Consider the following 72,089-nt stretch of genomic DNA (forward strand, 5'->3'; position numbering starts at 1 on the left):
TGGAAAAGTTCATTAATGCCTAGTACGTCTTCTTTTTGGATTAGTTGGAAGAATAACTAGTGCTTTGAATAGCGAAGATTGTGACTACACATAGCTATTTTTGTTTTCATCTTCTAACGATTGTTTTTTAGGTTTATTGGTTTTAAATTCTAAAAATATTTGGAGGATGATATTATTGCAGTATTAATCTGTTTTGAAGTATTGCAATATTTTATGGGATATGTATTGTTTGCGTCCGTGAACTTGAAGGTCCCATATTGTGTCAAAAGTAAAGTCGTTCATAAATTGATATTCGTATTGATGAAAGGACGAATGGACTTTTTACAATTACAAAATTTATGCCTATGCAGTCATTTATTTGATGGAAAATAGAATGAAATCTTTTGTTTGACAAGGATAAAGTCTATTATGTCGTTATGCAAATAGTGATGGAAAATAGAATAGATCCTTGTATGTTATCTACGATATTGATCCATTTTGTTATGTTTTACCGTGAAGGCTCCATTGTGTATCTTATGTTGAGCACCTTACAACTATGTCGATTATTATTGCCCTTGTTGGTTGTTCCATGAGATGTTATAAGTTGAGCATTCTTGAACTTAATTAATCATCTTGATTGGTTATTTAGTTATTTGCTCCGAAAGTCTTCTTTTGTCGAGCAAAATCTTTTGACAATTAAATTGATTGCTTTGGTGATTAGTTTGGTTGTGTATTCCAATTAGATTAATTATAAGTTCTCTTGTAATTAATCTGGTTGAGTTTTTCATATATTCCACAAGTTCTTGTGTTGAGTATATGAACGGATATACTAATCATGTTCTATTGGTTGATTTAGTCGTATATTCCGTAAGGTTTTCCTTATGTTGAGTATTTGAACGATTAAGGTAGTCATCTCCGTGTGGTTATCTTAGTCGTAGCTCCGTGAATTTTCTTATGTTGAGCACAATCAATTAAATTGATCACTTTTGTGGTTTGATTTAGTTATGTATTCCGATTAGATTAATCATAGGTTTACTTGTGATTAATTTGGTTGAATTTTGGATATAAAAAATCATTTCCATGGTTTTTGGTGTCCAATTAAAAAATCCTTCTTTTCTTTCGAAATTAAGGTCGCTCCTGTTGTTCTTTCGGTAATGACATCAAATGGGGGAGAGTTCTTTTGAACTTGTGCTTAACGGTAATATCTTGCGGGGTGTGCGGCTGTGGAATTTTATAAGGGTTATTTTGTATCTTAAAACTCCTTGATGATTGCATTTAGCTTCGGCTTTATGATTGCATCTAAATTAAGTTGGTATGTATTTTTCTTTTAATCTATGAAATGTCTCTTGTGGAAATTTCATTATGATCCCGTTCTTTTACCTTTGCCAATTTTATTGACAAAAAGGGGGAGAAATAATGTAGTTCACACTACAGATACATATGGTTTTCGGATCATTGTGTAAGGGAGAGTGGTTTCTATGATCGAGATGGAGTATTGACTAAGGGGGAGTGATACATATCACCATAGTATTGTTGTTAAAGTCGTGATGCAATTGTACTTTGATGTTACATAATGATACTATGACACTGTATAATAATGATCGAGAATCTCGATTTCTCTCATTGTTATAGCTACGGATCTTCAACAACGGTGGTGCTAAACTTACAACCTTTGGGATCATTGGAGTACTTGGAAGGACGAAGATTTCAAGGAACATTGAAGATTAGACTACGGAATAGGAGCCACTAAAGTTTATCTTTTTTGTATTCCATATGTATTAATAGTTTTATCACTAAAATTGACAAAGGGGGAGATTGTTAGAGCATAGCTCGGTCGACCTCGCATGCGTTGCTATATCAAGCATGTTTGTCAATGTTAGTGATGAAAACTATGAGTCTTGATTTCTAGTCTATTATAGCTAAGTCTCGGACTAGGATAGAAAAGTGTAGTTGAGCTCAAGGACTTCATGGAGATTCATCATACAACGACGAAGATCTACTCAAGGAACCGTGGAACTTCATCAACAAAAAGGTATGTGGAGACTTGAACTTATCTATCACTCAAAAGTCTATCTATTCCATCTCCTACTTCTTATGAGACAAAAAGTCGTATGCTATATAGACTGGATCATACACATTTGACATTTCGGGTTGAGTATTCACTACTTATCTTTTTCTCGAAATCATGTGTTGGTAAAGTGTTTCTCTTTGATCAACTTTATCTTCACCTAGTGACAAAAGTCATGAAAAGTTTCAATTACTCTGAGAATTGCTCTGACGTGAAACGGTCTGTGAATAACGGCTATATAACGTCCTCTGAGAATGTCTCAATGATTGGATTGAGAGTTTAGATTACATAACCATGTATTCCTTAATCCGAAGTTTTTGAACTTTGTTGATTGAGAGAAACCGGAGGAATTGGCTTTGCCAAGTCCACGAACTCAGTTTGCGAACTCAGTCCGCGAACTGACTGAAGTTCTCTTGCCGAGAATTTCTGCTGGAATTTTCCAAAAACTCGTTTGCATGTTTAGTTCGCGAACTCAGTCCGCGAACCTAGTCCCTGAACTGGCGGAAGTCTCTTTGCCGAGATTTTCTGCTGAATTTGGAAAACTCTGCCGGTAGCCTTAAGTCCGCGAACTTGTTTGTGATCTTAAGTGGTTATGATCCAAAGATGTGCTCTGAACATGAAACTTAAATTACTAAGGAATGCTTTATGCAAACCTTGGCTCTAAAGTTCATGAGCCGATTCAATCGAATCGAATCATCTTTGTTTCAATTGTGTCTTGTGTAGTTACATAAGATCTCATAGCAATTGAACAACTCTCTAACTAGTTAATTTGAGTTAATTGAACTAGTTATGGTGTAGAAGAACTAGGTTAATATGAATTGCTCATATGGTTAACCTTTTGGGTTACTATGTTGAACCAACATACACGTACACTTTTGGGCATGGTTTTAACAAACCCAGTAAACGTCTACCCAAGTGTGTGTGATAAGCTAAGTTTTCGATCTAATGGTTGAGAAATATTAGCTTGAATATAAATCATATTTTCATCTAACGGTGAATATGGATTGCTTTGTAACTAAGGCAAAACCCTGATTTGAAGGCTATATAAAGGAGACATCTAGCACTCTGCAAAACTAATCCACACACGGATGTGTGATATTAGTGCTCTCGCTAGAGTCGATTCTCCTTTAACCTTTGGTTTTCTTTTCTAAAATCAGGTTAACGACTTAAAGACTCCATTGGGATTGTGAAGCCAGACCGATACTACTTTTATCGTAGTTGTGTGATCTGATCTTGCATCTTCTATCGTACGAGTACAATCTATTGATTGGCTTGAGATCGTGAGAGTTCTCTGATAGGGAAGATAAAGAAGTCACAAACATCTTCGTCTCACTGTTTGTGATTCCTCGACAAACCGCTTGTGTAGTGAAGAAGGATTGTTGATAGGTGATTGATTAATCTAGGCTGTTATTCGAGAATATAAGACCGAATTATCAATTGGTTCATGTTCACCTTGATTTTATATCTTAAGACGGAACAAAAACCTAGGGTTTTTCTGTGGGAGACAGATTTATCCTTTGATAGACTTTCCAGTGTGAGACAGATTTGTTTATTATCAAGTCTGCGATTTTGGGTTGCAGCAACTCTTAGTTGTGGGTGAAATCAGCTAAGGGAATCAAGTGCGCAGTATCCTGCTGGGATCAGAGGCGTAAGAGTACAACTGTACCTTGAATTAGTGGGAGACTGATTGGGGTTCAAATATAGTCAAGTCCGAAGTTAGCTTGTAGTACGCTAGTGTCTGTAGCGGCTTAATACAGTGTGTATTCAATCTGGACTAGGTCCCGGGGTTTTTCTGCATTTGCGGTTTCCTCGTTAACAAAACTTCTGGTGTCTGTGTGATTTCTTTTCCGCATTATATTTTATATAATTGAAATAATACAGGTTGTGCGTTAAGATCATCAATTGGAGATCCAACCTTTGGTTGTTGATTGATATTGAGTGATCCTTGGATACTGGTCTTTGGTACCGTCCAAGTTATTCCTTGTATTTGATAAAGACTCGCTATTGTTTTTAGATTGAGTAAAAATCAAATCAAGTGAGAGATATTAACTCCTTGAGATACTTTAATCTAGATTGAGTCTGACTATCTAGTTGATTCTCTAGCAAAGTATTTCGGAGTTAGTCCATACAGATTGCTAAGCAAAATATTGGGTGGTGTTGTTAGACCCCCGCTTTTTCAAAAAAATCACATGGATTTGTATCCTAAACATCGACATAAATTAATCTCAATGCCAGTTACGAACAAAGATACAATTTTAATCGAATTGAATCAACATAAGAAAATCTTACGGAGTGTATCGTGCAGTAATAACACAAAAGTGTGTTCACAGGTAGGGGTGCACATATCCTACCCTTACCCTCCAATCCTACCCTACCCGCCAGTTTTTTAACCGTATCCTATCCTATCCACTATTTGGCGGGTAGGGTGACGGGTAAACATTATTTCATCCGCCAGTTAGCGGGTAGAGTGACGGATATAATCCGAAATTATCCTACCCTACCCGTCTTCAAAAATGAACGAAGGAAGACTGATGAGCAATATTAATCAGTTAGAGAATGCATACTTCTCGATGAGGTCCCAAATTGAGCTTTCAGAAACTGATTCTTCCACACGGGCGGATATAGATTTACTAAACAAATCACAAAATGAGAATGAGGAGCCGCTTCCAAAACAAAAAACTATGGATTATGGACCATCGCCTCGGGTCATTTTTTTATGGGTTGTGCAAGTATGCCCGCTATGATAAGCTCGAATTACGGGCTACATTGAGAAGTTCAGATCTACTTAATTCTTCAAATGTAATTTGCTCTTTGGGTTTTGATCGGGATGAGGAATACTTCGCGGCTGCTGGTGTATCAAAGAATATCAAGATCTTTGAGTTCAATGCCCTTTTAAATGATTCAGTCGATATTCACTATCCGGTAGTTGAGATGTCAAGCAAATCTAAGCTGAGTTGTGTTTTTTGGAATAACTACATCAAGAACTATTTGGCTTCAACTGATTACAATGGTGTTGTTCAGGTGGGTCTTTCTTTTGCATTATGATGTTTATTTATGTATGTATCTATCTATCTTTTTGGTGTAACGGAGGTATTCCAAGGGTCTTAGCCCTGATAAGACTATCTGCACAGGTACAGGTTGCTATAAACCTGCACATCCGTAAGAAGTCCTCGGAGAATTTAATAATACTCAACTTGTTTGTGCCCCTGATTTGATTCGTCGCCCACACAGTTATTGATGCATGTTGGTCTGACTAATTACTGTTCTAGTTACTTCATATGTTATCCTTGCTTATATGCCTATATGAGCACAAGATTATTGTCGAGCAAATATATCTAAATATCTGTATTTTCTGGAACAATATGAACTACTGTGTACTAATTTTAAGGTGACTTTTCACTCAACAGTAGTTTCCTTTATACTCATTTGGTTCACAATGGATGAAGTGAGTTTAGGTAAAAAGTCACCAAAACATTCATATTTGATAATCATGGAGTATATAATATAAACGGTATCCTTGTTAGTCATGCATGTTTTAATTTGATGTTTATAAACAGTATCCTTGTTGCTCTTGCATGTTTTTGTATGATGTGTATAAAGAGTTTCCTTGTTACTCTTGCATGGTTTTATTTGATGTGCGTGACGGATACAACTATGTGACGTAAATACTGGTCAAAAAAACGGTTATACCCGCCACCCTACCCTACCCGACCCGCCAGAGAATGGGTTGGGTAGGATCTTACCCGTTTAATGGCGGGTAGGGTGGCGGGTAAAAATTTTCTTAACCGCCAGTAAACGGGTAGGGTGGCGGATATAGGCCATATCCTACCCACCCTACCCGTTGTGCAGCCCTATTCACAGGTAGATCGATACTGGTAAAAATTCTCAAATAGTTTGTTCTATTTTTAGTTTATAAAAACATAATAGATTTAACTTCTGAGCATACATGAGATACTAGTTCAATTTACAAAAAGTAAAGGACACATATATCTCCTAAGACTTTGCAATATTTTAAATCAATAATGTATGTCATACTGCAAGTTCATCTTCCAAAAACTCTAGAATTTAAATAAATAAATCTAAAAACATGCAAGATGAAAAAAGTTGGAAATAGCTTGTGTAGTTACAATTTGTGCTATACTAAACCCTAGTTCTCCTTCTCAAAATCAATAATAAATTCTCACAAGAAGTTTCCTAGAAACACGTCAGATTATTGTTAATAGCCTAAGCGGAGAATTGCTTCTCATATTGTTGAAGAACTCGTTAATAATGGGATCATTCAGTTCTTCCAAGTCTTCATAAATGTCAGTTAACTTACTAAGTTCGGTTCTTAGCTTACACAGGGTGGTCTTTGACTGATCCAGTATGTGTTCATAGTAAGTTATCTCGTTCGAAGACCGATGATTCGATATTTCAAATCATTCTTCCTTCGTTAGGTGTGAAATGTGATATTGTACTTGGTCGTTCAAATCAGACCTCTATTTCACAAAGTTCTTCACTGTAGCCCTAAAATCATTATCCTAAAGACAAATAGATAAAAGACAAGTTGAGGAAGAACTTGTTTCTTCTCCATGAGATTTTTCCTTTATGATCCTTGATGATTTGAATCCTTCACATTGGTAAACATTCACATCTTCTACTGCATCATTTTTGGTGATACCTCTAGTTATAGGAGCCATGATCTTATTTTCTCAAGAAGACAAATATAGGGAAGTAACCCTAAATAAGAGAAATGACCATCTTAAGAGGGTCCGCGAACCAATACGGCTTTAGTAGCATGTCGTCTGTAAGCCATAAAAAATACAAATTCCGAAAACTTTTTATTATACTAATTATCAGTTACTTATCCTCATGAAGGTCATTGTTACGTCAACATAAGATTGAAACATATTCTTAGATCAAATAAACATGGTTTAAAGCACAAGAGTAAATATTTCAAAAATTACATACTATAAATACATGATGGAACACAACTATGCATTCTAGACTTTGGAGCTAGCTCAAAAAGATCACATACATAATATGTCCATGAGATTATAATGAGGTTTTTCACATAAAATTAGCAAACTTTATAAAAGTTCAAGTCGACTTGAGTAACCTTGTCATCACAACGAGTATTGCGATCAATTTTTGTGCAAGCCTCATTTTCTCAAGCTAAACATTGAGGTGGCACTCATTACTACAATTAAGTAGTGATGGAGTGAGTAGGACACTCACCACTTATGTCACTAGGTGACTTAACAAGGTTATTTGTATATTCGGGATTTTTACCTTTTCTAGTTCGTCTTCTTCTCTGTTTATCTCTATTTGAGAATTCCGAACTATGCTTCAATAATTGACTCATTCTCTGCATGTCATTCAGAGGTTTAACAATCTTCTTGTTATTCTTCTTGAATTTCCAGCATTTTTCTTGAGCATGGTTCTTACTTCCGCAAAAGAAGCAATGCAGAGAGGCCACATCTTTAGAAGGCTTAACTACCTGTTTATCACAATGAACTGTTTCCACTTGACATGAACCATCTGGAAAAAAGCAGTTGTTGGTGATTGAGGTCTTTCTGGTGAATCCAATACCATTTGTGTTCCCAAAGGACTTTTGCGCAAACAACATAGCTGAGATTTTGTCTGAGCTTCCCGGGAGCCTTTGTAAATCACGCTTGAGGGTATCAATCTCATTATCTTTTACACCATTCTAGTGAAATTTTCATTAAGTTTATCCAACTCTAGATTTTTCACTTGAAGAGATTATTCGAGTTTTTCTACACCTTTCTTCAAACGTAGGTTTTCTCGGTGAATTTCTTCACTTTTATTCAAGAAATCTAAAATCTCATTTTCTGACTCGGAATCAGAGACCGAATTGGAATCAACCGATATTTATGCACAAGGGGCTGAATTTTCTGTCTGATTTTCAGAAGTAATCTCATCAGAGTTATCAAGTGAAACAATTAGAGAATTATTTCTTTGAAGAGAACTTCCGTCTTGAATAATTAAATCATCTTGGATCTCGGTTCGGGAGCGCCGCTTTCCAGAATTTTTGTCCTTCCTTAGGATATTTTTGACTTGATGTGTGATCATAAATATATTCTCTTCATCGTGATCAAAACAACATTCGTCATCCCAAGACAAGCTTTCCTTTGAAGAAGTTTCACTTGCTTTGGTTTTGGCTTCAAGTGCAAAAATGATATCCTTATCCATTTTGTGCTCGTGTTCAAATATTTTCAACTTCCCAACGAGACTATTTCTGGAAAGAGTTTCAAGGTTATTCCTTCCATGATGGCATCTTTCTTAGACTCGTATCTTGCTGGTAAAGATCAGAGAATTTTCATCACAATGTCCTTTTGGGGAATAGTCTTCCCTAATGCAAAACACGCATTAACAATTCCAGACACCTTTTGATTAAATTCATCAAACGAATCTTCATCAAACACACAAGGATTTTCCCAGTCAGAATTTAGGTTTTGAAGCCTAGCTTCTTTCTCTGGGATATCTCCTTCAAATACTATTTCTAAGATATCCCAAGCATCTTTAGACGCAGTGCACGAAGTCACATGGTGCTGAAGATCTTGGATTATGGCGTGGATAATAGCATTTAACCCGTCAGAATTATGCTTTGCAGCACTTATCTCGGTTTCGCTATATTATCCTAATGGCTTCGCAACAACGGTTTCGTTTATAACAATTGTTGGAGGAACGTATCCTGTAACCACAAGTTTCCATGTATGAAAGTCACAGGCTTGTAGAAAGGAACGCATAACAAATTTTCACCATAAGTAATTTGTGTCATCAAAGGCTGTCGGTACGTTTATCGAGATTGTACTCTTGTCCATATAGTCAGATTGCTTCAAACGCAGACTTATTAGGTATTATACGTGTTTTCCTGCTCTGATACAAATTGAAAAAGTGGGGGTACCAAAATACACCACCAACTTTTTTCTGAGGCCAAGCACTATGGTGCAGGGCATCCCTTCCCTATCCCTCAAATAAAGGGAAGGGATATGGGTCATAAGGCATCTCTACTATGGTGCCCTTTTATCCCTTCCCTACATGATACAGAAACTCAGGTTCCGTATGAATAGTGCGATATGGAAAATGAGTTTCCGTCATAGTCAACTCGTTGACTTGATCGTGACGGATACTGGGTTTCCATCACGGGGGCATAAAGTTACAGAACTCGATCTTTCTTCTCATTTCTTCTTCTTCTTCTTCTATATTTTATTTCTCCCTAAAACCCTCTTTTCCCCCATTCAATTTGATTAGTCTCTGGTGCGATCCAGGATCTGAAATTTAATGAGTTTGCTCCTTACTACGTAATGAAGCTTTTCCCTTAATCAATTTCGACTTTCATCAACTAAATCTTTTAAGGTCAGTGATTTTAGGATTAGGGTTTATATATAATTTGATTTTGATTTTGATTAATTTGTAGATATTAGGTTGAATATCATGTCTGTTAGGTATGTGGTATGAAACTTTGAGATGCTTTTGATTGAATTTATCATACTTTGTTGATTGAATTAAAGTGTATGTTGTTAAGGAATGATTTTTGATTGAGATATTGTATTGTTATTGATAATTTTGGATTGATGATTGATTAAGATTAATATGTTTGTTGTCTAGGATTGCATGTTGATTGAGAAATTGTATTGGAATGGTTAATTTTGGATTGATTGATGATTTTGTTGTAATGTGATAGACAATGTGGCTAAGTATGCATGGATGATTATGTGTCTAAGGATTTTATTTTAAATACATTAAAACAATTTTTTGTGATGATTTTGTGTATATGTGTTTGTAGATGTATTCCGAAAATTTTCAACGTATTATGGATGAGAGAGTACCGGTTTCTTCAAAAGATAATAGTGATCATAAAATTATACTCAGAAAGCTAGAAGAAGATAGGACTAAAGCAAAGAAACATCGAAGTAGCATAAGTAGTCTTCACGAATTATATACCGAAGTTAGTAGATTCCCACGTGTTAGACAAATTGTATATGAGTGTGGGTTTGGTTCCATTTTCAAAATTCATTATCCAAAAATACAAGACAACTGCCTAACTACTGGTATATTTGAAAGGTGGTGTCACACCACCAATACATTTCACTTCCCTAGTTTTGAAATAGGGTTTACCCCATTAGACTTCACACAACTTATCGGAATTCGTATTGGCCAAGGAACTCCTATTTCATTGGAAAAAATGAGTACCGACCAATTGCATCAGATTGCACCCGAAACCATAGATTGTTTTCTCCCATATATAGACGTGAAATCTACAACAAGAAGAAGGAGAGGACAAAATTTAAGAGAAATAATAGGAATACAAGAAGTTAGACAAGAAGACCTAGTCGATTTGAGAAAAAAAGTTGTGAGTAGAAATGGGATCAAAGTTAGTTTGATTAAACTGTTTCTTGACCATAGATTCGTCCAAGCCAACGATGTTATATTTGAGGAACAAATTGCAAGGTGGTTTTTAATGTGGTGTTTTGGGAATGTCCTTTTCCCAAACAAGAATGATGTTGTTGAGATTCAATGGCTACGTATAACGAGGGATTTGGAAGTGCTCAGTGAATATGATTGGGGTTCGGCGTTGTACAACAGTATGTTATGGGGATCGAGTACTGGAGTAACGAGCCCCTCACCTGAGTTTTGTTTCTTTTTGTATCCATTGATGGTAAAAATTCATACCCACTTGCAAATTTACTTTCTTTACTTGTTTATTATTGCTTACCATATGATGCAATTAGTCGTTAATAATATGTAATAATCTTGCATCCTTGGTTTTGGTCATATTTCCGATGTCTATTTCCCTTTTTAAGGCTGGAACATGTGTTGGTTCAAGATCCGTGGCCGGCGGGTAGGTTATATGATGAAGACCAAAGAAACTTGGATAGAGGCGCACACAGTGATACCGGTTCCCATTCATTGATTGTTGTGCGCAACCAAATAGACAACTTCTCGTTCAAATCTGTAGTATGGTCGTCGTGGGAGGACAGTCAATGGAAAATAAACCCCGAGGTGGTAGAAGCGAAACAAATCTCTGAAACACGGAGGATCTTTTACGATCCTTTTGGTCACAACGCCTTGTACCTGGGGGAACGGTGTCTCAAGCAAGTTCTTGGAATCACAGTAATCCCGTGCAATTCTCCTGATTCAACAGTAGACATCAACACCCACTACTTGTACGCCGACACAACACGTAACACCTTGCATTATGACGAAGTACAAGATTATGAGTACAAGTTGTGGTGGAGCAACATGAGAATTGGGAAGTACACAGGTACAATTTGTTAGAGCATAGATCGGTCGACCTCGCATGCGTTGTTATATCAAGCATGTTTGTAAATGTTAGTGATCAAAACTATGAGTCTTGATTTCTAGTATATTATAGCTAAGTCTCGGACTAGGATAGAAAAGTGTTGTTGAGCTCAAGGACTTCATGGAGATTCATCATACAACGACGAAGATCTACTCAAGGAATCGTGGAACTTCATCAACAAAAAGGTATGTGGAGACATGAACTTATCTATCACTCAAAAGTCTATCTATTCTATCTCCTACTTCTTATGAGACAAACAGTCGTATGCTATATAGACTGGATCATACACATTTGACATTTCGAGCTGAGTATTCACTACTTATCTTTTTCTCGAAATTGTGTGTTGGTAAAGCGTTTCGCTTTGATCAAGTTTATCTTCACCTAGTGACGAAAGTCATGAAAAGTTTCAATTACTTTGAGAATTGCTCTGACGTGAAACGATCTGTGAATAACGGCTATATAACGTCCTCTTAGAATGTCTCAATGATTGGAATGAGAATTTAGATTACATAACCATGTATTCCTTAATCCGAAGTTTTCAAACTTTGTTGATTGAGAGAAACCGGAGGAATTGGCTTTGCCAAGTCCGCGAACTCAGTTTGCGAACTCAGTACGCGAATTGACGGAAGTTCTCTTGCCAAGAATTTCTGCTGGGATTTTCCAAAAACTCGTTTGCGTGTTTAGTCCGCGAACTCAGTCCGCGAACCTAGTCCGCAAACTGGCGGAAGCCTCTTTGCCGAGATTTTCTACTGAGTTTGGAAAACTCCGCCGGTTGCCTTAAGTCCGTAAACTTGTTTGTGAGCTTAAGTGGTTATGATCTAAAGATATGCTCTGAACATGAAACTTAAATTACTAAGGAATGCTTTATGCAAACCGTGGCTATAAAGTTCATGAGTCGATTCAATCGAATCGAATCATCTTTGTTTCAATTGTGTCTTGTGTAGTTACATAAGATCTCATAGCAATTGAACAACTCTCTAACTAGTTCATTTGAGTCAATTGAACTAGTTATGGTGAAGAAAAACTAGGTTAATATGAATTGCTCATATGGTTAACCTTTTGGGTTACTATGTTGAACCAACATACACGTACACATTTGGGCATGGTTTTCACAAACCCAGTAAACGTCTACCCAAGTGTGTGTGACAAGCTAAGTTTTCGATCTAACGGTTGAGAAATATTAGCTTGAATCTAAATCAGGTTTTCATCTAACAGTGAATATGGATTTCTTTGTAACTAAGGCAAAACCCTAATTTGAAGGATATATAAAGAAGACATCTAGCATTGTGAAAAACTAATCCCCACACGTCTGTGTGATACTAGTGCGCTCGCTAGAGTCGATTCTCCTTTAACCTTTGGTTTTATTCTCTAAAACCAGGTTAACGACTTAAAGACTTCATTGGGATTGTGAAGCCAGACCGATACTATTTTTATCGTAGTTGTGTGATCTGATCTTGCATCTTTTATCGTATGAGTACAATTTATTGATTGGTTTGAGATTGTGAGAGTTCTCCGATAGGAAAGATAAAGAAGTCACAAACATCTTCGTCTCACTGTTTGTGACTCCTCGACAATCCGCTTGTGTGGTCAAGAAGGATTGTTGAGAGGTGATTGATTAATCTAGGATGTTCTTCGGGAATATAAGACCGGATTATCAATTGGTTCTTGTTCACCTTGAATTTATATCTTAAGACGGAACAAAAACCTAGGGTTTTTCTTTGGGAGACAGATTTATCCTTTGATAGACTTTTATGTGTGAGACAAATTTGTTTATTATCAAGTCTGCAATTTTGGTAGTTGTGGGTGAGATCAGCTAAGAGAATCAAGTGCGCAATATCCTGCTGGGATCAGAGGCGTAGGAGTACAACTGTACCTTGAATTAGTGGAATACTTATTGGGGTTCGACTATAGTCCAGTCTGAAGTTAGCTTGTAGTAGGCTAGTGTCTGTAGCGGATTAATACAATGTGTACTCAATCTGGACTAGGTCCCGGGGTTTTTCTGCATTTGTGGTTTCCTCGTTAACAAACTTCTGGTGTCTGTGTTATTCCTTTTCCGCATTATATTTTATCTAATTGAAATAATACAGGTTGTGCGTTAAGATTATCAATTGGAAATCCAACCTTTGGTTGTTGATTTATATTGATTGATCCTTGGATATTGGTCTTTCGTACCGTCCAAGTTATTCCTTGTATTTGATAAAGACTCGTTATTGTTTTATCTTGAGTAAAAATCAAATCAAGAGAGAGATATTAACTCCTTGAGATACTTTAATCTAGATTGAGTCTGACTGTCTAGTTGATTCTCTAGCAAAGTATTTCGGAGTTAGTATATACAGATTGCTAATCGAATTATTGGGTGGTGTTGTTAGACCCCCGCTTTTTCACAATTGAACACGAAGGAAACAAATATGTGTACGGTACTAAATATGCGGGGGTCTAACAACCACACCCAACAATTCGTTTGGCAATCTGAGAGGACTTACTCCAATATACTTTCTAGAGAATCAACTAGACAGTCAGAATCAATCTAGAGTAAAGTATGTCAAAGAGTTTAATATCTCTATTTCTCAATTCAATCCGCAATCAAACAAATAGGAATTTGCGAGCCCGATTGAATATAAGAAATAACTTGGACGGTATCAAAAACCAATATCCAAGTGTCAATTAATTTAATCAACAACCAAAGGTTGGATTCCCAATTGATTGAACCTACGCACAACCTGTGATATTTGAATTATAAAGATAAACAATATAATGCGGAAAAGAAAAAACACAGACACCAGAAATTTTGTGAACGAGGAAACTGCAAATGCAGAAAAAACCCGAGACCTAGTCCTGAATAAACACACACTGATTATAAGCTGTTACACCAAATTCCTACTACCTATTCGGACTAGATGTAATACCTCCTTCAGTTGTATTCAAGCACTTATAAAACTCCTAGCAGAACACCGATTCTCATTAGGAATTCTTCTCGGAAATCTTCTAGCAGAACCCAAGGATCTCTTTAGAAGATAAAACAACACGATTTATACGATTCGATCTTTTATTTACACAAAACACCGGATTGATTTCCCTTTAGATGTAAATCAAGGTTTCGAAAATCTTGTGTTTGTTTTGAACAACTACCAGATAAAAGTAGAGATACCGAAACAAACTTGTATATTAGGGTTTTAACTTACAATCAGTATGCGTACACACAAGGAGTCCGTGAACCTGATTTTCGTAAGTGAAAGATCAATTTCCAAGTTAAGAAAACCCTAATAATTCTACAACAAGAACAACTAGAATAAATCTAGAGATATCTTGTTTAAAACTTCTTAAGGATTTTTACGAGATACCTTAATCGAAGTTTTCTTTCTAGCTTCCTATTTCGGCTAACAAGTGTTGGTATACGATCGAAAACTGAAATCTATCAAAACCTAGGGTTTATGATCAACAACTCTTGAATGGTTTTATAACAGAAGAGAAAACCTTAGAATAGACAAGAGGTGAAAAACCTAGATTACAAGTTGTATAATCAATCACAAAGATTAAACCCAACCTGGCTTTGTGATCCCCAATACAAAGACTTTTATCTCACTCTTTTCACGAAGAACATAAGACATGGAAAACAACCTTATGAGCTTACACAAATTTTCCAAAAGGGATAAAAAAACGTTTAGCACTCACGAAACCTTTATTTATAGTGAAGGTAGATTGAAAGCTAAGCAAAGTTATTTTCCTTTTTCAAGACTCTCCTAATTTTGGGAGTCTTTCCTAAGTTACAACTGTTGCCAAAATAATTAAATAAATAATTAATTTAGCAAATACTGTATTTATGTGAATAAATCACAAATTAAATTAGGAAGGAATCACAAACACTTTAATATGGGAATCAAAGATGTTTGGAGTAATACCTAACTTGCCTAGATAAGGAAACATCACCAACTTGACTAAAAAAGACTTCTAGCCACGTAATTGGGCTCAAGTCCGTGAACCGTTACAAACAGTTCATGGATAGTTTTCTACTAACGAACTGTAACAGTTTCACCAACACTTAAAACTGTTACTTTAATAAATCATTCATAACTTCATCGTTATAACTTGGAATTTAGTGATTCTTGGCTCGTTGAATTCGTAAGATCATTCACTATAACATGAGAACCTTTCCAGGGATAAAGGTTATTGACACAAGAGTCGTGGCTCAAGTAACCTCGAGTATATATACATAAATGTACATTAACCGTCATAGGAATTGTTCCATAGAGTGAGCATTTGTTTTGATAGATTAGAAAGGTAAAATTGAACAAGAATCCAAATGAAATCAATCACCACATACCTTTATTGATGAAGTCCTTGTTGATGTTTTCTTGTAATCTTCAGTCTTCAACCTTCAAGAATAGCTCTTCTTAGACCTAATCTAGTCTGAAACTATCTTTAGTATACTAAATAAAGAATGTATTTTGGAAACTAAAATTGACAACAACTTGACATACCAACGCTAGTGGGTTCAACCGAGAAATGCTCTAACAATCTCCCCCTTTGTCAATTTTATTGACAAAACCATTTTACATATGGATTGTACTTGTTAAAGGCCTTACAACTCCAAAATCCGACATGCTTGATTTCCTTGGTTCTTCAACTATGCGTGTGTTCATCATGTACTTGTTGAAGATCCATCATAGTATTATTACACAACATCAAAGTTCAATTGTATCACAACTTTGACAATAATACTACGGTGATATGTATCACTCCCCCTTAGTCAATACTCCATCTAGACATGTAAACCACTCCCCCTTACATAATGATCCGTAAACCATATGTATATGTAGTGTGAACTACAAAATAATTCTCCCACTTTTTGTCAATATAAATTGGCAAAGGTACGAAAACTAGTGGGATCCTAATGAAATTCTCATAGATATACTTCATGACCAAAAGAGAACAACATATCAACTTTGTTTAGATGCGATCATATAGCTGAAACTAAATGCATTCATCAAGGAGTTAATGAAGATACAAGAAAACTCCTACATGTTCCACAACTGCTTCTCCCCTCAAAGATATAGCAATTAAGCACAAGTTCATTTAATAACTCTCCCCCATAAAATGTCATTCCCGAAAGAACAATAACAGTGACCTTACTCAAGAGAGAAGGATTTATGTATTGGATTTTAGAAATCCCACAAGGAGATACGAGCTAAGGACCAATCATTGAAAGTTTCTCATGAGATCGTGTTACTAAAAAAAATTAGAACTATCTCATGGTAAACAATACAAAATATGTAATCATGAATATCAAGTATTGTGATCATCTTTTCCAAGATACAAACTTGTAAAAACAAGAATTGATATGCTTAGAAGGAAGAATAACCTTTTCCACAAGGATTTACACCAAGAATGGTTACCATAAGAGTATGAAAAAAAATAATTTCTTTGACAATAAAAACCAACATCCAATGGCTTTGATTATTGCTTCTGACCTGTTATTTTTAAGAATTTTAATCACAAATCAAGTTAGGTAATTGAGAATCATACGTGTGGTATTAGCCATATTCATCTTAACCATAACTAGTTCAAATGACTCAAATGAAACTAGTTAAAGAGTCGTTCAATTGCTATATTCTCATAGAAGTATACAAGAACACAATCGAAACAAAATCGGTTTGATTCACTCGAATCAATTCATGAACATTATAGCCACGGTTTGCAAGATTGCATTCCTTATTTTATAAATGTTTAGGTTCATGTACACAACCGATTTTAGAAAGTAACCACTTAAGTATGCGTACTGGTATGCGTACTTAAGTAACCGAATTTGAGTTTGTTTTGGTTTTCAAACTCAGCAGAAATTCACGGACGTGAACTTTCCGCCAGTATGTGTACGGGTACGCATAATTTGGTAACTGGTTTGAGTTGGTTTTGATTTCCAAACTCACCAGAAATTCACGGACGTGAACTTCCGCCACTATGCGTACGGGTACGCATACTTAGCCAGTCTCCATCAACCATTTAATACACACACAAGTATGTATACATTTGGTTCCCAGTTTTGGACTTATACACAAATGTGCTTAACACACTATGTTTATATCCAAACATGGTTACATGATTCAAAACTCTTAATTCAATCATTGAAACTTTCTTAGAGGATGTTATATAGTTATTATTCACAAACTATTTTTCATCAAAGCAATTTTCAAGTTATTGAAATAATCAACATGACTTTCGTCAAGAATATAAGATGAATCTAGATAAAGCAAAAATGCTTCCACATAGAAAAAAATACCCAACATAATATGTGAACCCCAATTCTTTTGCAATCCTCACCGCATTTACAAGGGCTTCTTGGTGAGGATGCACTTACAACACAATCAGGTTGTGTTGAGGTGAACAAAATCTTGTTCACCATAGATATGCGAAACAAAATCATGCATGGACTCTAGGAATTTAAAAACTTCCTTGAAACTTTCAATAACTGTTCCATACCTTTTTAAGATGTTATCCCTTGTCGAACTCTTGTCCGGGAGATCTTTCTTAATAGTACTCGTTGCTTTTTTGATCTTCTTTGGTACCCATTTCTGAGTAGCTTTTGGAGCAACATATTTCTTTTTCTCCCTAATATAATTATTTAACTTCTTGGAGGGAATACTAGAAGAACTGAAATTATGAGACTCAGTTTTTCTCCATTTTGGAACATCAGATCTTGTCATCTTAACAGAATCAGATCTGGTTATATCTCGTTTGAGATATCTGCAATTCCTTTGCAAGTGACCTGGTTTTCCACAATAAAAGCAACGTTTAGTAGATTGGAAAAAGTTATGTTTAGTGTTACTTGAATGTGTATGTGCTTGCTTTGGAACTTGACAGAATTTCCTCTTTTTGACATCGGCAGATGGTAGAGATACTTCACTTTTGTCAACCGTGGAAGGTTTTGGTTTAGAAGAATTTTTAGCTTTGACAAATTTTACCTCTTTGCAAATACCAGGAGCGTATATTCCTTCATATCCCAATCCTCGTGTATCACGATGAATCTACATGCTCCCAATATCGAGGTTAATTTTTCTGAGCTACTATTTCTAGACAAGCTCTCTTTTAAGCTCGAGTTTTCTTCTTCCAATCTTTTGACCTTTTCGAGTGCAATAACTAGATCATTCTTGGATGATTCACATTGAACTTTGAGATTTTCTCGTTCCGAATCAAATGACAAGTTCATCTCAATGTTCTCCAAGTTATCTAGCTTTGCTTGAAGAATATTTTCCCGATCCCGACCTCCGGCAATTTCTTCTTTAAGCTTTCGTATTTCGTTGAGATAATCTCTTGCACCAATAGAATCAAGTTGGTCTTGCAAGTCTTTATTCTGACTACGAAGTCTGTCATATTTAACTTTCTCACTGAAAATGGTGCTTTCAGCTTCCAAGAGTTTTTGATGACATTCCTTAAGAAGATTATTAACAACTGGATCTTTATGGAACACTTCTTCATCAGAAAAAGAATCAGTATCCGAAAGAACTTTTTCAGAATCCAATGCAACCTCGCATGCGTACTCTTGGTGATCATAATATTCGGGTCCATCATCAAGAGTAGGCAAAGCTGCAGTATATTCCGATTGTCTACGGCTCCAGTTAGGACATACTGAAGAAAGGTGCCCGAAATCGCGACAGTTAAAGCATTGCACATCATCATTAGGAGATGTTGCACCTTTAGAAAAACTCTTTTTCCTATCTCTCAAGATTTTTCTAAATTGTCGTGGAGTAACATCCTTAGCATCTGGCGAACCAGATTTATCCTTAGAGGATTCAGAATTGTTTGCAGCTTTAAAAGAAATCAGTTCTTTTCCAGACCGGTGTTCATTATCAAACATCTTTAACTTTCCAACAAGAGTATAACTGGAGAGTGTAGAAAGATCGTTTGCTTCTTCAATGGCATGTTTCTTAGACTCATATCTTGATGGTAGAGACCTGAGAATTTTGCACACAATAACTTTCTCCGCAATAGTTCTTCCTAACGAATATGAGGAGTTAACTATTTGTGAAAGTCTTTGGTTAAACTCATCAAAGGTTTCATCATCAGACATGCGAAGGTTTTCCTAGACAGAAGCTAGATTTTAAAGCCTTGCTTCTTTCTCTGCGGCATTCCATTCGAATACGGTTTCTAAGATATCCCAAGCATCTTTAGTATTTGTGCAAGTAGTCACATGATGCTGGAGATCTGGAGTTATGGCATGGATGATAGCATTTAAACCTTCAGAATTTTTCTTTGCAGCAAGAATCTCAAGATCATCATAATCACCAATATCCTTTGCAACAGTTACATCGTCTACTGTAACTAATGGAGGATTATTGCCATTAATAATACGAACCCATGATTGAAAATCTCGCGCTTTTATAAAAGCACGCGTAGCAATTTTCCACCATAAATAGTTCGTGCCATCGAAGGCTGGCGGTACGTTTATAGAGATAGCACTTCTGTCCATATCATATCGCTACAAACATGGACTTATAAGATCTTTAACGTGTTTGCCTGCTCTGATACCAATTGAAAATGCGGAGGTCTAACAACCACACCCAACAATTCGTTTGGCAATCTGAGAGGACTTACTCCAATATACTTTCTAGAGAATCAACTAGACGGTCAGACTCAATATAGAGTAAAGTATATCAAAGAGTTTAACATCTCTATTTCTCAATTCACTCCGCAATCAAACAAATAGGAATTTGCGAGCCCGATTGAGTATAAGAAATAACTTGGACGATATCAAAAACAAATATCCAAGTGTCAATTAATTTAATCAACAACCAAAGGTTGGATTCCCAATTGATTGAACTTACGCACAACCTGTGATATTTCAATTATAAAGACTAGTATAACACGCACGCGCGATGCGCCTGCCGAGATTGATATATAGCAAAACATGATTCTCTAGTAATTTATTTATTTCTAGTCATGCGATGTGCCTGCAGAGTGAACCTAATGCTTTAACAATCTCAAACTGCTGAAAAAGAAAGTGTTGACAGATTATTCTCAAACTGTTGAAAAAGAAAGAGTTACAGATTTTTCGGATCCTAAGTCAGGACTAACGGGGATAAAAACTGTAGAAATGATACATAAAACTACATAAAGAAAAGAAAAAAAAAACTACATAAAGACTACCATATACGATACCACATTTCAAGTTGGTTTTTGGTTAGTACTAAATCAATTATTAACATATACAAAAGAAGTTAGAGAAGATATTTGTATTCGATAATCATTTAACAGTCCACATCATTTAACTTTAAGAAGTCTGGGCATTAATCTCAGCATCAGGACCCAAAGAGTTTCTTTTCATGACATCCTTCAGATTTTCTCTCTAATGGCGCTTCCAAAGGCTAGCATCATTGTGTAAGGATCATGATTAAACGGACAGTTCTTGGATGATATAAAAGAAGTAGATCCAAATGAGCACTTCCTGCAATACTCTGATCACATTGTCCATCAATCCCATCCTTCGCGAGATTAATACAATTGACCATTTCATTTACGAAATTTACAATTCCCAGAAAAACCTGAAAAAATGACTCTTTACCTCGGGAATTTGTCTAGGTACCTCACTTATATTATATATTTGTTGTGGAAACATAGCTTGAAATGCAAAATTATGCAAGTGCAATGTATACCTGGCGTGTCAATGATATTAACAACTTGACCATCATCCAGCATAGTTGTCTCCATTTTGCGTTTAGTTATAACACCTAGGGCACAGGCATTGCCTCAAATTCCTTCCTTCCAAGGATGCTATTACCAAGAGCACATTCCATTCCCAACACTCCGCCAAGTCTCTTTTCACCAGCGACCACCAGTTCCATCTCATAATGTCACTACTTGCATCACCACCTAACCTGCATATATCACCTTCTTTCCATGCAGTCTACAACACCATGCCAGCAGCAACACAGCGCCACCAGTCCATCATCTCGCTACCATCATTCTTCACCATCCGCTTCGCGGCGTACATAATCACAATCACCAGCTGCTTAGAGAAGTTCACAGTAAGTAAAACAATATCGACAGTGAATATTTATTTTCCCCTTTTCATCAAATTGGCTAGTTCTAGTAAATCAAACTTCCAACATTAGCTGAAGAAAACTGTAATTTGTACCAAAAAGGAATTGCACTTTTCATTCAAAGATGTAAATTGTCTTCGCAGCGTACATAATCACCATCACCAGCTGCTTGAAGAAGTTGACAGTAAATAAAACAATATTCAACAGTAAACATATTCTGGCTTACCATTACTCGTTCCAACTTGTTCCCCATTTTTATTCTTGAGTTATTGTGATGACCGAATTCAGTATTCATTAGGTCGTTTTCTAAGGAAAGCTTCCCATTCGTGTATTGTCATTGAGCTTTGTTTGGCTCTCTCAAAATTCGGCGCTGTTGTAGCCCATGAGCTCTTTGATGGGACGGGGTCCAAATCTGTTGACATTGCCTTTTCCTTTCATTTATCATATCCATCTTTTCTCGCATTCGAGATTGCTCAACATATCTAGGATTTCTACGGAGTTCTGGTACTGTGATGTTTTTATCAACTGCTGAATTCGAGTGTGCTCTACAACGGGGAACGAAGACTTCTTTGCCTTCCATTACTACAAAGATGTATAACTTGAACCAAAAATTAAAATAAAAACTTTTATTTCTCATGTTCTGTATGCCAGAAACTTGTATAGCCTGAACCAAAAATCAAAAGAGAAACTCAAGTTTAAAATTCTTAGAAAAATCAACAAACAACTGAGGTTGAAACTTACTGAAAGCAAGTGTAGTTAGAAAGCAGTTGTTCCTGAATTTTATTAATATCACTTAATTCATAAGATTGAAACTTACTGAAAAGAGAAACCCAAAATAAGAATCACAAAAAAAGAGTTGATTAACCTGAATTTTAATTTTGCTACCCAATTTATATGGTTTGAAAATCGGTGACTGGAATTCCCAAATTTAAATGAAGTAGATACAGTTAGGAAGTTGATTAAGCCGGGTTGAAATTTGATGTTAAGGTTTTAGATGTTCAGTAGCATAAGAAATGGAAAGCAATTGCAATGGTTTCTGAAATTGGGAATCCAAAAATCAAATTTAAGGTCAAAAATTTTGAAATGAAAAGATTGAAATTCCCAAAATTAAAGAAGAATGGGATTCGAAATTGACTAACCTGGGTTAAAATATGATATTAGGTCTCAGGTTTTTCGTAGCCGTTGTTCTTCTTTCATGGTGGAGGTGTTTCAGAAATCATGGCGGAGATTCTTGGAGGTTTTGGTGAAAAACGTTTGAGACAGAATGAGAGAAAACGAAAGCGAGTTTGTGTTTAATCAAGTTACGACTTAACCCTTTCTTTCATAGTTAGATGGAGAAATAAGTCAGGGATATATTAGTAAAAGAGGGTAGCCACGGTCCATAAATCCCTCTTTTCTTTATATTAGTATAAGATAAGATAAACAATATAATGCGGAAAAGAAATAACACAGACACCTGAAATTTTATTAACAAGGAAACTGCAAATGCAGAAAACCCCGGGACCTAGTCCAGAATAAGCACACATTGATTATAAGTTGTTACACCAAATTCCTACTACCTATTCAGACTAAATGTAATACCTCCTTCAGCTGTATTCAAGCACTAATAAAACTCCTGGCATAACACTGATTCTCATTAGGAATTCTTCTCGTAAATCTTCTAGCAGAATCCAAGGCTCTCTTTAGAAGATACAACAACACGATTGATACGATTCGATCTTTTATTTACACAAAATACCGGATTGATTTCCCTTTAGATGTTAATCAAGGTTTTGGAAATCTTGTGTTTGTTTCGAACAATTACCAGATAAAAGTAGAGATACTGAAACAAACTTGTTGATTATGGTTTTAACTTACAATCAGTATGCGTACACACAAGGAGTCCGTGAACCTGATTTTCGTAAGTGAACTTGGGCGATTCCAAAGATCAATTTCCAAGTTAAGAAAACCCTAATAATTCTACAACAAGAACAGATAGAATAAATCTAGAGATATCTTGTTTAAAACTTCTTAAGGATTTTTACGAGATACCTTAATCGAAGTTTTCTTTCTAGCTTCTGATTTCGACTAACAAGTGTTGGTATACGATCGGAAACTGAAATCTATCAAAACCTAGGGTTTATGATCAACAACTCTTGAATAGTTTTGTATCAGAAGAGAAAACCTTAGAATAGACAAGAGGTGAAAAACCTAGATTACAAGTTGTATAATCAATCAAGAATATTAAACCCAACTTGGCTTTGTGATCCCCAATACAAAAACTTTTATATCACTCTTGTTCACGAAGAACAGAAGACAAGGAAAACAACCTTATGATCTTACACAAATTTTCCAAAAGGGATAAAAAACGTGTAGCACTCACGAACCCTTTATTTATAGTGAAGGTAGCTTGGAAGCTAAGCAAAGTTATTTTCCTTTTTCAAGACTCTCCTAATTTTGGGAGTCTTTCCTAAGTTACAACTCTTACCAAAATAATTAAATAAATAATTAATTTAGCAAATATTGTATATATGTGAATAAATCACAAATTAAATTAGGAAGGAATCACAAACACTTTATTATGGTAATCAAAGATGTTTGGAGTAATAGCTAACTTGCCTAGATAAGGAAACATCACCAACTTGACTAAAAAAGACTTCTAGTCACGTAATTGGGCTCAAGTCCGTGAACCGTTACAAACAGTTCATGGATAGTTTCCTACTAACGAACTGTAACAGTTTCAGCAACACTTAAAACTGTTACTTTAATAAATCACTCATAACTTCATCGTTTTAACTCGGAATTAAGTGATTTTTGGCACGTTGAATTCGTAAGATCATTCAATATAACATGAGAACTTTTCCAGGGATAAAGGTTATTGACACAAGAGTCGTGGCTCAAATAACCTCGAGTATATATACATAAATGTACATTAACCGCCATAGGAATTTTTCCATGGAGTGAGCATTTGTTTCGATAAATTAGAAAGGTAGAATTGAACAAGAATCCAAATGAAATCAATCACCACATACCTTTGTTGATGAAGTCCTTGTTGATGTGTTCTTGTAATCTTCAGTCTTCATCCTTCAAGAATAGCTCTTCTTAGACCTAATCTAGTTTGAAACTATCTTTAGTATACTAAATCAAGAATATATTTTGGAAACTAAAATTGACAAGTAACTTGACATACCAACGCTAGTGGGTTCAACCGAGCAATGATCTAACAGGTATGCAAGATCCCGATGCTTTTGTACGTCGACCAGCACCGCCTAGGCAATCCACATACACTCAAGAGTTGGAGCCAGTCGATCGTCATATCTTCCCTTATCCACCAACAATTCTTCAAGCTCGAATATGCGGCCCGGATATTTAGGCGGTATATGTACCTATTGGAAGGAAGTATTTGGATCAGTATCCTAGACCCGATTATAATGTCATCAGGATACAGCTGTGAGTATCATGTCTTCTAATATTTTTTTTAATTATTTGTGATTTATTTATTTTGGTGTTGTCACCAAAATTTAAGAATTAAACTTATTTTGGTGTTTACAGAATATGTGGTTCGAAGCATATAGGGTCTCGCAACAACAAAATATGGCTCTACAACATTTCCATTTCGGCAATACAAAGGAACTACAATCCAAAATCCTTTACGGTTCTGGTTTCCTGGAGAGGTATGTCAGAGACTATCTAGCACCATATACATGTGAGTCATCCACCCCTGGGTAGTCTCGTGATTTAGGACCGCCGTCTTCTTCTTTTGTGCCAAACAGTCAAGAATATGTTGTCTACCATCCTTATAATGCGGCTGAACAAATCAATTAAAGTACATCGACTTTCCAAGATCAGGGTATCGAACAAGATCCATGGTTGAAAATGCCGGAGACGTATAATCGAAATAATTGAATGGACAATTTTTCAAATCATTTTAGTGACTTTTTAAAATGAAAACGACTATTTTTTTTACTTTTTAATGGTTATGTTTATACTTTATATGTATTGGTCATTTTCACTGTATAACGACTACTTTTTTGGTTTTATACGTACTGATAATTTATACTGTATAACGACAAGTTTTTTTTTTGAATTCTATATGCTCTCATCATATCTCTATATATAGCAAATTACTTTCCAAATGAAGCTATCCAAATTTTCTATTTTGTTTTATAAAAAATGAGATTCAGCAAAGAAGAAGATGTTGCTCTTGCGCAAGCATGGATTGAAGCAAAATACAATATTCTGAACACAGTTCAGAACACTAGCAACCAATTCTGGAAGAATGTATTTGAATTTTTTGAGAACATATCCGGAAATCCAAATGAGAGAGACAAAGGAGGTCTTAGAACTAGGTGGAGCAAGATCAACAAGGAGGTCATCACTTTTGTCACGATTCAGGCTGAAGTTAACATACGTAATCCTGGAATGTCATATGAAAAAAGGGTAAGAATTTTATAACAAATTTCTTTTATTTCCTAAAATTATAACTATTTTAAGTTAAGTTTCTTTTTTAAAATTTCAGAAAAGTGATGCTCATTTAGACTATCTTAACCAGACGGGCAACAATTTTCCTCATGATGAATGTTATCAGCTATTGAAAGAAAGTTATGATACCTACAACCCCGATGAAATATAGCTTTATCGCCGAGATGTTTCTGCATCATAGGTTGATCAAGTCTTCGGAATAACAATCCTGAAGAATGATTAAATGTGAATGTTTTATCTTATATTTATGTAATTTTCTGTCTTTATGTGTTTCTGAATCAGATGTTAATCAAGTCTTCGGAATAACAATCCTAAAGAATGATTATATTTGAATGTTTTATCTTATATTTATGTAATCTTTTGTCTTTATGTGTTTTTGCATCAAATGTTAATCAAGTCTTCGGAATAAAAATCCTGAAGAATGATTATATTTGAATGTTTTATCTTATATTTATGTAATCTTCTGCCTTTATGTGTTTCTGCATCAGATGTTAATCAAGTCTTAGAAATAACAATCCTGAAGAATGATTATATTTGAATGTTTTATCTTATATTAATGTAATCTTTTATATTTAAGTGTTCTTGCAATCTAGATATGATCTGATGTTCTATCTTTTATTTAATTAAAGTTTAACATAAATAAAACTGAAATTCCACTAAATAGACAACAAGATTAGAACTATTGAATAAAAATCGAAATCACTTGTCGTAGTAATCACGGTTGCACTTAGCACGTGCAACAAGCCTTTAAACTCCTAGGTGACCCTAGGGGGCGAGTTATAGTCTCGTGAGGATTTACAGAAGATGTACCCATAAAATCTTAGACAACAACCGTATATACTAATCATCAGGTCCGTCATCTGGAGGATCACCGACATTCATTTCCGGATTGTAATAAGGAATGTTAGCCATTTTAGACTTAAAGATTAAGTAGCACTCATAACATGTAAATTTTGTACGAGTATCTAGTCGGAACACAAATTTGGCCATTTCCTCCTACATAAAACAAACATAAAGCATTAGGTTAGTGTCTATGTGGAAACAACATTTCAAATATCATAACTATTTATGATGACCTACAGTAATCACAATTGTCATGTGTTGTGGGGCGTAACCATGAATCCTTCTTTGAATTCAAACGTACTTGCGAATCGCTATTGAATTTGAGAAATCCATTATTGAACTTGTCGTCTGGTTCGGTTATTAACATTTCCAAGATCTTGTACAAAGACGTTGAACACCAGCGTCCATTTTTCATGGGCGGAGAGTTCTTGAACATCTTCAATAGGCAGAGTAGCAGCATTTACAAACGCTGTGGTGATTGCAATATCTTCTTCTACGGTATATCCAACCATTACTATGTTATCTTCAGAAATAAAAAAAATAGGAGATACAGAGGATACTAAGGCCAACTATTTTGGATTGTTTGTGTTGAGGAAGCTTATGACAATTTATAATAGGCATTGAAAGTAGTCGTTGGAAATTAGCCGTTAAAAAGTAGTCGACATAGTCGTTACAAAAGATCCGTTGGTATAAGAAAATAAAATTCAAATTATCGTAACTAGAAATATAAAAATTAATATTACTGAGAAAAAGGAAACTACCTTACCGGAACTGGAACACGACCTTACTTAAAAAAAACAATGAAACTAAGCTATTAAAAATAAAATACGGAACTCAATAACTTTAAACTAAAACAAACTTTTAATTAAAACTGGAACTGATTATGTCATTGCCTCTCCAACTGCTCGGCCAATATGGCATTACGTTTTAATTCAAAATACTTTCTTGCGTTTGGATTCAACAAATCTAGATTCATTTGCATTATTTCCCTTTATTCTTTCTCTCGATTATGTTCAATTTGTTGTTATGTTGTATCTATCAACCTTTCCATAATTTGGTTTTGTTGTAGCTGACGAGGTGCAACTGTCATTTGGGATTATTTTAGATAATCAACAAGTTTACTACCTGCGTCGTTCATTTGGGAATCTTGCGATGAGGGTGTAGCGGGTGTGCTTTGTCCAGAGCCCCTTTTGGTAGCTGTGGTTTTCTTCTCAGCTTTTGACTTGCGTTTATCGTCTTATAATCCACCGTACGACGATCCGGGTATTGTAGTTTGGTTTGTACTAGGAGTATATCCTTGTGGAAAAGGGATACCGCAAGGGACATTAAAAGCGTTGGTACCGGGAGTATATCCTTGATTTACAAATGGAGTTTCGAAAAATTGGCTTGAAGATGGATTCTGAGAAGCTGAGGTTTGACCATAAAACATACTTGAGATATTTCCAACATATTGAGATGACAGATGACAAGAATCCTGATCCATATCTTCTTCTACACCAACTTCTATATTTGGAACATCTTTAAGCATTTCATACTCAATATCTCGGGTAAAGATTTTTTTGTGCATTTCAAAATAAAGGTTTTTCGCCTTTATCATCTACATCAATGTAATCAAACCATTAATAAGATGTACATAAATTAAATTGTTACAAATAACATACACAATAACTATGATGACATATTTAGATAACATACCCGGTTATTAAGGTCCAAGCATGGATCACTTGCATTGACTCTTGCAACACAATCAGAAAAATGATCCACTTCCGATTTGATTACGCTAAACCTATTAAGAACACTTTTTATTGTGCGTGCATGTTGATTCCCACCACAAGCTTCTACAAATTTGTTAAAAGGGTTTTGTATAACTCATTCATATCTTTAGATTTACTTCCATCTAGAAAACAGTAAATAGTAACAATGTGAAAATCTTCCAAAGTACTAAATCTCGCTATGTGTTTTCTTTTTTCATTTTGAGGTTGCGACATTATGATGAGATGAGCAAAGGAAAATACAAAAAACTCTTAAAGAAGATAATTTGAGAGATTTAAGTGAAAAAAACTATTTGTAAGAAGAGGAGTTGGAGTGATTTGAATAGAGAGTTAGAGTTGTATTTATAGAGGATTTTCGAGAAGTTTTTGAAAATATGACCGTTGCGATCCGACGGTGGAGAGGATAGAGACGTTATGAATGATGGATATTAGGATGGGGTGTGGGAGAGGTGTAAAGAAAAAAAGGTAAAACAAATAAATTTACGGATACGGAAACTCAGTTACCGTCAAATATGCTACGGAATCTGAATACCCGTATCAACTGCCATACGAATACTAAGTTTCCGTAAATTTTGACGGAAGCTGAGTATCCGTCACATTTCCCTTCCCTACTTTTATAGGGATATGGGAGACCATAGTGGTTGCCAATTTGGATTTTTCCCTACAAATGAGGGATGGGGAAGGGAAATGGGGCATCATAGTGCTTGGCCTTAGGAAACCTCTATGGACAAACTTAAATACAATTCCGAGAGTTCAACTTAATGAATCTCAATCAAGGAATAATATTTAGAGTAATATCTCTTTTCTCTCACAATTAGAATGTTTACAGAACAAAGTCCGTGAACTTAATTATGTGTTAAGAGTTCTTGGACAATTTCCAAAATCAATATCCAAGAATCAATCAAGTCGTATCCAACAAACAAGGATGGATGTATCTACTTTGATTGATTTACGTACCACCTGTGATATTTCAATTATAAAGATAAAAAATATAATGCGGAAAAGAAATAACACAGACACCGGAAATTTTGTTAACGAGGAAACCGCAAGTGCAGAAAAACCTCGGGACCTAGACCATATTTCAACATCAAAATGTATTAAACCGCTACAGACACTAGCCTATTACCAATTAACTTCAGACTGGAATGTAGTTGAGACCGAATTAAACCCTCACAACAATTCAATTACAATCACGTTCCTTACTGTTTATGGGTGAAAACTGTTTCTACTGGTTTTGGTAAATTTGGGTGTATGGATGAGAAACGAATCTAAACCCTAAACAAATGCACTGCACGAGAGCGCTTTTGATTCGAGAGATCAATCTATACAATTCTGTCCTAAACCAAGAAATGGTCGTTCCAGACTTGCTTCGGTCACAAAGTGAAGGAGATGGGGTTGATCTTAGGGAGGGAAGCGAAGAAGGTGTTGAGATTATGAAGGTGTTGGTTGTTTATGAATTGTATCAGAATGATGAACTGGCTTGCACAACGGAATCTATCAGTTCTGGGTGTTTTCTGGATACTGTGATAACACTTGATTTCTCTGTGTTGTTTGAAGATAGGTCGAAAGAACCTATTTATACAAGTCATTTGAGCGCAATCCTCATCTCGTAGGAAGTGGAGGAAGTTGAGTGATGGAATAGTGGGGTCGTGTAGGTGATTGTCACACGATCACGCCTTCTCCCACTTCCCTCATCATCGTTAACCGTCTATGCCTCATAACACGTTCTCGTAATGGGCGTGTTGCACGCCGCACGCTGTAAACCGCCAGATCAATACCCCAGTAAGTATCCCTCAATTAGTGACATGTTTGATGTTTCGAATGAGTGGGTCAGGTCGTGGGACCCATTGCAGGAAATAACATACGGTGTTATTAAATTAAATAACTGAGTTATTTATGGAATTGATATTCATGAAATATCGTGTATGCTCGATTAAGCAAGCAGCTCAAAATAATCGATACGCATAAAGCATCGCTGTTTTAAAGCTTGATTGAATAAGTCGCGGATTAAGTGTCTTAAAATGGCAGCACGTCCAACCATCTTCGAGTGATCGTCTGGAAGCCGCATGGGCGGGCCACCATTTGGTCGATCACTCCCTGTGGCAGAGTGGCGGACGGTGATCATTGAGGCGCTTCATTGATAGCCTAATTTTTAATCCAAGCCGTTCGACCAAGCTGGCAAAGATGGACAGACGAGATGATTTACGACACATATTTGCTGCTGTTGATGGATTTAGAGGTGCACAACATCCCCTCTTTGGCTTGACCGAATCTAAGCATGGGCGCTAATTTTGGTGGGACCGACCAGGCATGCGTGGAGAAGGTCCGCCGGCGTGCATTCATATACCTCTCGGTCCCACAGAGATTCGATTTAGGCCACTCAATTTGATCTGCAAAGATGAGTGGTCGTGATCGATTTGCGATGGAAATACATTGCCGCAAAGGTTTAACATCCATGTGGCATGCCACCTTTTGGGCGTGCGTTTCGAGGCGTCGGGCCCTAGTCTGCATAGGCCGGCCGGTCACACGCAAAGGTGGGTCCGTTGACATCCTTGGGATCTCTTGAGTCTATATCTACACCTTCCGTTTAGGCTGGCGAAGATGAATGGTCATGATCGAACTACAATAGACGTGCATTGCCGCAAACCCTAATTAGGGTTTTGAATCAGTCACGCACACGTGACTTTGGCCAACCGGTTTGGAAAGCCATGACCTCCTTTGGGGAGATCGATCACGTGGGGACCATGTTGGGTCGACGGTGAACTTGCATGCACCTTTCTGATGGTATTAACTGCGATCTAAGCCATCCAAATAGGCTGGCTAAGTTGGATGGTTGTGATCGATTTAAGACACTAGTGGAATTCTGCGACCCTTAGAAGCATCACGCTTGATGGTTTGAGCAATCGTTCCATTGTTCAATGGCCTCGCCGTGAGAAAATCGATCGGGTGAAGGAAAAGTGGGCCCGCCAACGTGTGTGTTAGCGCTTCCCTGATCATTCATGGGATGATCTAATCCGTCCAACTAGGATGGCAAAGTTGGACGGTTGTGATGGTTTTAAGACTGCCCTGAACAGTCTATGCTCGTCGAGCTTCTCACAAAACAGCGCGATCACTCAACTTTGGGTTGGCGTGTGATGGTGCTGGGGGAGTATGGTGATTGTTCGACCGGCTAGGGCATAAGTGGGTATGTCGGTGGGCATCACAACAATTGCCTATTTTTTCCAGGGTTTGGATAGGCTTGTTAAATTGTGCGGCCAACTTGCGTGGCCACGATCGTTTCTGAGACTGATATGGACAGTCCAGATTTTCCTTAAGGGAATTAAATACGTTCGATCGAGCTGTCTTTAATCAAAGCGCGTCGACTCGAAATTCTCTTTGTCAGAGAGTGATGTAGCCTGTGTGGGTATTTCAGGCATGTCTCAATATTGACACGGAGATTCATGCTACTTTGTTGAGAGTGAACATTCAGTCGTCATGTCATGTCAACAAAGAGAGTTCGGCTGAGAACATAGCACGGGAAATAATAGGAAAATTATGCATTAATTAATAATGCTAATAAAATTCATGGAATATTCGGGATTGCTGTTGCATGCACCATTCCGGGTGAACTTTGTGTATTTATTGAATTGCTTCGGATAAATAAAGTGAAGATGTTTTCTGCACTCACCACTTATCAAACGGCTTTACCCTTTGCAGGATGTCAACGCATTAAATTTGGTTTTACAAGTTTAGCCCTGAACTAAAATCCACCATCAATATTAAGTCCCCTGCCTAGCACATAATGGTTGCACTATTGTGGGGTAGGCATTAGATGGTGACATTAAAATAAATCCATAGGAAAAGTTTATGTGCGTGTTACCAGGATAAAGTCTGGCCCGTTTCTTGGATTAGATGCGCTTCTTATTATTGCATGATAGCCTCCTCAAATATTCAGATTTTATAAGCATCCGCTGATTGCTATCCCGCATCTGTAACCTTTATACACGGCAAGTAGAGACTCTTTTTCTTCCCGGGATCCTATAATCTTGTGAAATAAAGAAGGCTCTGAGACTCTTCTTCCCATCACAGAATTGCTCCCTTCTCTATCCCAAGTATTGCTCCATGTTTACTACGCGACCTGATCTTCTGATTGATGATGATCTTTTTTTTTTTTTTTTTTTGATATAATCATAGCTTCTTCTTACAGTACTTCATGGAGGTTTTTGGTGATGACTACTCTGTTATCTCTCCGGAAAGGATTTTCGAAGTCAACAAACCCGCTGATGCGTTCGAGGAGGTAATGGCTAAAATCGATCCTCCGTTTCGTGAGATTGGTCGTGCTATACAGTGCATGTCTATTATGCGCTTGTGCATCGCCCGAGAATGTATTCAAACTCTCTTGACTTCAATCGACATGGAGGTGAAATGGAGGTGTGATGAAGCGTCGCAACCACCGGTAAGCGCTGAAAGATTTGCGACACGACTAAAAAGGCAGAGGGTTGAACACAAACGGTACCCGAATGAAGATGAGTGTGGTTAGACGATCCACGATGGTGTGATAATCCTCGACTCTGATACAGACGAACTCGAGCATACGAAGGTTGTCAGCACAATCTCCAATGTTGCAGTGGCCCTTGAGGAGGATGTGGACGCCGTTCCTACTGAGGATGTTGAAGCGCAGAACGTCGTTGATGCAGAAATATCCGAGAGAGAAGTTGAGGCGGACCTAAAGGAGGAAGCGGCAGTAGCCTATCACGACGATGCTGGAGCAGGCTATGGCGGTGGTGAAGGCATGGTTGATCTCCTTGATGACTAGATCTCCATGTTTCCTTTTTTTTTTGGTACAAGTATTTTTTTTTTTGTGAACACTTCCTCCTTGTACTAGGTGGCGGCTGAGTTTAAGGTCTTCCTCTTTTTGCTTGCTTGTTTGAACAAGGGTTTCATATTGTTTTTTGAAATAAATCTTCCAATATGGCTATATCATAATCTTTTCAGGCAGTGATGCGCCTTCATGTGATCGCACGTTATTCTTGTGGAGAAAAAGTAATGCCATAATGAAACATCACGAACCTGTATGTGCTCCTGACATGAGGTCCGCATGATTCTGTTGGAGTAGACTGTTCAAAGCGCTTTCCCTCTTTCCCCCTGCACATATTCTATTCCTCCAACGTTTTCCAAAGGATACAAAATGTTTTTTTAGGGTTTTCTTTCTGGTTTAATCTGATGGATAATGATGATTTAGGCTGACTCAGGATTTTGTGTCATGTTCAAGGGGTAAAGAAATTCCTAAAAGGAAATAATGCTTTGATTAATTTAAAATTGAAACGCTAATAATTATGAATGCAAATAGTGCAATCATTTTGGAGAAATTACAAACATTGCATTAAAGGGAAATTGTTGGAGGAACTACTACGGAGAACACTGGAGGAAAAGGGCAGTACAACACTTTTAGGTATTATAGGGCTCGAGCCATCGTGAGTGAATCGTCACGCCCTCAAGCTTGTCGGCGTTGATGAACTTGCAGTAACCTCCCAAGATAACATCTTCCACCAGGTATGGCTCGTCTTCCTTTTCTGTAGGCAAGTCAGTCTGAGCGGTCATCTTCATTGTCATGTCTCCAACTCAAAACGTGGTCGTCTTCACTACCAAATCTCCAATTTGAAATGGGTTCGGGTGTTGCACAACTACTTGATTCCGGTTGTCTTTGACCGAGGCAGCTTCTAAATTTTTTATAAAGCATTTGAAAGGACCAGCCTCCCACTCACATCTCCTAGCGGTAACAAGGTTGTTGATCGAAGTGAGTCCCCAAGCCTCAGGGGAAGGAGGAGTGACTGATTGCAAAAAAGGTTGTTGAATAAGACTTACTTGGGCTTGGAATCTTCAGAGATATGATGATAAGCTCTCTCCTGGAAGCCGCGTCACATTCGTGAGTGATTGATATGGCAGCAAGTAGTCCTCAGGATCGGATGGCTTATTGGTGATCCTCTCAGGTACAGACATCGGTAAAGGACATACTCCTAGCTTCGCCTTATTTTCATGTATCCATGAGCGCCTTAGGACCAGATCATAGCTCGGATACTCTTTAACTATGTGAAATTTAGCGTGCGTTAGAGCATCTCCCACCTTAACCTCAAGATTGATGTATCCGTAAGCATCTCGGGCTTCTCCTTCTGAATCCTTGATTATGGTTGGGATGTGAACAACTTCCTGTTTTGAAATCTTTCCGGTTCTCAGAGTCTTGAAAATGATGATGTTGAATTCGGAGGCTGCATCAATCAATGTGCTGTCGAACTCGACATCCTTCAAATGAGTGACGGTCAAGAGTCCCCAGTTCCCCTTGCTGGTTGCATCTTCCAGGAAAGATTAAGGTTCCGAAATCGTTTCCTTGTCTAGATACAAACGCCTGCCTGATACAATGCGATTGAGGGCTGCAAATATATCTTGACGTTGTGCCTTGGAGAAATACAAGATTTCGCATAAATTCTCCATCATACACTGTACAGTCTTGCAAACAGAATCCCCGGAAATCATGCAACTCCTAATAGGAAGAGGATCTCTATGAACACTTTCGTTTCCTAATTGGAGTTCTCCTGCTTCTACCTTTTCTCTGAAAATACGCTTCAATTTGTTGCAATCACTGGTTGGGTGATGGACGAACCTATGATAACGTCAGTACCTGGGATTTGCCATTTCTTCCTCAGTCGGCGGATGTCTGATAGGAGGTAGCTTGATCGCGTTGTCTTGAATCCATGCTTCCAAGAGCTCTATGACTTCATTCATGGGAAAGGGGAAGTCTGGGACCGTGTCTCCAGCTTCTTGCACAGGATTTTTGTCTACACTCTTCCGGGACGGGGTTGTCTGCACTGGTGCTGCACGCTTGGGTTGTTGTTCTGCTTCCGGAGCTTTCCTTTTTCCTCCTTCGCCCACCACACTCACAGAAAGACCGGTGTTATATTGCTTGTTAATGAGACGCTTGCTTCCTCGACTCTCACTCACAAAAAGTCGTTTGGATGCTCGTTGTTTCGTTGAAACATTCTCCCCAAGTCTGAAAAGGTGATCTGCTCAGACACGAAGAAATACTTCCTGTAGAAGGCACTGACTATCTCACTCCAATTGGATATGCTGTTAGGTGCGATGTTGTTGTACCAGGTGTACGCTCTTCCAGTAAGTGACTTTGAGAACTCTTTCAGGCGGAGAACATGATTATATTCGTGTTCCCCTAAAGATTCCAAAAACCGAGAGATGTGTTCAGGAGCGTTACCAGTACCATCATAAAGGGAGAAATGAGGAGAGGTGTATCCTCTTGGAAGGGGAATTCGTTGCACATCCTGAGGGTATGGAGGTTGATGCTGGTGCATGTCCATTGGATTTACTTTGACCCGGTTTTGGAGGAGTCTCTCCAGGTCCTCACGCGTAAGGAAGTCGGATGGTTGGTCCCTTTCCCTTGGACGTTCAGGAGCAACACGAGCTTCTTCATTCATGTAGGCCCGCGCCGTTGAAGTGCCTACTCCGGGTGTATTGACTGCACTCATTGTTGGATCCAGGGTTGTCGTGACTCTCGTGGAAATCGCTCGGTTAATGTCTTGAGAAAAGTGAGTACCTCTTTCTGAGTCGTAGCCATGTCCGTTTGGGCTCTAGCAAGAACTTCTTGTCTTTCCATCAAATCCACCATTGTAATAGGGGGTTGTCCTCCTCTGGCTCCCCCATCTCCTCGTCCTGACGGAGGAGTGGAAGTTGCTCTGGTGACGACTGGAGGAGTTACACTTGAAGAAATGCCGGGGTTTACATCTGCTCTAGCTCTGGTGATAGGAGGTGTCACGCCCAATGGAATATCTCCTGCTCCGCTGGTGTTGGTGGTATATGACGTAATTCCACGAGATGCATTGATCGCATTGACGGGCTGTACGGTAACGCCACTGACCGGGATATCGACGCCGAGAGTGCTGTCAGCGCTAGTTCCGTCGGGATTGGTTGCTGATCCATACCTAAGATCCACCATTTTGAAGTCAGTAAAATTGAACTGGGTATTGAAGAAATTGACTTCACAACCGAGAGATTAATCTCCCACTGTGGTCGCCAATTGTTTATGGGTGAAAACTGTTTTTACTGGTTTTGGTAAATTTGGGTGTATGGATGAGAAATGAATCTAAACCCTAAACAAATACACTGCACGGGAGCGCTATTGATTCGAGAGATCAATCTATAAAATTCTGGCCTAAACCAAGAAATGGCCATTCCAGACTTGCTTCGATCACAAAGTGAAGGGGATGGGGTTGACTTAGGGAGGGAAGCGAAGAAGGTGTTGAGATTATGAAGGTGTTGGATATTTATGACTTGTATCAGAATGATGAACTGGCTTGCACAACGGAATCTATCAGTTCTGGGTGTTTTCTGGATACTGTGACAACACTTAATTTCTCTGTGTTGTTTGAAGATAGGTCGAAAGAACCTATTTATACAAGTCATTTGAGCGCAATCTTCATCTCGTAGGAAGTGGAGGAAGTTAAGTGATGGAATAGTGGGGTCGTGTAGGTGATTGTCACACGATCACGCCTTTACCCACTTCCCTCATCATCGTTAACTGTCCATGCCTCCTAACAAGTTCTCTTAATGGGCACGTTGCACGTCGCACGCTGTAAACCGCCATACCAATACCCCAGTAAGTATCCCCCAGTTTGTGACATGTTTGATGTCTCGAATGAGTGGGCTAGGTCGTGGGACCCACCGCAAGAAATAGCATACGGTGCTATTAAATTAAATAACTGAGTTATTTATGGAATTGATATTCATGAAATATCGTGTATGCTCGATGCATGTAATGCATCGCTTTAAAGCAAGCAGCTCAAAACAATCGATATGCATAAATCATCGCTGTTTTAAAGCTTGATTGAATAAGTCGCGGATTAAGCGTCTTAAAATGGCAGCACGTCCAACCGTCTTCAAGTGATCGTTTGGAAGCCGTATGGGCGGGCCGCCATTTGGTCGATCACTCTCTGTGGCAGAGTGGCGGACGGTGATCATTGAGGCGCTTCATTGATAGCCTAATTTTTAATCCAAGCCGTCCGACCAAGCTGGCAAAGTTGGACAGACGAGATGATTTACGGCACATATTTGCTGCTGTTGATGGATTTAGAGGTGCGCAACATCCCCTCTTTGGCTTGACCAAATCTAAGCATGGGCGCTAATTTTGGTGGGACCGACCAGGCATGCGTGGAGGCGGTCCGCCAGCGTGCATGCCTATACCTCTCGGTCCCACAAAGATTCGACTTAGGCCACTCAATTTGACCGGCAAAGATGAGTGGTCGTGATCGATTTGCGATAGAAATACATTGCCGCAAAGATTTAAAAGCCATGTGGCATGCCACCTTTTGGGCGTGCGTTTCGAGGCGTCGGCCCTAGTCTGCATAGGCCGTCCGGTCACACGCAAAGGTGGGCCCATGTTGATCACGTTGACATCCTTGGGATCTCTTGAGTCTATATCTACACCCTCCGTTTAGGCTGGCGAAGATGGATGGTCATGATCGAACTACGACAGATGTGCATTGCCGCAAACCCTAATTAGGGTTTTGAATCAGTCACGCACAAGTGACTTTGGACAAACGGTTTGGCAAGCCATGACCTCCTTAGGGGAGATCGATCATGTGGGGCCCATGCTGGGTCGACGGTGAACTTGCGTGCACCTTTTTGATGGTCGTAAATGCGATCTAAGCCATCCAAATAGGCTGGATAAGTTGGATGGTTGTGATCGATTTAAGATACTAGTGAAATTCCGTGACCCTCAGAAGCATCACGCTTGCCATGGTTTGAGCAATCGTTCCATTGCTCCATGGCCTCGCCGTGAGAAAACCGATCCGGTGAAGGAGAAGTGGGCCCACCAACGTGTGTGTTAGCGCTTCCCTGATCATTCATGGGATGATCTAATCCGTCCAACCATGCTGGCGAAGTTGGACGATTGTGATGGTTATAAGACTGCACTGAACAGTCTATGCTCGTCGAGCTTCTCCCAAAACAGCGCGATCACTCAACTTTGGGTTGGCGTTTGATGGTGCTGGGGGAGTATGGTGATTGTTCGACCGACTAGGGCATAAGTGGGCCCGTCGGTGGTCATCACAACAATTGCCTATTTTTGCCAGGGTTTGGCTAGGCTTGTTAAATTGTGCGGCCAACTTGCGTGGCCACGATCGTTTCTGAGACTGATATGGACAGTCCAGATTTTCCTTAAGGGAATTAAATACGTTCGATCGAGCTGTCTTTAATCAAAGCGCGTCGATTCGAAATTATCTTTGTCATAGAGTGATGTAGCCTGTGTGGGTATTTCAGGCATGTCTCAATATTGGTACAGAGATTCATGCTACTCTGCTGACAGTGAACACTCAGTCGTCATGTTATGTCAATAAAGAGAGTTCGGCTGAGAACATAGCACGGAAAATACTAGGCAAATTATGCATTAATTAATAATGCTAATAAAATTCACGGAATATTTGGGATTATTGTTGCACGCACCATTCCGAGTGAACTTTGTGTATTTATTGAATTGCTTCGAATAAATAAAGTGAAGAGGTTTTCTGCACTCATCACTTATCAAACAGCTTTACCCTTTGCAGGATGTCAGGTCATTAAATTTGGTTTTACAATTTTAGCCCTGAACTAAAATCCACCATCAACACTTACGCCTCTTGAATCCTAGGTGATGTCCTTTACGGCCTAAGAGTTTCTTCAACTCAATTGAAGACTTTAAACCAATCTGCCTCCCACGGATAAGCTCTATATGTGTGATTTTCTTTTTGATCGTAGATCAAGGTGAGATTGGAAATGGAGAGCAATAGACAAAGTCTATAGCTAGCCTCAAAATCAGGACTTATGCTTCCCGAAGATCATTGTAGATTATTATATTCACCTCACAAGTAGTAAACCTGTGGAATCACAATGTATGATACGAAAAGAACTTTGCGATTTCTATCTATCTTGTTCGAGTGAGCAGATCAACAATCCAACAAGATCAGGATATACGAACTATCAAGATAAAATATAGTTGGACCTGGCTTCACGAATAACTATCAAGTCTTTTTAGTCGCTAAACCCTAAAAGGGTTTGAAGGAGAGGACGACTCTAGTTTACAACTAGGACACACAAAAGTAGTGTCAGGATTCAAAGATCCCAGTTGTGAGAAGTTCCCCTTTTATATACTTTCAATGTATAGGTTGTTTTAGGTTTAAGCTAAGATAGCTTTGGAACCAAGAAAACAATATCCATTGTTAGATCAATCTTTGAAATGAGTTTAACATACCAAGATATACACTCTGGTTAGGATGAACCGTAACAGAAGCATGTACAAAGACATTTTTCATGGACGGTTAGCCGAAACTAGCCGATTGAACCATAAGCTTAATCATTTTCATTAACACTTAAGACTTTAAGCTTGAATCACATAATGTGATCAATCATGTCTATATAGTGTCTTTAGAGATTTATTCAAATGCTAATTATCTCACATAAATAATTTTATGTGCATCTGAAAATATTCGACAGGGCAAGTACGTGTACTCTTCCTTGTTTGTGACTACTTTTGTCATGGTACATGTACCAGGTATCTGTACCCTTAAGACAAAAATTATTCAGAAACTCACAGACGGGTATAGATACCACACCAGTTTCAGAACCAACAGTTCTTTTACGGTATGCATACCGAGTATGCATACCATTCCTGGTTCACGAGCAACAGACTTTTTGAGGTATGGATACCGGGTATGCGTACCTAAAACTTATTGTCGACAATAACTATGCCGGTACGTGTACTAAGTACATGTACTGCGACTCCAGACCTATGACAGTTCTCTCAGTATGTGAACTGGAATACATATTGTCGTGTATCCAGATTTACAGTAGTTCTATATTTCTCTATAAATCAATTCGAAACATTCCCAAATAACATATATCACTGTTCCAGACTATTTTGAATGATAATCTTGAATCATGATTTAGATTATGAATAATAAATTTTTCTTAACCGAAATTCATCAAGTATGAACAAATGTTCATTAAGCTTAGTCATATATATTTCGAGGACTAATTACCAAGATAAACTTCACTCAAAATTCTTGATATGTTTGCAATAGTCTAATTAGTTATGCGACAACGTCTCGTAAATAGAAAGATGAGTATAACTTGAGAAATAGGTGGTTCAGTCTCCACTTACCTTTTGTTGAAAAATAACTCCAAAAGCTTCGGTTGATCTTCGACATCAAACGGTAGAACACAGTGATGCCCGATTCTCAACTACATCTTCTATCCTAATCTGAGACTTAACTAATTGTATACTAGAAATCAAGATATAGTTTTGATCAACTAAATTTGACAACTAGCTTGATATATCAATACTTGTGAGTTCGAACGAGCAATGTTCTAACAACATCTCTTTGGAGTAAGGGTTCAACAAAGGGAGATGTCAATTTGTTATCCTCTTTTTATGTGATGAAAATGGTTACATACATCCTTATAAAATTATCATCTAGAACAATAAAATTCATCATATCAATAAGGAAGAATATAAATCTATGCGGTCCTCCCAGTTGTTAAGAAGAGGGAGGCACAAGACAACACAATCATGTTTTGTTGTGATGAGCATGTTTTGGCTCATCACGGATTATGAAATCCTTTTGCCTTAAATTTGTATTTGAATTTATATCATCCTTAATCCTATTTTACTCTGTGGAAGAACTGTTGTTGGAAGAAGGAGTACCATTACCTGAAATCGCCGCCCTTTTTTCCCTTTTGATGGCACGTCTCAACCTGTTGATGAGAGATTTATATTCATAAATTCTTTTGTTTATCTCATCAATTGTTTCATTAGGATTTTTGTTGAAGTATGACACAATGCAATTTTGATGAAGAATTAATGATGAAGTATTCTTCAATTAACAAGTTTGTTTCTTAGAGATTTTATTCTTCATCCCACTAGACTTGTGAAGAAGAAGAAGAATCTTTTGCAGGGCAGAGACTGATACATGAATAATATTCATAAATCTAAAAATATAGAATGAAATCATAATAACATAACAACATTATTGAGAAACTTTATCAAATGCGACATCAGAAAACACAAACCGATTAACATCACAAGAAAAACATTGTCGTTAATGAACAAAAAATCATAATTTTTTATATTTTTTTGGCTCCCTTATATATGTGCAGTTGGATGGCTGAGATGCCGGAAAATTGTTTTAGTTGTCGCATCGTCTTTAAAATCATGTAAACACATGTAAGAACGCGACACCAAATCTCAACCGTCCAAAATTAAGTCTCATCAATCTAACAGCCAAATAATATAGGTGGTGTCAACCATCCGTCAACCACCTACCTAATTTGCATCATACGTTCTCCATCAACGCACCACGTACCATAAAATTTCATCCAACATGTACGAATGGTTTTTCTTTGAACTAATAAGAAAGTATTGGTCACGCTTACCTGAGAAAAAAATCTAAGCTTTACGCTGTTAGTTATATTTGGGAGTGAGCAATAGTATTGAGTATTTAGGTTGCGGTGAAAAAGTGATAATATCTCTTGTAAAAAGGGAGGGTGTATAGATCAGTAGGAAACTTTTCTCACTCATGAGTCGCTTCATCATTAATCTCATCCGGATGTAAAACTCATTTAGGCGTCTTTAACATAAATACTGTGGGTCTTAACTTTAAGCCCTGGAAAACAAATGGCGGATTTATCTTTTCCTCAATCAGCAATGGAAAACCCTAAAACACCACTTTCAACAATCTCTACTTTCGTTCACCAACATTTTATGCGATTAGGGTCTGAATTTTCGAATCGATTTGAAGAAGGAAAACGATTTGTAGTAGAGAATGTGGTTACAAAATTTCCCCAAAAGCATCGTTCTGCACTGTCTCAATTTGCTTCAGTAAATCAAGAACTAGGGTTTAGTACTCATCATCATCCTCAAGCTAAGCACGCATTTGATATCGCTTTAAGTGCTGATTATGTGGCTAAAACATTAGCTGGAACTTCTGTTTATACTGTTAGCAATATGAATAATGAATTTGTTCTTATTTCGGATCCTAAAAGTGTTAAATCATTAGGTCTTCTTTTTTTTAGACAAGAAGATGCCGAAACCCTTCTTGCCCAGGTCAGTAATACCAGAAAGTATTCATCTTTTTGATGCATATTGGTTGTAATTTCAGGAAATTATAAATGTTGGTTGTAATTTCAGGAAATTATAAATGTTGTTTTTGGTGTTACTTTAGGTTCAGTTAAAGCAACCTGGTTTAGGGAGAGGAGCTAGAGTTGTTCCGATCACGCTTGATCAGGTAAACATTTTTCACTCGATGTTGGCTACATTGTTTGAGTCTTCGAGAAACTATTGCAAGAATGAATTAATAAAGAATTTGTTGCTCAGACTCACTAATGAAAATTAATGAAAATCTAGCAATGTTTTCTCAATTGAAAACTAAGCTCACTATGGCTTTTCTTGGTGTTCTAGCAATGTTTTCTCAATTGAAAATTAAGCTCACTATGGCTTTTCTTGGTGTTCACTAGACTTGACCGGTTTAGATATTAATCTCACATTAGCATACCTTATGCCAGTATGAGAAGTAGAGAAAGTTTGGTATTAGGTTAACTGTAACCACTTGAAGTAAGGTTTTATGTCTATTGACACTACACTTTGTTAACCTTTTTGCTCAATGTAGGTCTATATGTTGAAGGTTGAAGGAATTGCATTCAGATTTCTCCCTGATCCAGCGCAAATAAGGAATGCGTTAGAGGTTAGATATAGCTTCATAACGTAGTGGTTGTTTGGATCATTCTTTGTTTCTATTCTTAGATTGTTCTTTCTGGCTTTCTGACATGTGAATCTGAATCATTTTGGGATCGTTCTCACATATTTTTCTTAATTTCTAGCTCAAAGCAGCAGATCTTAAGAGTGGATTTGATGGGGTGCCTGTGTTTCAGGTATGTGATTAACTCAATGTTTTGTGAGATTACTTATCTTTGAGGTTGGCTACATGTGTACCATAGATTGTAATATCGAATTGTCCTGGCAACACTTAATATGCGGTTATGTTCATTTGCAGTCAGATCTTCTGGTTGTGAAAAAGAAGAACAAACGCTACTCCCCGATATACTTCCAAAAGGTTTGTTGACCAATAGGTTTCTCCTTAATCATTGCTATTTTACTGAAAACATAATTTTTTACCGTTTGGTTGGTTCTTTGTCATTCAGGAAGATATAGAAAGAGAGCTCTCGAAAGTCTCTAGGGCGTCAAGAGGATCGGGTGTTTCTCAACACATTATGGTAACACAGATTCTATACCGGAAATTCTCAAAGTTTCTCAGCTGTCGTTGTGATTTATCTTTAGTTACCTTGGATTACTTGGTGAAGGATCGTTTATATACCGAAAGTAGTAGCAGGAAAAAAAAAAGATTAGGCAGCAAAAGTTATTCCCGCTGTTTCCTTCTTATTCTATTTCTATGGAGTATCTTATTCTATTTCTATGGAGTTTTCTGTATGAATTTTTAATTTTTAATTTCTTTTACAATATTCACTTCTTTCTACAGGTTGGAAGTTTGGAAGATGTGCTGAAAAAGATGGAGGTAATGTAACTAATTATGTGAATACAGTTTATCAAATGTGGGGTTTTTGAGATTAATACAGCATGACTTATCTGTCTATTGCAGGTAAACGATAAAAATTCGGGCTGGGAAGATCTGATCTTCATCCCACCTGGTAAAAGCTATTCCCAGCACCTTCAAGAAGTGGCCTCAGCATAATTTTGGACCTCTATATATCTTCCATCAGCCATATTAAGGATCTAGAGGCAGGCAACTGCATTGCATATTTAAGGTCCCTATGAAGGTCAGTAACAAATCATAAGCACGTTATACATAGCAATGATTGCTCGAAATTTGTGTTTATTTTTCTCTGTATTTCGACTCATTTCCTGGTTTAAGAACAACACTTTGCCTGACATACCTTCTATTCTTGCTTCTAACTGTTGCATCCCGATTCCTCTAAAATCATTTGCTTATATATTCTATTTGTCGATATTCAGATTATAGAGTATAAGTCAAAGTTAGAGATATTCTGGAGGAATTACACAAACTAATATGAGTTTTCTCTCTGGAGCCAACTTCAGATATAAAATGCCAACTTCTCAACTCCTCTTGTGTTTTGTTTCCATACAGTTGAAGTGGTTTTAACAGTGTTCTATTTATTAATGCGTACTTGTGGTGTGTAAGCATCACATTTATCAGTCATTATCTTATGGTTTCTTTTTGACATGTTAGGTAGCTCTTCTTGGCATGATACTGCTGATATTTACATTAGTTTGGCTTTTCACATGATGTCCATCAATTTGTTATCTGTATGTATCATACTTCCTTGTACAATTTGCAATCGTGCTATAGGGAAGATCTGATATTTATATGTTCCATACATATGGACCACTATTATAATGTAATACAATACATGAGTTCTAGGGTAAACACATTGTACCGTGTGAACCATCATAAATCAATGCAGAAATCCTGTTAGCATATATGAAGCATGATCTTCAATGGTCCACTGAACTACTTCATTTTCATCTTCAGTTCTCTCCTCTTTCTTCTTTGGCCAACAACATTCTCTTAGTTGCAGTGTGACTCGAATCCCATATAGTGTGCCACAGTTTTGAAGTCCAGTATGGAACAGAGCTCCCATTGCCCCCTTATATCTCTATAGAACACATATTCAACTCTCCCATCTCATGCTTTTATTACGCAGAGTTGGTAAGATGATTTCCAGGAGTGACTCTGTAACACAAGAAAAAATGCTGTTAAAGAAAAAGAACAGCATGAACTATTGTTTTCCATTTTAGATATAAAAACTAACAAATTCGCCGACAAAGTTGCTTTGGGTTTGACTTGTTTGCAAATTCACATCATATCAATGCAGGAGAAACTGAATGAAGAAAGGGAAAGAATGGTTACAGAAATTGTGGTTTATACTTACTGAATATTAACTCCAGTTTTCTGTTTGATAGCATCTGGAATACTACCCTTGAGGTTATTGTTTTGGAGGAATCTGTTTTCATCAGACGAGGAAAAATTATTCGGTTTATCAAGCAAGTATAAGCTAGAGGCAGAATAGAGATGGCATCTTGACTCCAGAAACAGAAAAAACTTACATCTCTTGGAGCTTCGGCAGTTTTCCAAGTGATTGAGGAATTGATCCCTCAAATGCGTTGTTGTCCAAATGCCTTCACATTGAGTTAAAGAATTTTAAAATCAAAACCAGGTGAAACCAAACTTGGAAAAAGAAAAACGTGCACTGTGAAAAATAAACTTACAGGGAACCCAATTCTTTCAAAGAACTCATGTCTGGGATAGAACCGGATAGTTTGTTGCCACTGAGGCTTCTGCAGAATCATTAACAAATGACCATCTCAATCTCTAGTCTTAAATGCCAAAAAAACTGCACAATAAAGTGGGCTGAGGGTTTATTTACCCAACCAAAACAAAGTAGTTGCTTACAAGGTTTTGAGGGCAGTTAAATTGGCAATGCTCGGGGACAATGTTCCCACCAGTCCAAAGTTGGCGAGATTTCTGCAAGAAAATCATCATTTGAGTCACTGTTGTCAGAACATACAGCCCTTCACATCTTTGTAATGATTAACCCCCCTACATCTCCGTGCTACATTTTTGAATACTTTAGATTCATGGATAAGTACTCACATGTTAGAGACTCGGACGACTTTGTCGGTGGAACAGGTAACCCCTGTCCATGCGTGCTCTGGAGGTAAGCATGGATCACCCTTCCAATCAGGTGGTGGGTTATTAAAACTTCTCGCAATATCTTCCATTACGGCCGCTGTTACATTTGCGAACATTGTAAGAATATGTGAATCGAACTTGCTACATATAATCCCTAGCCATATATGGAGAGCAGGAGAGATACGTACTATCTCTGGCGAGTGTTCTTCCTCCTAGATGAATTATCTGAAAGACTTCCCCTGCACTAATTACAGGTCCTACCATGCTATCGTTCGAAGGTGCCAAGGTGATCTGTGTTAGCCCCGAAAGAGCCCACGATGTTGCATAAACAGTCACTCCAGTGGCTGTGACATTCAGATTGGTATAAAAGTTTTGCCCATTCACTAAAACATTGAACACTCTCCAACTATACCAACTCGGAGTGCGGTTATCTTGAAAGTAAAGTGCAATATAATAGTTGGCACTTGGCAGGGACACATTTGGCCATTGTATATTCAGCTCCTTGCCTCTGCTGGTTGTCAAACCAGTGGTGAACACAGCTGATGGCGGAAGGTTCCAAAAATCTGTTGAAGTTATATTAGAATGACTTTCAACCACAGGATTCGCGTCTTCAAATGGTTGCCAGTTTCGATTAAATTGATCATCTGGAAAACTAGTCTCAACATTCATAATATTACATTACAGTAATTGTAAACAACACATTCCGGGTTAGCTAGCATGGAGTTTTCATGTATATAATACATACCTAATGAGGTCACCATCGTATCCAAAGGAATGGCGAGCGACAGTAATGAGGCCATGATTGTTGAAATCGGTTGAATTGTACATTGAATTCTCCAAGTACTCTAATTCAAGAGCAGATATGAATGGGTTCGAGGTAGTGTGTTCATTTCTGGCAAGACAAATGCTTAACGTCTTGCCCAATGAAGCTGCAATGATTTCGTAATAAGAGCTAAGACCCATTGCATAATCTTCGGTTGTATTAACCGTACTCCATTTACTTCCTTCAATGATTTGATCAAACACGGGTGGCTCTTTACCTCCATCGTAACCTCCGTAATAATACGTCGTTCTTATCAAATATTTCCCTCCTTTGATCGTCGGGATGACAAAACAATATTTTTTTGCAGTCGTATCAGGAAAAAACCTCAAAGTAGCTAAAATTGGTGCCAAATCAGGATTGTCCAGAGTTGTTTTGTTCCCAACTTGAATGAAACCTTCATCTGTTATCCAATCTAGGTTGCCTACTTTGGTAGTCTCTGATGCGCCACAATTGAGAAGAAAACCTCTTGGGGCTGGACCAGCATGGATTTTAATTACAGGGATACTAACAAGCCATAGAAGAAAGATATTGAGAGACATTGCGAGAGGAAAGAAGAAGAAGAAGTTGTTGCAGGAGAGGTGGAATTAGCATTCAAAGTTTTGATTGGAAAATGGAAGGTTTGAAAGAGAGAAACCATGCATGCATTGTGGGATGAGGATGAAGGTTGGTTGTGCTTTGGGCTTGTGACACGTGGATGGATGTATCGGATTGTTGTTTTAAGGGTGTACAAATCAAGAGGGTGTTTGACCTAGACGTTGACCTAATAAGGGGTGTACAGGGAGGGGGGTAATGGCTCATGAAGTTGATAAGAGTTTAGGGGCCAACATTCACAACTACAAGGGCTGGACCTAATAATCTTGTAGTTAATGTCATTACTGCTGCTTTACGTGAAACCTAGACAAGACCCTTTTAAACTTTTTTACCAGATTGGGGTCTCTAGAAGGCTAGCTAGATGAAATAATCTCAAATTTTCTTTTTGACCTAATCCTTTAGATAATGAATTTGTTGAAGTGTGACATCGTATCGCACCATCGGTTACTAGAATCGTACACTTAAAAAGAAGACAACGAAACAAATTATTTGTTTTTGTAAGACAAATTCGTAAGGAAAGGAATGCGATGAAGATCTAGAAATGGACGGACCAACCAACAAGTTGTTGACGTGAGTGCAACATATGGTCCACTAGCTGTTGTAGTGCCTCGTGTAAAGCGAGGTTTCTCAATCGTGGTTGGTAAGTTCGTGAACTATCCGAACACGCACTCGCGCATTTTAGACGCATTTTTACAACCCCAAATCATATTCGCGATTTTTAATATTCCCGAATAGTTTGCAAACGTCACGAATCATTTTTCGCATTAATTCTGTAATTATTTAATCCCTATTTTACGGTGATTCCATCCTATTCATTATCTGTGAACTATCCGAACATGCACTCGCACATTTTAGACGCATTTTTACAACCCCGGTCATATTCGGGATTTTCAATATTTCTGAATAGTTCGCGAACTATTCGAAGTCACGAATTATTTTCCGCATTAATTCGACAATTATTTAATTCCTATTTTACGGTGATTCCACCCTGTTCATTGTATCCTCTTATACGTACATGTTTCTTTTTATTTTTGAAAGTAGAATATATCACCAACGACAGAGGGTTAATCCTTTGATTCAGACTCATTAGGAATCAAATCCTATTGATTTGTTCCGCCGATGACTGAATCTGCAGAATTGACACCATCTGATAAGAGTAAGAACTTAAGTTACAAACATTTTGAGCTTTGACAGTGTCGAAAGCAATCGAAGGAATTAAAAACAAAGGTACATGATTAAACCGGTAATCTGCTTGATCTGCTTGATCTTCTTTTCTTCCCTTTTTTGCTAGAAAATCAGCAACTTTGTTAGCACGACTGTCTTCATGTTGAAATACCAAAAAAGACTCTAATTTTGCAGCTGAAAGTTTGACTTCTTCTAAAATTGCTAAGCTTTGCCATTGAACTGAAACCTGTTTTCCTTGTAAAAAGTTAATAGTCACTTGGTTGTCTCCTTCTATGACCAGATTCTGCAAGTTGTTTTCTATGGCCTATCTTGTTGTGTGCAGAAGAGCTAGAGCTTCTGCTTCTTCTGCTGTTGATGCTCTGAAAACTCCCATTCCTGCTCCTTTTCCTGTACCTAGCCAATTACGCAGCACAAAATCAAAACCTGCATTAGTATTTTTGACACCCAAGAGGCATCACAATTTGGTTTGATGGTGTTTCTACTAGGAAATATCCAATGTATGTTCCTTGCAGTATTTTCCTTGTGTTTGTTTTGACTAATACTAGATTTATGAGGGTGCCAATATGTAAAATGACGTAGAATATCATTTGCAAGTTGTTCTGGTGTTCTCTCCTTTCTTCAAAGACCCTGAGACATCTCTCTTTCCAAATGAACCAACATTTGGTTGCAGCTAATGCCATAAAAATAGAATTAGTATCTCCTTTGAGCCATTCATTATAATTTTCCAACAAAGAAGAATTTGTAGAGTTATAAATTACTCCCTGTATAGGTATTGGGACCAAGTTCCAGACTGCTGTAGCATAATCACATTCAAAGAAAAGATGATAGGTTGATTATACAGCTTGTTGACAGAAAATGCACTGTTTTTCTACATCCAGATGTGAACCTAGTTTTTTTCTTGTTGGTAAAGTATCTTGTAGACACTTCCATGTAAAGAATTTGATTCTCTGAGAGGTGTCCATGTTCCATAAACCTTGCCAAAAGCTTTTAGTTTCTGGTGCAATTGATCTCATGGGATTTAACAACTTAGCATACAAATATTTGACAGAAAATTCACCATTTCTGGTAAGTAGCCATCTCAATTTATCTTTTTTCAACCTACCATCAGTCGAGCTATATAATCTGATATTCATGATTTCAGAGACTAAGGATCTGTCAAAAAGAGAAAGTAATAAAGATTCATTCCACTTCTTTGTGTCATGATTTATCAAGTCAGACACAAGTGTTATGTTGGAGTTATAAGAAATACAGTTGATCAAAGGTTGATCTCTATTGGGTAACCATTTGTCATTCCAAATGTTTATAGAGAAACCATTCCCTACTTCCCAGAAAAAGTATTTTTTATGTGTTCAATGCCTTGTAATATGCATTTCCATATCCAAGAAGCTGAAATATTTTTACCCCAGTTTTTTTGAAATATTTCCCCTTCAGAATTTTAGCCCAAAGATCATCTGGGCTACTAACTAATCCCCAAGCAATCCTACTGATCATGGCTTGATTAACTTTATTGGCCTCTTTGAAACCTAAGCCTCCCTGATTGATGGGTTTACATAAGAAGTCAAATGCTTTGATGTAGATTCCTTTGGAGTTAGTATTTTTACCCCACCAGAAGTCCCTCTGAATGTCATTGATTCTTTTGGTTATTGTTTTTGGTAAAACAAAGCAACCCATACTGAAAATAGGCATACTAGAAAGAATTGATTTCTTTAGGAAAATCTTACTAGACTGGGAGAGAACTTTAGCTAACCAGTTTTTGACTCTAAGTTCCATTTTCTCTATAATGTTATCAAAGGACTTCAGTTTAGATATATCTACAAAAAGTAGCACTCCTAAATAAGTGTCTTTAATGTTAATTTTCTTTATTTTCATCATCCTAGAAATTACACCTTTATGCTTGGTATGAACCTTTTTGCTGAAAAATAACCCCGATTTGTTGAAATTTATGACCTGACCTGAAGAGATACTGAATTGGTTTATGGCTTCTAGTAGATTTTTACAACTATGTAGATCAGCTTTAGTGAATAGCAGAAGATCATCTGCGAATAAAAAAAAATGAGAAATAGGTGGAGATTTTGGTGTGAGTTTTATGCCTGGAACTTGTTTAGTTGCTTCTAAGTGACAAAGTATCCTGGAAAATACTTCCATACAAAGAATAAATAGATAGGGAAATAAAGGATCTCTCTGTCTGATCCCCCTAGAAGGTTTAAATTCTTTACAAGGACTGTCATTCAATAAGACAGGAATAGAAGAGGTTGAGATGCATTGGAAAATTAAATTACACCAATGCTCTGAAAAACCAAAGGACTGTAAAGTTTTAATTAAGAATTGCCACTTTACTCTATCAAAATCTTTTGACATATCTATTTTAGCTCTTATATTTCCTGTTTTTTTCCTACTTTTCTTCATAGGATGGACAGTCTCATGAGCAACAATAATGTTGTCTGAGATTTGTCTAGAAGAGATAAAGGCAGATTGCAGAGGAGATATGATTTTTTCCAATGTCTTTTTGAATCTATTGGCTAACAAATTTGCTATTACTTTATAAGGGGTATTGCAGAGACCAATTGTTCTGAAGTCTGCAGGAGTTTTTGGATTCTTAACTTTAGGAATCAAGAAGAGAAAGGTTTGATTTAAGTCTGGGTGGAGTTTTCCATTCCTAAAAAAGTCTTGAACTACTGAGATCAGTTGAGTTCCAACTATTTCCAAATTATGTTGAAAAACGCTCACAGGGAAGCCATCAGGCCCTGAAGCTTTATTCGATTTTAGTTTCTTAACCACATCCCAAATTTCCTCTGAACTTGGAATTGCAGTTAAAGAAATGTTTTGTTCTAACGAGATGCATGGTTTGACATGCTTGAAAATTTCATTGCCTAAGTTATTAGAAGTTTCAGAGAAGAGATCAGAGAAGTAAGAAGTCAAAACTTCTTCTATGTCTTGCCTAGAGGAAACCACTATGTTATCTTTGTCTTGTATGCAGTCGGTATTGTTTCTTTTCCTTCTTTTCAAAGTAGTTACATGAAAAAAAATTGTACTTCTCTCCCCTAGAGCAATAGTATTGTTTCTAGATTGTTGTTTCGCAATCTCTTCCCGAGTATCATACAAGGCTTTTAGTTCAAGCAATTTTTTGTTTAAAAGCTCAGTATTGGCAATCTCTATAGGTTTAGCTGAAATTATGGCAATCTGTTTTAAAAGTAACTTTATTTTTTTGTTTGGTTTCCCAATTTTTTTTTTTCCATTCACTTAGATTTTCTTCCAAAACCAAAATATTCTGAAGTAAGTCTTCTGCAGGGGAAGAAATACTATGATTCCAATATTGTTTTATTACTTCTAAACATCTTGGTTCTTTAAGCCAAGTATCGTAAAACTTAAAAGTATGACTTTGACCCATATTATATGTGTTCAGACTTAAACAGATAGGTCCATGATTTGAGCCTATAACAACTAAGTTTTGAAGAGAAGCTCCCTAAAATTCTATAATCCACTCTGCATTAGCAAGAGCTCTATCAAGCCTCTGCTTGATATTTGCAGCACCTTTTCTTTTATTGTTCCAAGTAAATATATTTCCCTTGAACCCTAAGTCTTCTAATCATGTTCTATTTATGAGATTTAGAATTATCTCTACTTTTTTCCTATCAAAAGGAAATCCTTCCTCTTTTTCTTCACTATTGAAAATAATGTTAAGGTCCCATATTACCAACCATGGCATTTTGCTTAGATTAACTTTGTATGCTATCTCTTCTAGGTATCCCATAATTTCAAGTTTATGTTCATGCTTAGGAGCACCATAAAAGCATGTTAGAAGCCATTCTTTAGAGTTGAATTTATTTTTTACTGTGACATTGATCATATTTAGGTTCCACTGAACTACTTTAAAGTGGAAACCATCTACCCAAGCAATTGCTAAGCCTCCAGCAATTCCATATGGATCAACAGTGTGGGTATTGGGAAAGTAATTCAGAATGCTTCTCATTAAGCATCTTTTTCAGACAGAAATAAAATGTCAGGTTTCTCAATTTCTAGCAATGTTCTTAAATGTTGTTTAGTATTTTTCTGACCACAACCCTGTTTGCTGGTGATTATGTTCCACAATTTTTATATACACCATTTGAATCATGGATTTTCATACAATATACGACAAACAATCGTAAATAATAGCATTCAAGTGATTTTTAATAATAAAACTAAAAAATATTTTTTATAGTAAAATATATGTCGAATTTTACGTGTCGAATTGAGATATGTTGAACGCATTAAGCAAGAATATACGCATTTCCGCATTTTTCATAAATTACGCATTATTGACCGCATATTTGACCGAACTAATATTTCGTCCAGCCGATTAGTGAACGCATTTTTACCAATTCGAATTTTAAAGTTGAAAACGATGTTAGTAATTCCGCGAGCGACAAAAAATTGGATCGACAAAAGTGAATATCCTTATGAATGAAAAAAATATTCATTTAGTGAGGTTATTTATTTATGATAACTGAATATTTATTTATTTAGAGATTAATTTTTCCTTTTTACATATGTAATTCTGATGTTTCCGAACCAGAAGTTGGTCAATTAGGAGAAGATATTTAAGAATTAACTAATGCCATTTCTAACTTATGCTACAGAAATATCAGAATTATGCAGTTACAGAATATCACACGGAAAAAGAAATTATCGAGTCAATAATAAATTATGAGAATGATCCTGAACTAGATAACAATAGCGCCATGCCAAATATGTCATTAAAAGAGGCATTATAGGCAGTAATCATCATAAAAAAGGACTTGCTATAATGAGAGAAAGATAATCCCAAAAGTTATACATGCATTACAAAATATTAAGGATGTGATGCATTTTAACTTAGGTGGAAGGAAAAAACAATCAACTTTAAATGCATTTTTTGAGCAAAAATGACTTCTTATAGGAACATTGTTGATGGATGGAGTATCTTGGTTTGTTTACATGTGTATTTTGTGATTGTAATCAGTGATTATTCATTTATATTTACATAGAGCCTTTTAAGGACTCAATATTTTTTGAATCATTGATGTATTTAACAAGGTTATTTAGTCCCTTTCCCAAGTCGGGATCGAAGGAAATTATTAAGTTAGCAAGGTTATTCATTTGTCAAGGTTAGACTATATATGGGTTTTATGAATATTTACCATTTTTCTTGTTTTACCCTTTACTTTTGATGGAGATAAAAAATATTAAAGTAATTTAAGTGTAATATTACTATCGTAGGTTGGGTACATTTGGAAAGAGTCATCTAGAAAATAAGACTTATGCCTATCTAGATGGACAACCAAAAACTAATTCTCTACCTATATAACTTGGACGAAGGGAGTATATGTTAGGTTAGTGTAATCAGTTAGCTTACTTAGTTGATTTATGATTTTATATATAAGGTTTGGTAATAATCCAGAGAGAGTGTGTGTGAAGTAGTACTATAAGTTTTTTTTTTTAGGGGGGGGGGGAGTTAGGGTTTTGAGAATTTTGTATGATGAGAGGTTCCAATCATAATTTTGAAGCAGGGAATGTTCTTCGCCTGCTATAGATGAATCTCTATGCACTAATCTTCCAAAAGATTCACAAATGGATTACATGAATGAGATTCACTTTTTATTTTCTTCAAATCCAAAATGACTACGTAAATGATGAATATTTTCATCCAAATGAAGAATCAAATGACCCAGGTGAAGAATTGGGAGCTACAAATAATCAGGTTCACGTCTTACGTGGTGGGGATCATCGGGCTGAGTTGAGGAAAGAAAAGCTTTGTGACTCGGCGATTGACTCAGTCTCAAAAAAAAATTCAGATTCATTTTTTCGTTTTCAACACTCATTAATTCAGGTGTTCTTGGGTGAATCTTAGTAGTAAGAGCAATGATTGGCGTTGATTTAATCATCAGTTTTAGATTAATATGTCTGAATCACCGGAAAAGCCGATTACTAAATCTATTTCGCAAAATTCTGCAGAAGATGATTTAGCTAGGGTTTCGAAATGGATAAATCAAATTTCTCGATTGGTAAAAAAGGAAATGACCCATCTCTTTTCATTCCGGAAGATGTAATTCAGGCAAGTTTGGATGAATGGAAATTTAGTCTTATTGGAAGATTAGATTTCGTGAAGTTAAAATTGGAGGTGGCTGAGGCTGCCTTGAGAAGTCAATGAAAATTTTCAGGTAACTGCAAACTCATTCCTCTTGGTAAAGGTTTCTTCATTATTAAGCTTGAATGTGAGAAAGATCAGATGTATGTTTATCGTGGTTACTGGACAGTTGGTGCACAAATTCTTAAAATTAAATTATGGGAAAAGAATTTTAAACCTGAAAACCAGAAATCTTCTACTGCTTTTGTATGGGCTCCATTTCCTGATTTAGTATAAAATAGTGGACTGACGCAATTATGATGTCATTTGGGAGGGCATTGGGAAGGCCAGTACAAACTGATGAAACAACTCTTAAAAAAGAGATTAGTTACTACGCAAGTGTTCTGATTGAAATTGATTTAGCTAAAGCAATTCCAGATAAAATTTGGGTTGAATCAAAATATGGAGGGTTTTCTCAGAAGGTTCAAATTCCTAAGATTCCTAAGTTCTGTAATCACTGCAAGGTTGTGGGACATTTTGTGGCTGAATGTAAAACCAAAAGAAAAGAAAACTCTCAAGTTGGAGATGATAATAGTGTGCTTTTGGAAAAACTAGAGCTGTTTGGAAACCCAAGCCTAAAAAAATTCAGATTCCTCAACAAATTGGTTTTGATATCTGCTTTACTCCAAAGGATAAGATATTTCAAGAAATTTTATCCGATGATGAGGTGGTAGATGCTTTCATTCCTACAGTTCCATCTATAGGAGAATATTCCGCATTCTCTGGTATTATAAATTCTCCTGTTGAATTTCCTCCTTTATCAACAGAGAAATTGATTCATGTATCTACCAATATTCCTTCACTGATAACAGTAGGGAGAACTGAACAAAGCAGAGTGGTCAATCCTTCAAATGATTTACAACATTCTCCATTTTTACAATTTGGTGCACTAGAATCCTTTGCTTCTGCAAGCAAATTCAAAGTACAGGTTGATGTGGCTGAAGAGCAAAGTTCAGATGAAATTATGAAATCTTTCAAACTAGGGACCAAAAATCTACCTACTAGCAAACCTATTAAACAAGTTAACAAGGGAGTACACCTAAAGGTATATCTCTTATTACTACAAGAAAGCCAGCTGGTAAAAATTTAGCATAAATGAGTGAGAGGTCCTGAATCTTCTCACAACATTTCTTCTCAATGAGAGTATTTTTCTGGAATATCAGAGGCCTAAAGAGAATTAGGGCCAAAGACAAACTAAGATCTTTAGTTAATCAATTTAACCCTTCCTTAATTTGGTTATATAAGAGTTAGAAGTAATTTTGTTAAAAATTTGAGATTACCAGGTATGAGTCAAATGTTAATTCACAACTCCAGTGACACTGAGAAAGGGAATATTTGGTTGTTATGGCATTCTTCTTTGTCTACTCCCTCAATAATTTCAAGCACAAAACAAGTTATTACTGTCACGATTGGGGAAGTTCTAGTTACTGGTATTCATGCTGCATGCTTAACAGTAGACAGAAGAGAACTATGGGAGGAAATGTTGAAGATTAGTGAAATGGATTTTCCATGGTTGGTGCTTGGTGATTTTAATACTGTTTTAAATTGTGATGAGAAAGTAGGTGGCAGAAGTCCTCTGAGAGTATCAATGACAAATTTTAATAATTGCTTGGATTATTGTGGGCTTTTACAAGTTCCAAAGTCAGGAATTCAGTTTTCTTGGTGCAATAATAGGGTGGGTAAGAAGAGAAAAAAAAAATTAATGTTAAATGGATGGAGTTGTATGCTGGATGGAGATATAAAGTTGGAGTCAGGGGAGTCTCAGACCTTGAAGCACTGATGGATGCACAACTGATATTCCTAAACCTCCTAATATCCCTTTTAGATATCAATTAATCAATATGGACTTCTCATCCTGAATTCCTACAACTTATACAACAATCTTGGGAGGAAGAATGTCCTGGAAATCCTGCTTTTATCTTTATGAGTAAACTTAAGAGATTCAAAATATGTGTTAAGAAGTGGAATTGGGAGGTGTTTGGGGACTTGAGAATTAAATTCAAAGAAACTGAAGAAGATGTTTTGAAAGCTTCCTTACTCTCAGATGCTCAACCAGAAATGTGGATCTTCTTAATAATCTAGTTACTGCAAGGGGAAAGCATGAATTAGTAGCCCAACAATATAATAAATTGTTGACATCTAAGTCAAGAATCAAATAGGTGAAAGAGGGAGGTGCAATACTGGTTTTTTCCATACATCTATGAAAGTTAGAAATGCACATAATAATATTGTGGAACTTGAAGATACTAATGGAAATATAGTTTCAGAATAGAATCATATAACAGATTTGTTTGGGGACTCATTTTAAGAAGAAATCTGAATATCAAGAAATTACATTTGATAAAAGTATTTTTGATACTATTCCTAAAGTAATAACTGATGCAGATAATTATCTCATGGATGACATACCTTCAACACAAGAGATTAAAGATGTAGTTTTCTCTATGGATCCAAACAGCTCTCCAAGGCCTAATCGATTTCCAGGTAGTTTTTATAGATTCACATGGGAAACCATATGTCAAGATTTAATTAATGAAATTCAATTCTGTTGGAGATGTAGATTTATACCAAAAGAAATGAATTCCAACTTTTTGTTCTTGTTACTTAAAATCCCTTGAGATAGATGAACTAGGGGTGGGACTTGGGTTGGGTTAACCTACCCAACCCATGCCCAACCCGAACGTTGGGCGGACATGGGTAACGTATTTCAAAACTTTGGGCAAGCTAGTGCATAACTTTGTTCATCTGATGAACAGATCAATTTAGACCCATTGGATTGTCTAATTTTTTTTTTAAGATCATTACAAGAATAATCACAACAAGATTACATTCTGCACTGCATAAGGTGATATCTTCTCATCAAGGGGATTTCATAAAAGGAATGAATATTCAAGAGAAAACTAGCTTCAGAACTTGTAAATGAACTAAATACTAAAAGAAGAGGAGGCAATGTAGGTTTGAAGTTGGATATTACTCAAGCTTTTGACTCACTGAGTTGGGAATTCATATTTGAAACACTTAAGCATTTTGGCTTCTCTCCAGTGGGGATTAACTGGTTGAGGATTATATTTGAATTTGCAAGAATATCAGTGTTAGTAAATGGAGGTCCATTTGTTTTTTTTGAGGTAAGAAGGGGTCTTAGACAAGGAGATCCACTATCTCCCACACTTTTTGTGATAGCTGAAGAAGTACTTAGTAGAAATTTAACCAAAATGATACAAAAGGGCATGATCCAAACAATGGTTAATAGAAATGGATGTAAGCCATCCCATTTAATGTTTGTTGATGATATATTTATATTTTGTAATGGGCATAAAATATTATTGGACAATTTGATGGGATTGTTGATGAAATATCAAGATGCATCAGGACAGACTGTTAATAGAGCAAAAAGTAAATGCATTGTTGGGGGAGTTACTGAAGACATGAGACATATAATTGCAGAGAGATTACAAATGGATCTTTCAGATTTTCCTGACAAGTACTTGGGTGTAATGCTGTGTCCTGGAAGAGTCAAAACTACTCAAGTTTGGGGGATGGTGGAGATGTTACAAAAGAAATTAGCTGGTTGGATTGGTAAGCTCCTTGCTTTCCCTTCTAGACTAACTTTAGTTAAATTTGTGCTCCGTAGTATACCCATATATAACATGTCAGTATACAAATGGCCCAAGTCTGTGATTAAAGAATGTGAAAGAATAATTAGAAATTTCTTATGGACTGGTGATCCATCTGTGAAAAAACCGGTAACTGTCAAATGGGAGGAAGTAAATGCACCTTTTACTGAAGGAGGTCTTGGTATTAGAAGATTGAAACTGGTGAATAAGGCTTTACTTCTGAAGTTACTATGGGAAATTGAAACTGAGGATGAAGAATGGACTAGATTCATGAAGGCAAAATACAAGAACAAAAGTGGTGACTGGATTACTAGTTACAAAAAATCTTCAATTTGGCATGGATTGAAATGGTTGTTGAATGAACTAAATGAAGGAAGTAGATGGCTGGTGGGGAATGAAAGAAATATCTCAGTATAGAAGGACAAATGGGTGATAATATATGCTCTTACTGATCAACATCACTCAGACCCATTTGTGCAACAACATCAGAACTTAAAAGTAAGTGATTTGATAGTAATTGGAGAATGGCAAGTTACTGAAAAAATGACACAATTTTTTGAGCTAAATGAGTTACCAGCTATAGGGACTGGCAGTGATTAAAGAATATGGGAAGATGATTTAACTGGAAGATTTACAGTTGCTAATGTTGTGCAATAAATAAGGGAGAAGTATCAAAAAGTATCTTGGGCTAAGTATGTGTGGAGTCCCTATATCCATCCATACACGTCCTGCAATATATGGAAGGTGCTCAGAGGAGGATGTGCAACTGAAGAAAATGTCAGGAAAAAAGGCTTTAATACAATATTGTGGGAATGGTCAAAACAATATGGAGCACATTCTATGCGGGTGTTCCTTCAGTATTGGAATTTGGAACTAGCTTGGAGGTATGTTTAATCTTTCTATTCCTACAAAATTTGATGAAGTGATTGCATGTGTTAAAAATCAAAGTGTTGCCATTAGACAGATATGGTATATAAGTGTTTTTCTGTAATGGTGGAGTTGTGGATGACAAGGAATTTGAGAATGTATGAGAAAACTAATCCTAATGATGAGAAGTTCAAACACAGAATCTTAAGTTTCACCAAGTAATGTGGGGTCAGAGTTAATGGTTCCATGAGAAACTATATGTATGATCTGAACATCATAGTAAGCTTTGGGATTAAAGGAATCAAAAGTAAGTGTTCAAATGTGAAAGAAGTGTTTTTTCAGATTGCCTAATATCAACCAAACTCTAATATGTTGTGATGGAGCTTCCAAAGGTAACCTAGGAGCTGCAGGATTTGGGTTTATTGGAAGAAATAATGATGGTCTATGCGTGGGTGCAGGTAGTGGTAGTTTAGGGATTGCTACAAATTATATGGCAGAGGTTATGGCACTGATAACTGCAGGTGAGTGGGCAGCGAGGCAACAACTTATGGATGTATGCTTCAGTTTGGAGTCTAAGGCAGTTATAATTGCTTTCACTAGTGGTAGAATCCCTTGGATTGTCATAAATAATTAGAAGTAAATAACTGGCCTTTTAAGAAGTATAAATTTCAGACACTCTTACAGGGAGGTCAATTTCTCAACTGATCAGTTAGCTAAGAAATGGACTAACCTCGGAAGAGGTGAAGTAATAATATATGATGGAAGGCCTGGTTTTCTGGGAATAATGGAGCAGGAAGATTCTCATTACTTCAGATTTTCTTGAAATAAAAATGTATAAATCGATTCTGTAATTTTTCTTTTTGTGTTTATTTCTTATTTCATGTAAGCTAATCTTGGCATGTCAAGGAAACAATTTTGCCTTTGAGTTTTCTCTTTAGTAATTAAGTTACATGATTTAGCAAAAAAAAAAAGTCCTACGTAGTGAAGAATGTGATTTCTGCATGTCTAAATCGTCAAATGATGGAAAAGAGTTTCTTTTTTCACTTTCTGTTGCATAGTATCATCAAGGTCGGTTGTGTTCTAACTTTGAAGACTTCCCTATCCGCTGATTTTATACCAAACCTGATGAATTTTCATGGATCAATAAAAAGTCGTCACATTTTTTTACCAGACTATACCGAAAGTTTGGTTCTCATTGTGGTCATCAGGTTTGATATTATAAACATTGCCAATCGATTGTGTATAACTGCACAGAGAACTATGTTGTAAAATATGCTTCTGTCGTCAGGTTTTATATTTGTCGAACGATAATTAATGTTTTTCTTTGACATATTATATCTTACTTAGGAGGTTTTTGTAGATTGTAGTGGCACGATACATCCACCCATTATGCTAATGATTTGGTATGTTACCCGAACGTGACATGTTCCTTATTTTTTAATGAATAATATAAATAGTGCTTCTAAATTATTTTTCATTTGCGCAACGTAGGAATGGTCGTCTAAATATGAAGCAGTGGAATGGGTTATTGAAAACGCAAAATAAAAATAAAAATGCACGCTCTAGAGAAAAACATCCAATACCAACCTACGCGGTTTGAAATGGCTTGCGAGTGTAGTTGATGCATGCCCGGTGAGTCACAAGAAAAAGGGTTATGTTTATCCTAAGAAGACGAATATGGTGGACAAGGTTAAGTCAAACACCAGGGAGAATCTATAGAGTTGATAATAGTTCGCATAACCATCAAGATCCGCAAAATCTTGTTGGAAAATCCCTGTTGAAAGTTTTCAGAATATAGGTAAAATTCATCAAATACCTACTTATAGCTTGAGAGATCCGTTGTTTTAAAAACTTTTATCTCTATTTTTATACATGAATATCACTTCATATATTATTTCAATTAATGATGATGTCACCCCGTGTTTTCTGAAGATTAAATAATAATTTTTGATTATAGAATAAATAGTAGTAAGCAATTTATCTATGAGCATTATGTTTATTCGAGAACAAGGTACATGATGGCAATAGTACCGTACCGGTTCTGAATATTTATTCTGCATAGTCAGGGAACACCGACATGGAGGAAAAATATGCTACCAACACCAGCGACGTCCTAGTGATCAATCCGTCTAGAAGTTGTCCGATCATTCTCGATTCTACACAGAAGTAGATACTGAGTTGCACGGTATGAATGATAAAATATGTAGAACATTGAAAGCTCAGCTGAGAGACTCTAACGTTGTCGTTACATATTTATTCTCTGAAGACCTTACATGATTAGTAAGAGATCATCGTCACAAGAGCTTTATATCTTAGATATCAAATATAAATTTCATATACGTCTGAAGTCGGGTCATAGATACATAAAACTATGGTTTTATAATTTTAACCCTCGTCAAAAATCCACCATCAATAGGAGTACGTGCTTATTATGATTGAGAAATGATGTATTCCTAGCCGTAAATGAACTACTTACAGCTAGAAATTCTTCCTAGTCGTAATTTGTTGTTTTCGGCTAGGAAATGATGAATTTCTTGCCCTAAGTGAATCTGAAAATGAGGGGTGGGCGCCGTATGCCCCTTTCTTTTAGCTAAAAGCTGAAAAAAGAAAAAAAATAAGGAAAATAATTAATCTTATCTTAATTAGTTTAGTCAATTAATTTCATTAGAACTAATTAATGGGGGCATTCTAATCATTAACTAAATTAGTAACATAATGGATTTTGGAGGTTACCATTTTCCCAACCTTTTCTTGTTCGGAAGAACATGGGTTTTTGAGCCACATACGGCTAGATAATATTTTGAGAGATAAACGGATGATTCAACCATCCCGTTTCATCCTAGCAATAAACATTTAACAATTGTGGTGTTTGTAACTTCTTTGATTTTGAATTTAAATTTATTAAACTTTAATTAGTAGCTCATAACTCAAGATATTAAAACAAATTTTAAATACTAAAACATTATATTTACTCGTACATTCACTCATTTTTTCAATTGTTCGAAGTAAACAATATTATAATGATATATTTATTAATTAGATTTGGTGGCGGCAAGGTGAATATGATGGAAGTGATATATACGCTTTTTTCTTGATAGCGAAAGCCGGACCCAGACCCCTATCCGAACCCAGCCAGTTAGACTGGCACCACTGCCAGACCCAACACCACCAAACCCGCTATACAAATAATCTATTACAAACTTTTAAGGCGGGATCGAACCCCTGACTTCCTCCTTACTGGAGTTGATGGGATATCACTGAGCTATGCTCTTGGATTCATATATATATTGATAGACGCATTTATGTGTCTAATTTGTCCTCAATGTTTCGTATTGTTGGTACTCGTTTTCGTCCTTATTATGGTGTTTTGTGTATTTTTAGGTATTTTTGGAAAATAAATATTGTTGGAAAAATCGGCTCGAAAAATCACTCGGAACACCCCCGGAGGACACTTGCTATACAGAGCCCAGATTTGGTTAAGGGGCACCTCAATTACTAAGGGGCGCCCCAAAAAGGCAGCTGTTATTCGCACCCTACAGCTGGTTAGGGGGACACCATCTTCTTCGTTTGAAACTTAAAAATTGGCGGGAAAAATGTGGCAGCTCTCTGTGAATTTTCGATCGAAATTTGAAGATGTTATAGTGTGATTCAATGGCTAAAACTTCACGGGAACACTTGACTGAGATATACAGGCGTGGTATGGGCTTCAAAATCATCCGAATTTGGTTGGATAATCGGCAGTGAAGAAAACAGGGTTGCTCGGGTTTTGGTTGCTCCATCATGAGTTTTGTGTAGTTGTCGTGTGGATTCATAGAGTTTTACTTCTGGTGGAACATGAAAACAATGCCCTGAGAGTATATCGACATCAGCACGCGTGTGAAGAGGCGATAAAGGAAAGAAAATTTCCTTTATTATTTTTTCTTTACTGTCGAGATATGGGAAGATTTTCTGGAGTAATGAGCGAAGATTCTTAGTCCAAAGGTGTATAAATAGGCTACTGGGGTCGAGCAGAAGGGGGACGGAGAGATTGAGAGAGAAAAATAGCACCACAGAGCGAAAAATCAAATTTGCACAGTTGCCATTTCTGCTGCTGCAAAACTGAAGAACACGAAGAACGGACCTGCACCAGCAGTCGTTTTTGAACAGTGACAGCGACTCATTCTGTGGGTCGCAGTTTACAGGCAGACTTAAGAACGCAACAGCAACAATAACGGCTCTTTGTAACGGCTTTTGCAACAGTTATAAGCGTTGAAAACCCGATTTTTATTATAATTCTCCCTTATTCATCATTTGTAACCCTTTGAGCATAAATGAAATCAACTTTTGAGCGTGTTTCCAACATGATGAGCGGCTAATTCTGTCGTAACCAAGGCAATGGATGAAACTATTCACACATGAACAATGGGTAACTATTTCATTTTCTCTAATATTTAATTATAATTCACTCAATCACTGCTTTTGCAGAGTTCTTAAAAGTTTACATATTTTTCTTCATTAGTTGTGATTCAATTGGATAGGTTATGCTTTGGTTAGATAATCTATGCTTAAGGGATACAATTAATTTTTGAGAATATGTTTGATTATTTGTGGATTAAGAAATAAAGGATTAAAAGGATAATTAGAGTATGAAATATTTGACATCATTCATGTATAATAGTGGATTCTAGTGTCTTGGTTATTTTCCAATCACTTGAAATCAATTTTGAGTTAAGTTTTCTATATTTTTAAGTTTTATTAAGTCTAGAATCCATTGCCTTCACAAGCCTCAACGAACTCTTTACTACAACATCATTGAAAATACCATCATATATGCGCTATTACTTTAATAATATATACGGATAATTTTGTTATGAACGCGCGATTGGGGGATATCAAAACTAATTGGGGGATATAGCTACATGACAAAAACTGGATCCGAATATCAAATCTGGGTCACCCCTTATGTAATTTTTTTTTTAGTTCCTAATCTATCCCTCACTAATCAGGTTTAGTGGTTAATAATAATTAGTAAAATCTTAAGTATTTGGGGGATATATTAGTGTGTATATTTATTTGAATTTGTGTGAGTGAGGTGAGAGTAGAAGGAGGGAAAAATATTTTTGAGTTGAATTTTTTTTTTGTGACAATGGAAGATGATTGTGAGGAGAGAATTGTTGTTGCTGAATCTTTAGCTCAACTACAACAAGAAGCATATCTTCAATTTTCGGTTAATGATAACAACTCACAATTGGACTTATATGATGAACCAACACCCTTGGAATCTGATTTTCGTGAGCATGAAGTGTTTTTTGAAGAACCAACCCAAGAAAGTAAACAAGTTCAACATACAAGGATCCCCAACACACAGATAATGCTGCCAAGAGGTCGAAAATTTGATTTTTTTTTTAAACCGCCATTTTTTCTCTGAAAAATCTTGGTGCCTGCATACTCATAGTATGAATACCACGCCGGCACCAACAGAACCGGCACGGTATTCATACTATTTTCATGCCGGAGAAAATTATCCCCCATTTTGAATCAACCGCCGGCGTGGTCTTCAACCCAACAATTCCATGCCGGCACGCAGTTAACTTTTTACCTACCACCGAATATTCCATGGAATATCCAGACCGACATGGTTCACCCCTAACTTAACTATGCCGGTACCACAAGAAAAACATCTAAGATTTAAAGATTTTTCAACTTAAATATTGGCGTATTAATTAAGTTATCGAGCACGCCGACACCATGTACCGGCGTGGTTTGTAAACTACATACAAAACCGGCACAAAGTACCGTCTTGGAACCTTACATATCGAGCATGCCGGCATTGCGAATCACGGCATTATTGTCCAATAAAATACAATGCCGGTAATGTTAAAAATTAGCTCCTCTTTTTCAAGTGCAATTCCGGAATGCCGGAACATTAATCGAGAATGTCGTCACATGTTTTCGGCTTTGATTATTTTGGCGGTACTGTCGTCGAGCATGCCGGAACTAGTACCCGACATAGTAATTTAATTTTATTTGGAACTAATTCAATTTTCTTTTCATTCATTCCTTAGATTGTGACATACATTGATCCAACAAATTCCAAGCTTGGTCCGGATACGTCTGAATACTATAAAATGCCTCTGGTATGTTACCAAACACCTAGTTTTTAGAAATTTATGTGGGGATTGCTTGTAATTAACCTTATAATCTCCAATTGTTGTCCTTATGTAGGGAATAAAATCTCCAGAGGAAGCAATTGCTTGGGCAAAATAGACGGCTCTTAAGAACATGTGTGTGTTGGTGAGGAATACTCAATGTTCAGAAAATCATTTTGAGATGGTTTGTGAGAGAAGTGGGCAATACAATAAGAAGGATAGCCATAAGATAAAGGGTTATGTATATCCAAAGAAGACTAATAGGGTATACAAGACTCGTACGAGGAAGGATAATTGCCCCTTTAAGCTTGTATTCTATCTAAGAGACAAAGAAAATGAATGGGATTGTACGGTGTGGTTTGGCCGTCATAACCACCGGAGTCCGAAAGATTTTGTTGGTTACTCCCTAGTTGCGAAGCTAAAACCTCATGAATTTGAGGATGTAAAGATAATGACCGAAGCATGTTTCAAACCAAGAGTGATTCTCAGAGGCTTCAAGGAAAAGGATAATCGGAACGTTTCTTTCCTAAGTACAATTTATAGCGCACAAGCAACCATTAGAAGGGTGGAATGGGAAGGGAGGACCGTTATGCAAGAATTTGAGAAGATAGTTTGGGATCACAACTACACGTGTATCATTAAAAGAGAGCCGGGAGAAAATCCCCTTCAAATATTCATTGCGCATCCTTTGCTTTCACAATTGGCTCATACATGTTGTGGTGTTCTTATGATGGACTGCACCTACAAGACAAACAAATACAACATGACGTTGTTCAACATCGTAGGGAAAACATCGGACAAGGTATCATTCACATTGGCTTGGTGTTTAATGGAAAACGAGAGGGATCACAATTATCATTGGGCATTACGACAATTGAAATTATTGTTCCCGAAAAATCAATTTCCGAGGGTCATCATAACCGATCAAGATGACACACTAATGAATGCTATATCTGACGTATTTCCGGATGCACAAAATTTCCTATGTACATATCATATAGGTCAAAATGTGATAAAACATTTTCATGCTTTGTTTGAACCCTCTAAGGTGGATATTAAGAAGAGAATGGTTGCTCAAATAGGGAAGATGTTCGCAAGAAGAAACTATCACCCGAAGAAGAAGAAGATGAAAGAGGAAAGATTAAAGAGCGAGTGGACAAAGAACACGATGAAAATCATAAAAGGTGGTTGGAATTTCTAAAGGATTGGGAGAAAGTTTATTGGTCTCTTACCGAGGATATATATGAAAAGAGATTGAACATGTTTATTGCCAAATATAACGAAGTGTATCTAAGTGCCGTCTCATATTGTCGGGATAAATTGTTGCACAAGTTCAAGGAAAATTTTTTGTGTGCATGGAAAAATCGGTATAGACACTACAGGAATGAAGCAACTAGTATAGCGGAGTCCGCTCATGGGATATTTAAAGATCTCATCCAGTCCGGCCAAGGAAACGTGGTTACGGTCACCGAGGCAATGGAGCAATACTTTAAGGCTGATATCGATAGGATCAAGAAGGCCTTTGAGAAAAGCTCAATGGAAAGGATGACATCACATTTTCGATATGGTAATTTGCTCCAAGGAATAGAATTCAACGTCTCGCATTGGGAAATAAAACATGTGATTAGAGAAATGGAAAAAGAGATAAACTACGACAAACCGGGTGATGTGTGTATTTGTCCCGACATGTCTTCATTGGGGCTTCCGTGTCGTCATATGCTTGTGAAGTATGAACAAGTTATACCTATTGAGGTTATTGATCAGTTTTGGAAGCAACTATCTTTCGACCCTCCCCCTTCGGAAGCTCCCGGACAATCACCATGGGAAACAAAGGAGGCCAAGGAATTCTATGAAGCTTACTCACGTGGGAACTCGGCTAGCCGACAAGTATTATTGAGCCAACTAATTCTAATTACACGCTCATGGATAGCACAAAGTGAAGAGCCAAGAAAGGGGATCCGCCCGGTAGACCACAAACTAAAACGACTAGGAGAAAACAAAGGAAAGAATTGAAAGCATCGAGTCAACGTGAATGTGAAGACGAGGCAAGTAAGAAACGAGACCCTTAGATACATAGAATCTTTCCACAGAAGTTTTGTAGTCCCAACCCAACAGCTTGTTAGTAAGAGCGTGCAACTTCGACCATTCTAGCTCCGGAAAATGATCTCCTTCTGCAATTGATTTGTCGGTAACACTCAAGCCTAGAATGTTCTGAGCATCATCAGGGATCAAGGTCATCTCGCCAAACGGGAAGTGCATGGTATCTGTTTCACCATGATACCTTTCGACGAAGCAATTGACTGTCACAATATCTGGCTTCACATAATTTTCAACCAAAGGATATAGACCAGAATCCTTTACTAATGTTTGTACCTCTGCACATTCCTTAGACAAATCCCAATGAGACGCGGCTTGGTTTCGGAAACAACGCACAACCTTCTTATAATCCTACAATTAGGAGATAATAAGATTAAGAGGTTTTATATAAATACAAAACAATACATATGCACGATATAGACATTCTTACATAGGTTTGATAGATAGTACGAGACCAAGAGTCTTTGTGGCCAAATAGATGCCCCAGATCATAAGAAGTTGCACCCCAAATTTTACCACGATCAAGGTCAGGTATCATATCATTAACTTGTTAACCTTTAACTTTTATTCTGCCTGTGCCCAAGAGTCCTTGTGAACCTTTAACTTTTACTCTGCTTGTGCCCTTGCCTTGTGTCAGTTGTTGACTTGACCCAACTTGTTCCACTGCTATTTGACTTGGATCAATCTCATTATCTTACTCCTCAGTTTCCTCTTCATCTCGCTCATCTTGCTCCTCTTCCTCCTCAACTGCTCCGGTAGGTTCACGGATTGCGAGTTTACTACGGTCACGGTCACGACCACTCTCCCAAACTTCATCTCTTGTATCAGCCCCCAAACGCTTATTGCGACCTTGTTCTTTCCCTCTAGGAGGAAGAGATTGAGGAGTACCAAGACCGTCCTTCCTTCTTTTCTTAATGCTATCATCTTTAGTTTTTCGTTTGGTAGCTTCCTTTGCTTTATCCCTATTCAAAAAGAAGCACGAAATAAATATAAGAAAAATAACTTTCATTCCTAATACCGACATAGATACACTACATAACGGCATAGAATCATCACTACCGGCATACAAAAACAAAGTCTCGACCACGTCGTGATCAAAACCCGGCATATTAATTTCAAACCATCACATGTCGGGACCTGGTACTGGCATTGATAAATTATTGACGAGAATGCCGGTAATCTTTAGGAAGTTTCTGGATACAAAAACACCTTTGCCGGCACAAACGTAAAATTGAAACACGTGCCGTAATTGGATACCGGTATAAAATCTAACCTAATTCTAAGCCGGTACCGATAAGAAAATCCTAGGGTTCTCTGTTTATTAGAAGCTCAATATCAGCATGGTATTCAACCTAATTTTAACGCCATGACAAGGTTCCGGTGTGGTCTTCATCCTACATCGAATGCCGGGACACAGTTCCGGTGTGGTCTTCATCCTAAATCGAATGCCGCTATATAGTTCCGGTGTGGTCTTCATCCTAAATTGAAGGCCGTTACATAGTTCCGGTGTGGCATTCATACTAAATGGAATGCCGAAACCTCTGAAACTCAACACTTCCAGTTAGGGTTTCGCGATTTTGACCTTAACCCGTAGCTACAAATCGATTGAAACACTAATTAAACGGTTTTATATGAATTACCTTCTCACATAAGCCATATTCCTGAGTAATTGATCGTCCGATAACTCTTGTTCTTCGTGTTCTTTCTCTTAAGCAATCAAAGCAATCCTCTTTTCTTGTTTTTGTTGAGCAATCGATTTTGATTTCGACTGGGCATCTGATTTCTTTCGTGGAGGCATTCTTATGGGTTGGTTTTAATCGACGAAGAAATTTTTGATTGAACGATTAATCGTCGATGAAGAACAGATGAAGAACAATAAAGGAGATGAAGGAAAAAAAAATTCAAAAACCCTAGCCTACGAGTATGCCGGAACTGATGGTGTAGAAATGGGGATATTTGATTTGGTTTTTAGATTTTAAGTTTTAGTAGAAAGGGTATAACAGTCTTTTCATAATGTTTTTAATTAATCTAAGGATGTTTTAGTGTTTTCGCCCCAAAAAACACCCCTTAGCAGACACCTTTGGTTGGAGGAAGTAATTCATATCCCCCAATTAGTTTCCATATTCCCCAATCGCGCGTTCTTTATTATGTGTTCATGAGCATCATTTTGGCTTGAAACAAAATATAGAATTATCTCGAAATTGAATAAAAACACGTGCATGGGGGAAGGTGAGGATGACGTCAAGTCATCATGCCCCTTATGCCCTACACCTGCTACAATGGCCGGGATAAAGGCTCGTGATCCCGCGAGGGTGAGCTAACCCTTAAAACCCGTCCTCAGTTCGGATTGCATGCTGCAACTTGCTTACATGGCTGGTTTTTAATGTATATGGCTAGTTTTATTATGTGTTGATGAGCATCATTTTGACTTGAAACAAAATAGAAAATTATCTCAGAATTGAACGATATAAAAACCCGAAAAATAATAAAATAGTACATCAGTCTAGATCAGATTAAAATAGTTATGGCACAGGTTTTTTTAATTTTTAACAAAAAGTAATAAAAAATTCAATCACATAACACCAAGGCCTAGCCCACAAAGCCTATAGGGTGGGACATATGTTGATTAAACGACAATTTCTATTTACTAGAAGAACCCATGGGAAATTGTCGAATTCCGTATAATTTTGATGAATGGTTTTTACTTGGCGCTGATATTTTATGAAATTTGGTAACCTTGCGGTAGTGTTGTTAAAAATTTTCCGTTTGTATATGACATCCTTACGTTATTCTTCTTTTTTGTCTCAAAGGGTGTATAGGAAATTCCAGAAGAATAAAAAGAGGACGTATGGAGTTCTCAAATGAATTCCTTCTATTTACTCTACTTTCTTTTCATCACACCTAATTAGTAGTCTATTCTAACCACTATTAACCCAAAATTAAACTCAAATCAATATCTATATGATTTCATAGTTTATAAAGTGTAGACTGTTTCTTTAAAAAAAGGAATAAGTCTGTTTAATAGCTTACCAAACTTCAAAGGAAAACGAAATAGCACCACATATATATATACACCATATGTACCCTCTTTACAAATGCATTTGATACATAAGTAGCTACACTAAAGTTGTATAGTTAGTTAGTTAGGTCTTGGTTCTTGGTTCTTGATGGTGTTAAAGAAGGTTATGATGATGAAGGTTACTCCATCTAAAGCTATAATTATAAAAATAAACTTGTTTTTCCTTACATTCTTCTTAGTCATATATGGTTTCCTGCTTCTTAGTCCTTCAACTTCAACAATATCATCTTCTTGGTCTTATTATTATGATCAAAATCCGGCAGCTTCTCTTATCCGCTGTTCGTTACGCGAATGCCATCACAAGAAGGTAAGGTGAGTAAACCCAATCCAAAGGGTCATATCGTATCATGCGGCGTATCAGTTAGACCTTTAAGTTCATCAAATTCAAAAGGTTTACCCTTATTTTTTGTGCAGGTTGAAGATGGACTGAAAATGAAGGCAGTTTTAGAGGAAGAAACAGAATCAAACAGCAGAAATAAGAGAAAAATGGTGAAAAGAGAGATACCAAGTTTTTTGTCATCAAATGTGAGTCGTCATAATATTATCCATAAGTTGATGATTGGATTAGTGAATATGGAAGATGAAGATATAAGTGATTGGAAATATATAAGACGGGGAGATATCAAACATATAAAGTTCCAGAAAGCATCCAAAAATTTCGAATGGAAAGATTTGTTTCCGGAATGGATTGATGAAGAAGAAGAAACTGATAGTCCAACATGTCCTGAAATCCCCATGCCGGATTTTACACGTTACGGTAAATTCGATATGGTAATTGCAAAGTTACCGTGTCGATATCCAGAGGAAGGATGGGCAAGGGATGTTTTAAGGTTACAAGTTCATTTGATAGCAGCAAATTTATTGGTGAAAAATAGAAGGAAAGATGGAAATACTAAGGTGGTGTTTTTGAGTGAATGTAGACCAATGATGGAAATATTTAGGTGTGATGATATGGTTGTGAATGAAGGAAATTGGTGGCTGTATAAACCAGACATGGTTAGACTACAACATAAGATTTCAATGCCTATTGGTTCTTGCAGACTTGCTTTGCCTCTCTGGGGAAAAGGTACGTAACTTTTTAAGATTTCATACAAAAATGAAATTTAAAAAAAAAAAACATCGCGCCAGGTAGGGGTCGAACCTACGACTTTCTGCTTAGGAAACAGACGCTCTATCCACTGAGCTACAGGCGCTTGTTGTTAACTTCCTTACCATAACATTGTTACCTTTGAAAATTCAAAATTTACAGCGCCTTCATGAATTTGCAACGAAACTAATGCCACTACTACATTTAACTGCAGGAATAAATGATGTTTACAACCTAACCAAGCTCACATTCGATACTGGGAAACAGAGACGGG

The 72,089-nt window shown here is 37.0% G+C and overlaps 3 protein-coding genes, 1 long non-coding RNA gene and 1 other non-coding gene across 9 annotated transcripts in view; 2 read left to right on the forward strand and 3 right to left on the reverse strand.

The window, feature by feature from the left end:
- Window positions 1–20,377: 20,377 nt before the first annotated feature.
- LOC113297630 lies at window positions 20,378–22,639 on the reverse strand. The gene is made up of 3 exons (XR_003333562.1): window positions 22,525–22,639; window positions 20,999–22,049; window positions 20,378–20,887 (listed from the first exon to the last, which is right to left on the reverse strand). It is a non-coding gene; the product is annotated as an uncharacterized LOC113297630 (long non-coding RNA).
- A 19,344-nt stretch (window positions 22,640–41,983) lies between these two features.
- LOC113297639 (protein TIC 22, chloroplastic-like) lies at window positions 41,984–45,550 on the forward strand. 4 transcript variants are annotated; one of them, XR_003333571.1, is made up of 9 exons: window positions 41,984–42,577; window positions 42,696–42,758; window positions 43,140–43,214; window positions 43,351–43,401; window positions 43,524–43,583; window positions 43,672–43,743; window positions 44,007–44,042; window positions 44,127–44,304; window positions 45,382–45,550. XR_003333571.1 is itself a non-coding variant. In XM_026546195.1 (8 exons), exons 1-8 carry the CDS (start codon window positions 42,149–42,151, stop codon window positions 44,217–44,219), a joined length of 879 nt encoding a protein of 292 aa, XP_026401980.1. In that variant the 5' UTR covers window positions 41,984–42,148; the 3' UTR covers window positions 44,220–44,448. The 4 variants fall into 4 exon arrangements, 1 of the variants encoding a protein (XP_026401980.1); XR_003333566.1 differs by lacking the exon at window positions 45,382–45,550 and adding an exon at window positions 44,736–44,987; XR_003333564.1 differs by lacking the exon at window positions 45,382–45,550 and adding an exon at window positions 44,501–44,894 and having other exon boundaries at window positions 41,985–42,577.
- On the reverse strand, window positions 44,793–47,650 carry LOC113297634 (probable LRR receptor-like serine/threonine-protein kinase At5g59680). Its single transcript, XM_026546174.1, has 8 exons — window positions 46,945–47,650; window positions 46,388–46,851; window positions 46,161–46,296; window positions 45,960–46,031; window positions 45,776–45,844; window positions 45,614–45,685; window positions 45,439–45,510; window positions 44,793–45,239 (listed from the first exon to the last, which is right to left on the reverse strand). The coding sequence occupies exons 1-8, from the start codon at window positions 47,559–47,561 to the stop codon at window positions 45,203–45,205; spliced, it is 1,539 nt and encodes a 512-aa protein (XP_026401959.1). The 5' UTR covers window positions 47,562–47,650; the 3' UTR covers window positions 44,793–45,202.
- A 23,085-nt stretch (window positions 47,651–70,735) lies between these two features.
- Window positions 70,736–72,089, forward strand: part of LOC113297657 (UDP-glucuronate:xylan alpha-glucuronosyltransferase 2-like) — a 2,383-nt gene continuing 1,029 nt past the window's right edge. Inside the window, exons 1-3 of one of the 2 annotated variants that reach the window (XM_026546207.1) lie at window positions 70,736–71,035; window positions 71,143–71,794; window positions 72,030–72,089. The exon at window positions 72,030–72,089 is cut by the window's right edge and continues 1,029 nt beyond it. In XM_026546207.1, the coding sequence (XP_026401992.1) occupies window positions 70,817–71,035; window positions 71,143–71,794; window positions 72,030–72,089 (931 nt within the window). In that variant the 5' untranslated portion in view covers window positions 70,736–70,816. Of the gene's footprint in view, window positions 71,041–71,142; window positions 71,795–72,029 lie in introns of both variants that reach the window. The other variant, XM_026546216.1, reaches the window with a different exon arrangement.
- On the reverse strand, window positions 71,849–71,921 carry TRNAR-CCU. Its single transcript has one exon. It is a non-coding gene; the product is annotated as a tRNA-Arg (tRNA).

The sequence above is a fragment of the Papaver somniferum genome, chromosome 1, assembly GCF_003573695.1.
Source record: "Papaver somniferum cultivar HN1 chromosome 1, ASM357369v1, whole genome shotgun sequence".
Lineage (NCBI taxonomy): Eukaryota > Viridiplantae > Streptophyta > Magnoliopsida > Ranunculales > Papaveraceae > Papaver > Papaver somniferum.

What these genes read in the sequence shown, in the direction of transcription:
- LOC113297634 (XM_026546174.1), bottom strand. Translation starts at nt 47,561, where the DNA reads ATGTCTCTCAATATCTTTCTTCTATGGCTTGTTAGTATCCCTGTAATT. An exon ending in AAGAACACTCGCCAGAGATA is followed by an intron (nt 46,297 to 46,387) that starts GTACGTATCTCT and finishes CAAATGTAACAG; the next exon opens with CGGCCGTAATGGAAGATATT. An exon ending in AAAACTGGAGTTAATATTCA is followed by an intron (nt 45,240 to 45,438) that starts GTAAGTATAAAC and finishes CTTGTGTTACAG; the next exon opens with AGTCACTCCTGGAAATCATC.
- LOC113297639 (XM_026546195.1), top strand. Translation starts at nt 42,149, where the DNA reads ATGGCGGATTTATCTTTTCCTCAATCAGCAATGGAAAACCCTAAAACA. An exon ending in TTCCGATCACGCTTGATCAG is followed by an intron (nt 42,759 to 43,139) that starts GTAAACATTTTT and finishes TGCTCAATGTAG; the next exon opens with GTCTATATGTTGAAGGTTGA. An exon ending in CCCCGATATACTTCCAAAAG is followed by an intron (nt 43,584 to 43,671) that starts GTTTGTTGACCA and finishes TTTGTCATTCAG; the next exon opens with GAAGATATAGAAAGAGAGCT.